The 71,396-nt window shown below is 43.9% G+C and overlaps 4 protein-coding genes and 1 long non-coding RNA gene across 17 annotated transcripts; 1 reads left to right on the top strand and 4 right to left on the bottom strand.

Moving 5' to 3' along the window:
- Positions 1 to 18,906: 18,906 nt before the first annotated feature.
- LOC133904720 (scarecrow-like protein 34) lies at positions 18,907 to 21,693 on the bottom strand. The gene has a single exon (XM_062346222.1). The coding sequence runs from the start codon at positions 21,564 to 21,566 to the stop codon at positions 19,407 to 19,409; it is 2,160 nt and encodes a 719-aa protein (XP_062202206.1). The 5' UTR covers positions 21,567 to 21,693; the 3' UTR covers positions 18,907 to 19,406.
- A 9,121-nt stretch (positions 21,694 to 30,814) lies between these two features.
- On the bottom strand, positions 30,815 to 32,656 carry LOC133905136 (uncharacterized). The gene is made up of 2 exons (XR_009907571.1): positions 32,074 to 32,656; positions 30,815 to 31,975 (listed from the first exon to the last, which is right to left on the bottom strand). It is a non-coding gene; the product is annotated as an uncharacterized LOC133905136 (long non-coding RNA).
- Positions 32,657 to 35,120: 2,464 nt separating this feature from the next.
- Positions 35,121 to 44,052, bottom strand: LOC133904713 (uncharacterized). 11 transcript variants are annotated; one of them, XR_009907494.1, is made up of 9 exons: positions 43,322 to 44,049; positions 41,762 to 42,067; positions 41,584 to 41,677; positions 40,910 to 41,028; positions 40,723 to 40,830; positions 39,643 to 39,702; positions 39,085 to 39,162; positions 36,231 to 36,329; positions 35,882 to 36,132 (listed from the first exon to the last, which is right to left on the bottom strand). XR_009907494.1 is itself a non-coding variant. In XM_062346206.1 (9 exons), exons 2-8 carry the CDS (start codon positions 43,322 to 43,324, stop codon positions 39,103 to 39,105), a joined length of 750 nt encoding a protein of 249 aa, XP_062202190.1. In that variant the 5' UTR covers positions 43,325 to 43,474; positions 43,868 to 44,047; the 3' UTR covers positions 38,312 to 38,585; positions 39,085 to 39,102. The 11 variants fall into 11 exon arrangements, 10 of the variants coding, with proteins under 10 accessions (XP_062202194.1, XP_062202193.1, XP_062202191.1 ...); XM_062346206.1 differs by lacking the exons at positions 35,882 to 36,132; positions 36,231 to 36,329 and adding an exon at positions 38,312 to 38,585 and having other exon boundaries at positions 43,322 to 43,474; positions 43,868 to 44,047; XM_062346205.1 differs by lacking the exons at positions 35,882 to 36,132; positions 36,231 to 36,329 and adding an exon at positions 38,312 to 38,585 and having other exon boundaries at positions 43,322 to 43,529; positions 43,868 to 44,047.
- A 7,694-nt stretch (positions 44,053 to 51,746) lies between these two features.
- On the bottom strand, positions 51,747 to 53,546 carry LOC133904573 (xyloglucan galactosyltransferase KATAMARI1 homolog). Its single transcript, XM_062346056.1, has one exon. It carries the CDS (start codon positions 53,544 to 53,546, stop codon positions 51,747 to 51,749), a length of 1,800 nt encoding a protein of 599 aa, XP_062202040.1.
- Positions 53,547 to 64,924: 11,378 nt separating this feature from the next.
- Positions 64,925 to 70,881, top strand: LOC133904944 (serine/arginine-rich SC35-like splicing factor SCL30). 3 transcript variants are annotated; one of them, XM_062346600.1, is made up of 8 exons: positions 64,925 to 65,071; positions 65,981 to 66,166; positions 66,852 to 66,929; positions 67,899 to 68,063; positions 68,152 to 68,192; positions 68,982 to 69,036; positions 69,146 to 69,316; positions 70,414 to 70,881. In XM_062346600.1, the coding sequence occupies exons 2-8, from the start codon at positions 66,015 to 66,017 to the stop codon at positions 70,535 to 70,537; spliced, it is 786 nt and encodes a 261-aa protein (XP_062202584.1). In that variant the 5' UTR covers positions 64,925 to 65,071; positions 65,981 to 66,014; the 3' UTR covers positions 70,538 to 70,881. The 3 variants fall into 3 exon arrangements, with proteins under 3 accessions (XP_062202584.1, XP_062202583.1, XP_062202585.1); XM_062346599.1 differs by having other exon boundaries at positions 66,007 to 66,166; XM_062346601.1 differs by having other exon boundaries at positions 66,007 to 66,166; positions 70,417 to 70,881.
- The last annotated feature ends 515 nt before the right edge of the window (positions 70,882 to 71,396 follow it).

A 71,396-nucleotide genomic window follows, 5' to 3' on the forward strand; every position in this document is an offset into this window, starting at 1 on the left:
GTGTCGATGCAATTGGGGGTGTGTGGACTCCGGGCGAAAGCCTTGTGACACCGATGCTCTTGGGCGTTCTTCCCCATCTTGGAGATGTCACTATGGTGACCTTTTTTCCCCACCTTCAGTGGATTCTTCGGGTGAAAACCCAGATCTCATATCGGATCAGACAATGACGGCGTCCTGACACCGTGTCACGGTTTAGAGTTCGATCTCATATCGGATCAGACAATGATTCCACTTTAGAGTTCCTGCCTGTGCTTTTGGAGCTCACTTACAGAGAAGATGCTCTACTGAAGTTCAAGGGTTCATCGGTCGAGTCGTTGGTTGTGCTGGGGGGTCGCTTGTCCCTGTTCGATAGTGGCGGTTGGTTGTGTGCATTTTTTATAGCATGTGTCCGACAGGTCACTGAGGGTTTTGCTAGGTTGTGGATGCTTGTGAACTACTTTAGGTGACATATTGTTCACCTCCTATTTACGGAAGGACGTCAGTTGTTAGGGAGTCTTCGAGATCATATCAATCTGTGGTGTAAGGCAATAGGTGTTGATGACTCAAGTAAGTATTTCGGTTCTGAAGTATAGTGTGATTTTAAGCTTTAGGTCTAGGTTTGAGATTTGATAGAGCTTTGTATATCCCTAGTTTCAATATTTTATTCTTTCTTTTTTTTAATGGCTTAATTAAAAAAGAGAGAGAGAGACCACTCCCGTGCGCTCCCGTGAGAAACGACAGGGGACGGGCGGCGTGCACGCGCGCACCTACGGCAAGGTCCGGCCCCGCCGTGGCCTCCACCTGCGATGATCTTCTGCGGTCCAAACCCTTTCCGTTGCACGAATGTTGCATGGCACCGTGCCATCTTGAATATCTATCGGACTGCCCATCAAGTCGGCTGCAAGGTCAAAATCTCACACACACCATGACATTGCATCTTGCACGACAGACAGACAAACAGCCTTATCGCTCAACATGCTCACCCACATACCAACTTTCGTATACACGAAACCGTCGCTGACACTACCCCCGCTTATGTTCAGTTCAACTCAAGCTAGCCTCAGTGTTAGCTGTTCTTGTGTTCAGCTCATCTACAGTTGCCCACTAATCAGATTGTTATTCGTTGGAGCAACAACTAGTTAAGGCTCCCCAGCATCATGTGTGCACCTGCATGCACACACTAAACAGCACTTTGCCACTCATGCGCGCATGCAGCACGTACAATAGACATCAAGACAAGACATGTACAAGCAATGGTCAAGTAGGGAGCAATTAGACCATCTCTAACCATATTCTCTTTATTTCGTTCTCTTTCTTGTTCTTATTCTCTTTATTTTCTCTCATCTTCAACAGCTTCCCTTCGAGAGGAATCGCGAAGGGAAAGGAGAGAGAATCTCGTCATGAAGTGAATAACCTTGGGAATCCTTTCGTGACGGGAATCGTGAAGGGAAACCGTTAGAGCGCCGAAGGAAAAAAAATCCTTTCACAACAGAATTTCTGTCCCCGAACAGAAACTGTTGGAAATAGTCTTAGACTATTCCCAGCACTAATGTCGTTTCATACCTCGACACTGTGTCCAATATAATGCACATCTTGGATAATATCGCTTTTTTTTTTAATCGAGACTATATGTCAAGAACGAAAGCTACTGCTTTCTAATAATCAACTATAGGCCGTTGGCAACAGTCAGGCCCAGGGGTCATGCATTTGACAGCGAATAAACGAGTGCACTAATAGAAAAGCCGAATGAGAGCTACTTTGCTAAGGCTCCGCTCCTCAAGGGTGACAAGTAGTGACACCATAGAATAATGCATATCATAAAATGCATGTCAAGAAAGATAGTCATTGGCTCATGGCCATGAATTGAGGCCCATGCATGCTGCAGCTAGATTAATTCCCGGAATACAATTTTGTTTACTCTATAGCATGCATGTTAAGGATTCAAGTGTCTTCGACGTGTGTTGGTGAGAGAATCCACTACTCCTTTGTTTGTAGTTGGACGTTCTTTGCGCCGAAAAGTAGTTGTGAAGCAAATGTAGTGGTTTCTTTGGCAAATCATAATAGAGCAAAACAAGGGCGGATCCATGTGGGAGGGAGCAGCGCACCCAGGAGACCTCCCTTCAAATTTTAGGCATGAAAGAAGAAGAGAAGAAGAGGAAAAAGAAGGTGGAGAGGGCCTTACTTGGTGACTCTAATCCGTCACTGAACATAAACACACGTTGCCATCTGATATATAGTTGTCTTTCTCGTGTTTCCACTCATTTGCTCCGCTATTTTATACGTATCAGTTTAGAAAAAAAGCTGGAAAATATTAAAATATATTAAAGTGATTACATCGAACGGGATGGTCATAGTCTAAATTAGTGTCAAGCTTATCACTTGAGTGGGGAAAAAAATGATCGGTGTGTCACTCACACTGTATGTTTCCTAGGGCACACTTGTCAACCTCACATGGGGTGGTATATTCCGATTTAGCTATATTTGCAATGGTATCAAGCTAATTTACCTTGCAGACGTGTTTAATAGAGGATATGTTATTGAACAAAAATTATTACACGTGCCAGGCCCAACAAATGCTAGGGCCAGCCTTGGCAATAGTTGTAAACAATGCAACAATATGGTGGTATTTCTGATGATAATTCAGTTGTAGTATCAACCAGGGTTCAATACCTCAAAAAAAAAAACCAGGGTTCAAAAGTTTAGCCGAAATTTGGCCTTACGTACCCACCCCCTTCAAAAAAATGGTAGGTTTGGACGAATTTTGGTCAAATCATTCGAATTTTCAAATAATTTTGAACGATATTTTTCGAAATTCACCAAGTTTTGTCCATACTGGTGGGGTCTGTTTTTCTAAAACCGAAATCTTTAACCCTGGTATCGACCATCTTATGGGAAAATTTCCCTTAAAATTAAGGGTCAAAGTTTTCAAAACGTGACTTTACAAAATCCAGAGCAATATATCTGTTTAGTAATTAACAAGAAATAGTTAATTACTCCCCTGAGAGAGAGAGAGAGAGAGAGAGAGAGAGAGAGAGAGAGAGAGATGCCAATTAAGGAGATGATGAGATGCGTCTGCCATGTGATTGTCGGATAACCCTAGATTTAGCTCGGTAACCACTTGCCACTGACTTTCAGACACATGATCGAACGAACGAACAAGCAGCGTAGGTAGGGATTCCGGCGATCACATGCATGCAATGATCTGACCGGTCAAGTTCTTGGACGTCTGACGCGTATACAGATCGCAACATGGACGCATCATGACGCCATGCTGCGACGCTTAAGCACAATATATGTGCCCACATGCAGCAGAAAGACCACAAATAATACGTTTGGAAATTTGATGATTAGCATACAAACTGTGTGCATACTAACCACAATATATGAGAGAGAGAGAGAGAGAGAGAGAGAGAGAGAGAGAGAGAGAGAGAGAGAGAGAGAGAGAGAGAGAGAGAGAGAGAGAGAGAGAGAGACTGTTGTTAATCTGCCTTTTGCACTAGTTAATTTGAACCCATGCATCATGCGTTAGCATGTGAGTTCTGCTTCTGCAGAGAGGCAACAAGCGCAGCTAGCCATGTGCAGTGATCGGTTAGCAACACGACACGAGTTATCACTAGATTTGCTGGATAATACAAATTAGAATTCAAACACTTGAATCAGGTCAAGATTGTTACCAAACAGATATCTCCATGTTGATTAGTATTAGATTGCTATGATATATAATAAATTCGGATACAAAGATCAAAGAAATGTTTTTTAAAGTACATTTTAGCAATATTCTGATTAAATTGATTCTGAATTTAAGCATAATAAACATAGCTTGACTGCCATAATATAACATTGCATACATGAATATGAGCATTTTAGCATAATGTTAAGCATATAAGGTGCTACTCATATTCAATAATATATCATATATGACAATCAACAACATAAGGTGGGATAACACAAGAAACTTAAGAAACATATGTTGATTTATTAAGTGAGCTCTCAGTATGGGTTATTAAATTAACGGCCATTTAACGTCAATGGCTAAAATAGATCATCAACGTAACTAGTGTGATAGTATCAAATTAGTGTTCTAGACCGCAATTAATAAGTTCAATGTATTGATTAATAATTAAACTATAAGCATATAGCAATTAATCAATACATGTATGGATGCAAGTGAGTACCCAATAGATAGTTTTGGATCACCATTTATTTTATTTTTTTAGTTTAATTGGGTGGGAGTGAATATTTAGTTTATTTTTTTAGTTCTGAATCGATCTAACGATCTAGAAAATACAAAACTTACATGACTAATACATGAGAGAGAGACCGAGAGACTGTTGTTAATCTGCCTTTTGACTTGTGAATTTGAACCCATCGTGCGTTAGCATATGAGTTCTGCACAGAGGCAACAAGTGCAGGTGGCCAAAGGAAACGAAAGAAAAGCGACCAAAGAAAGCCTGGCTCCAACAAATATGGGGCCGATGGGGCCGGCTGAGAAGCACCAGCACCGCCAAACTGGGCTGTAGTACGATTTACAAGGTGCATGGGCCTGCATCGAACTAGCATTGTGATTGCATAATTACAGCATCCCTCGGCCTTAGGCTTAAAGCACTATAGAAAGGTACCCAAACGTCGATGCCATCGTTTGAGTTGAAAATTTACCCAGAGCTAAATGAGCTAGATGATAGTATCTTCTACACTATATTTGATAGCAATTTGAATTTTAAAGCATTGGATACAATGTTTTTATTTTTAAATATGTTGTCTATTAGAAGAGTGATGGTCATGAGTCTAGATTTATAATTGTTTAAAATAGACGTATATATTTACATTTTTTTATAAAAAATTAAAAAAAGTTCCCACGACGACCGTAACCGCGTTCGTGGTGTCTGCCCTTAGTGTCACACTGAACGCCCAAGCAACATCAAAACCCGCATCAGCAGAGCAGCCCGTGTTAACCTAGAAATCGCAGCTGATGCGCGCACCTGAACTAGGCCAAAATGAAGGCCCGCACCAAGACCAGTGAGATGAACTACTTCGATTGGCACAATTTCTTGAGCGGAGGCGACCGAGGTGACTTTGAGGTGATCGGCTAGCCCTCTCGCCCCGATGGTCTACCGGCCTCGGCGGAGGAGGGCGGCCTAGCCTCTCTGGTAGTTAGTACTAAGTATAGTTAGTAGTTAGTTTATTTTCTTATCTAGTTGTTAGGTTAGTTTGTAGTTTATCTTAGTGGATTTTGTTATAGATTCACTGGTGTTTTTGTCCCTCCGTGATTTCTCCTTTGAGGAGGATCCAGAGAGGGTTTTTTTCCTTTGACTTGCCGATTTGTTATATTAGTTTATGTGGTGTCATTGTCTCTATTTTCTCTAAAAAGAGAAGATATATCCTACTCCGTCTGATGGGTGACCCAATTAGTTTAACAGTCTAATAGTGCTTCGCGCCGCTGATGGTGGCTCAAAAAACTTGATTAGCCTTTTCTAACCCTACCTCATAGGTGGATGTATCGACGTCAGCTCCTCCGATCCAGCTTGGCAGCAGCAATCGGGGAAGCTACAAGGTGTTGCAGACTGGGACATGTGTACGTATTGCTATGTAATCTTTAGGTTTATATTTATACCGATCATGATCGAATAAAGCCACCTCGTTTCTTAAAAAAAAGAACAAGTTCTTCGGCCCCGTTTTGTTTCTCCATTAAGCTGAACAACTGTAATTATCTTCATCTAGCTCGTTTCAGGGTCTCACCAGCTCAGTGCCATGTGACTGCAGGGAGGTACTCCCACAAAACTGTCGCCTGCATTTTCAAGGGCTGTGTTCAGGGTTTCAGGTACTCTTGCGTCTGTCTCCATCTAATACCGGTATAACAAACCTGACACCTTTGCATTTTTATAAAAAAGTAAAAAATAAAAAGCAGCTTACACCTGACTACTTCGGCGAATTCTAACTTCTGAGCTGTGCCTAGCCGTCGAAGATGCATCTGCACCCACGAACTAAAATGTAAGATGGTGTTGGGATTTGCGGTGTAACTATGTCATGGATACATGGCATCATAAAAAAATCGGCTGATTAAAGCTGGAAACTGCATATCTTCCTCAGCATTCAGTGTCATTCAGTGCAGGATTAGTATCATCCAGTGCCAGTTTTCAGTGTGGGGAAGACAAAACCTCTTTGTCACTGCCTCCCAGGATTGTAGCAGACAAAAATGGTGACCTGGTTTTGCTGAACTCAAAACAGGTGGAGTGAGTGGAGCAGATGATCAGTCCTAAACAGCCTGAACATACAAACACACTTGTTTGTACAACAGCAGGCAATTACATCCTGATAATAGCTGCAGCCTGATCACTGAACAGTTCCAAGAGCACAAGAAATTTGAAAGCCCGTGTTGGCGGAGCAGACGATGGTGTTGGACCTGTGGCCCATGTAAGCCGAAATGGAGGCGAGCCCACGTCGCCGTTGGTTCCTTCACCTGGAAAGCTACACCCAAATTGCATACTGCTGCACCTGCACCTCATCCATGAGAAATTTCAGAAGTGCTGTACGGTCGCATGGACTCTTGAGAAATTATTCGAAATGGATTGGTATCACCTGTCTACGTAGGTGTAGATAGATATACATCTGGTGATGGAAGCATTGGCTGACCTCTTTCTTGTTTTCTGCCTGATGAACCAAGGCCAATGAGACGAGATGCTTCCATTAGACAAGTTCAAAGCCTGTTTTTTTCCAGAAAAAAAAAGTTAACAACTGTGATTAACCAACCATACAGAGACAGATCTGTCTACTTGTAGGTTGAAGATTTCTCGAATTCTTGTACAAGAAGTCTGTCTGGAGTCCGGACAAGCGCGCACCACACAAAGCACCGGGTCCTGCCGGGCAGTTTTTCTGAAGGTCGCCGTCGTCGTCAGGCAGTTTAATATCTGCATCTGGGCAGGGTCAGCTCATCTCATTGGTTTCCCAGTTTCTCTAGTCTCCAACCGTCATCATATTCGTTTTGATCTCCCAAATGACAACTGACAACTTGGCATATCGCACACAAGATCTCCATCCCAATCTGGATACATTTGGATCACACGGAGATTCGATCCATGCAGATTTTTTTAACTCCTGTCTCAGCCTTTTTTTTCTGATCGTTTTACCAGGCTTGTCATGTGGCCAAACCATTTTTTTTGGAGGGCTTATCTTCCAGGATGTCTCCTGCTGCTCATGTTTTCTAGTACTTTTCCTTCATCTTCTCTGGGTAATTGTAGGTCTCATCAGCTCAGTGGACAGTGCCATGTGCGAGGAGATACTCCCACAATCTTGTCCTGCATTTTCAAGTGTTGGTTGTGTTCAGGTACTCTTGCTCTGTCCGTATCTAATCTAATCCTATTATTTTTTGTTCTGAAGGCATATCTAATACTGCCATTGTATAAAAAACCTGACATCTGACAGCTTTGGTGAATTCCTATTTGTGATGCATCAACTGCACCCACAACTACTAATGTGCTAAGATGGCGTTGGGATGATCGGAGAAATTATGTCATGGATGCATGGAATCATCACAAGTCTCCTGATTAAGGCTGGAAAACTGCATGTCTTGATGTTAGTGCAGTAGTATCATTCAATGACAATTTTCAGTGTGGGGAAAACAAAACGTTCTTGTCACTGCCTCCCAGGTTTTGCTGAACTCACAACCGGCAAAAACACTCGATTCATCGAACATTGTCGGATCCTTTCTTGGTCACCTTGTATATTTTTAACATAAATAGACATCACAGACATATATTGATTAAGTACGATATTAAAGTACATCGTAGAGTTTATTAACATAGAAGCAAAGTTTTGCAGAAAGCTAGTTTTTGATGCAAAGTTCAGTTTGCAAAGACTATCTTAAAAGCATTTCTGAGGGTAACACACAAGTCGAGCTTATGGGGAGGGGGGTTTGTCGGTCCTGGAGGAGATATTTCCATCCTACCAGTTCCCACACTTCTTTTATAGGTGGACACACAGTCCAGCATACTCAAGGCACATAGCCAATCCCTTCTTTTAAAAAGCACGGGTACACTGTCCACTTACACACCAAGGAGGTACTCACGCTGAAAAGCTAATTATTGTGACCGAACTATAGCATGTCGTTGACCGAGGAAATGGCTATCCGGATAGGTTTAACACTCTGCAGAGGTTGTACACTTTACCCACAAGATATGCACAGACTGTCACCTTAGCAACTGGTGGAGTTGTTATAACGACACGCAACGACCTCACAATGTAGTCACAATATCCACCCATGAGGCACTAAGATATCAGGGGCCTTAGAAAATCCACGGGAAGGATCACATAGCAATCCCAATGCTTTAACATAGCCTTAACAATATCACCAGCCGGACCTTGGGCTACGCACCACTCAAGTCTTCTCCTGGTCCCCATTGCCACTACTGGCCTCCGGGTGGGTACCGAACTAAGTTTGAGGGGTTAGGTCAAGTCCTGCCCATTCAAGCTATGTGGTTGTACGAATGGATACTAGGTAGGATGTCACAGCGTACCGGTCCTTATACGACCGAGGCAAGTGTCTCCCAGCAAGAACATCACAAAGACGAACCTTGCTCCAAGGTAGTTTCTACCTTTGTGAGGTACCTTACTCACTCTCGTCAATAATACTCTAGAGTTTTCCATGAACTCAAGTCTTACACACACACGCACTAAGCACACAACACTTCACATTTTTTAAAAGGAATGATTAACATATGTAAACAATCTGGTTCTTTCTTTTGAGCAAAGCAATCCTAAGCATGCGAGTAAACAAGTATTCATCCAAACAATAATTATAGTTGATGTTGAGGACCTTCTAGGGTTTTAACGGAATAAAGGTAACAATATCAAGGCATGGCATAAACAAGGTAGGTCATAACTATTCTAGCATATTCTTTAAAATCACATCTATTAACTTAATCATGCATATACCTATTGTTTGAAACAATAGTTCTACGGGTTGTATTTGAAAACATATGATTAATATGATCAACGGTGTAGGACTTGCCTTCGTTGAAGTCCTTGTCCGCTCCTTCTTCAAACTCTGGATCCTCAGGGTCTTCCTCGAACGTGCCTTCCTCTAACAATCACAACAAACGATAAAAGCGCACACAAGCAATCAAACGATTAAAATAAAAACTAAATAAATTACAAAAATTATGAAATTGATATGATTGGATAGATCTCGAATTTAGATGAATATCGGTGGAAGAATCGTTGAAAACAGAGTTAGGACAGAGAAGAAATAGTCTTCGAAAGTTTTGCTGGGAGAGAAAATCAGAAGAAAAAAAAGGAATATTTTTGGAATATACCCTTTTTTTAAAATCGGCTCGGCTCAGCTCGGGGATCGGCTCGACAGCTTGGCTCGGTTTCAGCGACTCAGCTCGGTGGGGCCCACCTATGAGCCGCGAGAGAGATAAAAGGGAGGGGAGCCGGCCTGCTAATCTGGCGGGGAGAATGAGAGGGGGCAAGAGGGAGAGAGAGAGAAGGGCGATGGGGAGGTGGTAGGCACGGTGGTGGCGCGTCGGTGGAGGTCGACTGCAGGCCTCGCCGGCTGGCGGACCGAGGCAGCAGCGGCCGGATTCGGCCGGCGGGGCGGATTTGGTCGGCGGTGAGGAAGCAAGGGCTTCAGCCGGTGATAAAAAGCGGCGGCCGGTGACGACGGAGGAGGCCCAGGTCCACTCCATTGGGGGGAAGAAGAGAGGGAGAGAGAGAGAGAGAAGAACGGCGGGGAGCTCACCGGCGGTGGCGGCGGCGCTCGGAGAGGCAGAGAGGGAGGCAGAGAGGGAGGCGGCGGAGGTGAGGGAGAGGGTGGTGTGGTGCGGATAGGGGTGAAATGAGTGCACTGTTCACCCCTTAAATAGGTGACGACAGCTGCATGAGCGCGAGGGGTGGGCGGCGCAGGGCGAAAGGAGGTGCGGGGCGTGAGGACTACTTGTGCGGCGACGTGACGGCATGGCACAATGCGACACAGGGCGATGTTGAGTCAGGGGGGAGGGGGGGGAGAGAGAGAGAGGGAGAGGGAGAAAGGAAGGGATTTCTTTTTCTCTAAGAAATCGAGGGTGCGACAACCTACCCCACTTAGGAAAATCTCATCCTTGAGATTTGAGGTTCTTTTTCGAAGAGGTAGGGGAACTCCTTCCTAAGATCATCTTCACGCTCCTGGGTAGCTTCAGCCTCAGTGTGGTTGCTCCACTGCACCTAACAGAAACTGACCACTGACCTTCTGGTTTGTCGCTCTGTTGTATCTCATATTTTTATTGGCCGCTCTTGGCACCGTAGGTCTGGTTGAAGGTCCATCACTTCTAACGGTACTTATTCTTCAAGAATCCTTAGGCACTTTTTCAACTGTGATATATGGAAGACATTGTGAATGTCCGCCATTTCTTCTGGGAGCTCGAGACGATAGGCCACGACACCTATCCTATTTAGTATCTTGTAAGGTCCAATGTACCAGGGTGCTAGTTTACCTCAAATCCGAAATCTTCGTATGCCTCTTATCAGTGATACCTTCAGATATACATGATCTCCCACCTCGAACTCAAGATTCCTTCTCCTAGTGTCGGCATAGCTCTTTTGTCTGCTTTGAGCTGCCTTTAGATTTTCCCTTACTCTAGCTACATGCTCTTCAGCTTCCTTTATCAGAGCTGGTCCGTAGAGACAGTGTTCTCCGACCTCATACCACATAAGAGGGGTTCTGCACTTTCTCCCGTATAACACCTCGAAGGGTGACATCTTCAAACTCATCTGATAGTTGTTTTTATAAGAGAACTCCGTATAAGATAAATTTTTCTCCCAATCTTTCCCATACGTGAGCACACAAGCTCTTAGCATATCTTCTAGGATTTGGTTCACTCTTTCTGTCTGACCATCGGTCTACGGGTGATAGGCTGAGCTGTAATCCAGCTTGGTTCCTAGGGTGGCATGGAGGCTTTTCTAGAATCTTGCGGTGAATTGAGGACTACGGTCTGATACAATTCTACTTGGGACACTATGAAGTTTGAGGATATTGTCAACATACAACTATGCTAGCTTGTCTCCACCATAAATTATTCTTACTGGTATAAAATGAGCTACCTTGGTCAGATGATCTACTATGACCCATATGGAATCATGTCCCCTCTCAGTACAGGGTAATCTAACAACAAAGTCCATCCCGATTTCATCCCACTTCCAAACTGAGATAGGGAGTGGTTGCAGCAATCCTGCTGGCTTCTGATGTTCTGCCTTAACTCTTTGGCATATGTCACAGCATGCGACGAATTTAGCAATATCCTTCTTCATTCCTGACCACCAGTAATTCTCTTTTAAGTCTAGGAACATCTTTGTCGATCCAGGGTGAATTGAATAGGCGGAGTTATGGGCTTCATCCATAATGAGTTTCCTAAACTCTCCTTTCTTAGGAACACAGATCCTATCCTTGATCATCTACTCAGAATCTAGGTGCCTTGCTTTCTCCGGTTTGGATCTTGATTTTCTGTAGCTCTTCATCTTCTCCCTGAGCTTTTCGGAGTTGGCCTTCTAAGGTAGGTTGGACCGGCAAGGTATTGACACAACCTTCATTAACTATTTGAAGGTTTAGTCGTTGAATTTCTTTAAGTAGCTCTGGCCTTCGTTTTTGGATTTTGAGGTTGTAGCAATAAGCCTTCCTGCTAAGGGCATCTGCTACGATATTGGCCTTGCCCGGATGATACTGGATATCTAGGTTATAGTATTTTATTAATTCCAACCATCTTCTTTGTCTCAGATTTAAGTCTGGTTGGGTGAAATATACTTTAGACTCTTATGATCCGTGAATATCTCACACTTATTTCCAATTAAATAGTGTCTCCAGAGCTTAACATGCACCACAGCTGCTAGGTCCAAATCATCGGTTAGGTAGTTTTCTCATGCTCTTTCAACTGTCTGGATGCATAGGCAACTACTTTACCATCTAGTATTAGGACACATCCTATTCCTTGTCTAAAGGCATCACAGAATACTGTGAAATCCTTGTGAATATCTGGCGAGGTTAGTACTGGGACTGTGATTAGTCTATCTTTTAGTTCTTGGAAGCTCTTCTCACAAGCCCTTGTCCATTGAAAGGGTTTTTTCTTTTGCGTTAGTTCAGTCATAGGTTTTGCTATTTTTGAGAATCCTTCTATGAATCTCCAGTAGTATCTCGCCAATCCAAGAAAACTTCTGATTTCAATCACATTAATCGGCGATTTCCAATCCGTGATAGCTTTGACTTTAGTAGGATCCACTGCTACTCCTTCTTCTGTTATGACGTGTCCAAGGAAAGCAACTCTCTTTAGCCAAAACTTACACTTGTTTAATTTGGCATAAAGCTCATGGCCTCTTAACCTTTCCAAGACTATTCTTAGGTGTTGTTCGTGCTCTTCAGCACTCTGAGAGTAGATGAGTATGTCGTCAATAAAGACTACGGCAAACTTATTTAACACTTCCATAAATACCTTGTTCATCAAACTCATAAAGTAAGCAGGAGCATTGGTTAATCCAAAGGACATTATTGTGAACTCGTATTGTCCATACCGAGTTACAAAGGCTGTTTTGGTATGTCACTTTCTCGAACCTTTAGCTGGTAATACCCTGATCTCAAGTCAATCTTAGAGAAGAATTTGGCTCCTTGCAGCTGATCGAAAAGGTCATCGATCCTAGGCAGTAGGTATTTATTTCTTATCATTACTCCATTCAAGACTTGATAGTCTACACACATTCTAAGACCGCCATCTTTCTTCTTTACAAACAAGGCAGACGATCCCCATGGAGATGAACTAGGTCTGATATACCCTTTCTCTTGTAAATCTCCTAGTTGCTTCTTTAACTCTACTAGTTCATTTGCTGCCATTCGGTAAGATATATTGGCAATTGGGGATGTTCTACGGATAAGATCTATGATGAATTCTATTTCTCGGTCAGGTGGCATTGCAGGTAGTTCTTCTGGGAACACATCTGGGTATTCCTTTACTATGGGCACTTCATCCGAAGTTGTGGCTTCCAGGTTACATAACATGGGCTTGGGTTTAGGTCCTTTAGGCTGGCATTCCACTTTAATGCCATTGTTGTTAACTAGGGTGACCTTTCAGGTGCCACACGCTATGTTGCCTTGACATTTGGCTAACCAATCCATCCCAAGGATGATATCTATTCCATCATATTCGAGAACTACTAAGTTCACTAGGAACTCTACCCCACTTATTATAATTTTAACCCGGGGATATTCTAATAGGCACTTGATTTCTGCTCTGGGAGAATTTATCATAAGAGGTTTTTTAAGTAAAACAGTTGGAATTCTATGCTTATCAACAAACTTTGATGATATGAATGAATGCGAAGCTCCGGAATCAAATAGTATTGTTGCTAGAGTTGAATACGACATCCGATGCCTCCTGGGCATCATGAGCATCAATGTAGTTGACGCGGCCTCTTCCAAAGGATTGTGTGGTCTTCTTCTAATGTCCTGAGGCTTGCGATCCATCACGTCCATCTCCCGATGCTGCTGTCCTGGCACTTGTTGTGGAGTTTGTTGGGACTCGTGCTGTAGTGGGGTTCTTGTGTGGGCAATTGGCTATCATATGCCCAGGCTCCCTACAGTTGTAGCAGACTCAATCTTTGTTCCTTTCGGTCACCTGAGCAACACTGCCATTACTGTTCTGCTGACTTGCCAAATTCTGGCTGCGGTAAGCTGAAGTTGTTGGCTGGTTGTATCCTTGAGACCGATACTGCATAATTGGTTGGTATTTTGGCTTTTGGTAGTTGTTAGGTCTGGACCTCGCGAACCTTTCCTACTGCCTATGCCTATGTGCCATGAACTTACGCTTTCGGTCATTGTCCCCTTCTGTTTTGGCTTCCTCTACGATGATGGCTCGATTCATCATTGTGTTGAAGTACAGGTAGGTGCTGGCAGACAAGTGTGTCTTTATAATACTATGCAGTCCTCTTCTGAAGCGGTCTTGCTTCTTCTTGTCTGTATTCATATCTTCTAGGGAATAACGAGAGAGCTTGGTGAATTTGTGGATGTACTGATTTACAGTCATGGACCCTCGATTCAAGTTACGAAACTCTGCTGCCTTCATCTCTATGATTCCTTCTAGAATGTGATACCTCCTAAACTCTTCTTGGAATTCCTTCCATGTGATGGCATTGGCATCCTCTATGGCTTCTCGATAGTTTTTCCACCATTCCAAGGCTACTCCGGTCAATTGGTGTGATGTCAAAAGAACTTTTTCATGGTCACTGGGGTTTATGACATCCAACTTCCTGTTGATGCCCTTAGCCAATCATCTGCTGCTAGTGGGTCATCTTCCGTGTGGTCGAAGGTGGTTGGTCTGAGTCTCATGAACTCGGTCATCTTGGACTGTGGCCCTTGTCTAGGTTCACGGTTGTCTTGTATTCCTTGTGCTATGGCTTCTGTCAAACAATTAGCCATTAACGCCACAAGTTCTTCAACAGACGGTGGGGGTGGCAGCTATCCTCTCAGCTGGTTATTCTGGCCATAACCCTCTTGTCCTTGATTCACTTCATCCTCATGGTCTTGCTCTTCCATAGCTGCTCTCTGGGCTCGAGGAAACAGGGGGGCTTGCCAAACCCATCTACCTCGGTTCTGGTGTCCACCTTTAGTCCGTGGCCTTCCTCTAGGGTGTTGTCCTACTTGAGCCTCTAGGGTATTGTCCTGCTTGATACCGTTGGCATGGTTGGATCCTGGTTAGCCTCTTGGGCGACATATGCTTTCGAGGGTAGGAGAAGGGTAGGACTTTAGAGAGGATAACTAAGCATTAAGTTGCTTGATTTCTTCTAAAAGCACTTAGGTTGATTATGGAACACAACATCAGCACGAACATCAAGCACATAACATTACATTACACAAGGTTTAATACATACACATGCACTGGAGCTAAAGGCTCTAAGCGACACAGAACTGCTACAGACTAGGGTTACATTACTATGACACGATACATAATGCTACAACACCAGACATACTACTGGAATAACTAGCACACGGTAGAATGACAATGCACTGGACTTGACGGTGCCTCTGAGTTATGCCGTTACTGCTGATGGTGGCGAGACTGCCTTCAGAGGTGGTTTGCACGCCATTCTGCAGTGAGGTCAATGTTGTCATGATTGGCTAGTTCCAGGTCATACATTTGATCAAAAGCTCTAGCCATGTTCTCCTCATCACCATCCAGTTCGATGATGTTCTCTCCAACGGACTCCTTTCTGCCTTTAGAATCATCGTCGTGCACAAACTCGTGCTCGATGGGGTCTTCTTCTCCGTCGGAGTTATCTTCATATGTCTGGTCATCCTGCCCCGCTCCAGCAACTGGTGGAGGTGGCGGTGGCACTACAACTGGTTCTGGTACAACTCCGCCTGATGCAACTGCATTGGCTTACTCCTGAAGGGAGGAGAGGAACTCCTGGTAACTCCAAACGTCTGACGCTGTCAATATAGGGTAGGTGAAAGGTCATCTTTCTTGCAACGAGCTTGCGTTGGGGTCCTCTGTGAGTCCTGTGGCAAGTCAAGTAGGCTTTATTAAGCTCCTTGACATAATACTCAGAGGTCTCTATTAGTGCCTTGATAGTCTCTTTAGCACGCTTTTCTGCAGCTGCTGCTTGCTCTCAAACCTGTTGCAGTTGCCTCCTCAGAGCTCTCTCTCGAGTCTTAAAATTTTCAGCCCTCTGGACACATGCATTCCACTCGAAGTGATGAGTCTCATGTAGCTGGCAAAGGCAAGAAGGTACTTCACTGTGGCGACCAAGGTAGGGTCGTCCTCCCTTTGACCCAGACCTTCCAACCTTCTCATCCTGTTACGCCACACTGGGTGTATGCGGTCATTGACTGGGAAAAACTTCATCGGGGTACGTCCAGTATCTTTCTCATGCCTTTGACAGAAGTAAAGGAAGGCCTTACGGGCTGCTGCCCGATAGGTGTCATTATATTCAGCTCTATAGGCGACAATACTCCACGACTGTCAGTCCGTATACTCAGGTGTCTCGAACACAAGGACATGGACTTCACATTTATTGGTGCCATTTTCTCGGTATTCTCGTCCACGATACTTTGGACGCTGAGTATACCCAAACCTCATCAGTATCTCCAAAGGATGAGGGGAAAGCCTTGTGCGTCCAAGCAGTAGGTGATGGTCCATCTGTCTCCTTCCATCTGCCAATTTTTGAAAAAGAAAATGAGTCGGGATCGAGTAAAAACCTTTTATTAAAAATGGAGCATCAAGGTAGATAGACAATAGGGATGATAAATTTTTTTTACCAAAATAGTTTATTATAAAACTATCACTCCTTTACTCGGTCAATCCTAAGGTTTCGCCCTATAGTCAAGCATGGCTCTGATACCACTCTGTTAGACCTCTCTTTCAGGTCACCTTGTGCAACTCATACCAGTCCTTAGATCAGTAGCTGGTACGTATATTTCCAACAAAAGTAGATATCACAGGCATACATCGATTAAGTATGATACTAGGGTACATCACAAAGTTTATTATACTAAAGGTCCATAATTAAATAAACCCTCACAACACAACAGAAATAACGCAAAAGCATGTCCTACAAGCATCTTGAGTGCAGACGAAACCAACTTCTCTATTCTTCATCTTCTCCTTCAACAAATCGGCCTCTAGATCATCTGGGTTCATAAATAGCAAGTGTGAGTACATAAGGTACTCAGCAAGTCCTACCTCAAGGAGGGACACTAGATGCATAGAGGTAGATCAAGGATAAGACTATAGAGTCTTTACGTTTTACAGAAAGCTAGTTTTTTATGCAAGGTTCAATTTACAAAGACCATCTTAAAAGCATTTTTGAGGGTAACACATAAGTTGAGCTTATAAGGGGGGTGTCGGCCCTGAGGGAGATACTTCCATCCACCATTTCCCACACTTCTTTTGTCGGTGGACACATAGTCCAAGATACTCAAGGTACATAGCCAACTCCTTCGTTTTTTGAAAATACGAGCACATTGCCCACTTACACACCAAGGAGGTACTCATACCGAAAAGCTAATCATTGTGACTGAACCATAGCATGTCCTTGACCGAGGACACGGTTATCTGGATAGGTTTAACACTCTGCAGAGATTATACACTTTACCCACAAGATATGTACAGACTCCCACCTTAGCAACTGGTGGAGTTATCATTACGAGACACAACGACCTCACAACGTAGTCACAATATCTACTCATAGGGCACTAAGATACCATGGGCCTTAGAAGATCTACGGGAAGGACCACTTAGCAACCCCAAAGCTCTGATATAGCCTTAACAATATCACCACCGGGACCTTGAGCTACGCACCACCCAAGTCTTCTCCTGGTCCCCATTGCCACTACCAGCCTCCAGGTGGGTACCGAACTAAGTTGGAGAGGTTAGGTCAAGTCCTGCACATTCAGGCCATGTGGTTGTACAAATGGATACTAGGTAGGATGTCACAGCGAACCGGTCCTTATACGACCGAGGTAAGTGTCTTCCAGCAAGAACACCACAAAGGCGAACCTTACTCCAAGGTAGTTCCTACCTTTATGGGTACCTTACTCACCCTCGTCAACAATACTCTAGAGTTTTCCAGAACACAAGTTTTACATGCACACGCACTAAGCACACAACACTTCACATTTTTTAAAATGAATGATTAACATATGTAAACAATCTGGTTCTTTTTTTTTTTAGCAAAGCAATCCTAAGTATGCTAGTAAACAAGCATTCATCCAAATAATCATTATAGTTGATGTTAGGGATCTTCTAGGGTTTTAACAAAATAAAGGTAACAATCTTAAGGCATGGCATAAATAAGCTAGGTCATAACTATTCTAGCATATTGTTTAAATCACAGCTATTAACTTAATCATGCATATCCCTATTATTTAAAACAATGGCTCTACGGGTTGTATTTGAAAACTTAGGATCAATTTGATCAACGGTGTAAGACTTGCCTTCGTTGAAGTCCTCGTCTGCTCCTTCAAACTCCAAATCCTCAAGGTCTTCCTCGAACGCGCCTTCCTCTAACAATCGCAACAAACGACAAAAGCGCACACAATCAATCAAACGATTAAAATAAAAACTAAATAAATTACAAAAGTTATGAAATTGATATGATTGGATAGATCTCGAATTTAGATGAATATCGGTAGAAGAATCGTTGAAAACAGAGTTAGGACGGAGGTGAAACGAGCTTTGAAAGTTTTGCCAGGAGAGAAAATCAGAAAAAAGAAAAGAATGAAATATTCCTGGAATATTTTGGTTTTTTTAAATCGACTCGGTTTAGCGGCTCAGCTCGGGAATTGGCTCGGCGGCTTGGCTCGGCAGGGCCCACCTGTTAGTCGCGAGAGAGATAAAAGGGAGGGGAGCCGGCCCGACTGATCTGACGGGGAGAATGAGAGAAGGCGAGAGGGAGAGAGAGAAGGGTGACGGGGCGGTGGCAGGCATGGTGGCGACGGTTAGATCCGACCGGCGGGGCAGATCTAGCGGCAGCGAGGAAGCGAGGGCTTCGACCGGCGATGACAAAGGAGACCCAGGTACGCTCCACTGGGGGGAGAAGAGAGGGAGAGAGAGAGAAGAAGAAAAACGGCAGGGAGCTAACTGACGGTAGCGACGGCGCTCGGAGAGGGAGGCGGCGGAGGTGAGGGAGAGGGTGGTGTGGTGCGGATGGGGGAGGGAAACGAGTGCATTGTTCACCCCTTAAATAGACGACGACGGCTGCACGAGCGTGAGAGGTGAGCGGCACGGGGCGCGAGGACTGCCTGCGGGGCAACGCGATGGCACGGCGTGGCACAGGACGACGTCGGGTCAGGGGAGGGGGAGAAGAGAGAGAGAAAGGGAGAGATGAAGGGATTTCTTTTTCTCTGAGAAATCAAGGGTGTGAAACATGAATCATGAAGACTAGCATCTGGAAAGAGCTCTCATGTACAAAACAGCATAGACCAGACAAAACCCAGGCATCATCACGTTATCGTACAATGCTACAGTCTGACACGGTGCAGTAAGCACCGGATACAGAGTAACCAGTGTCAATTACGACCTGATCAACTGACTGGATTGATCACAAGGCACAAGCACAGGCGATGCTGCTGCGAACATTATCCAGACCAGGACATAGATCAAGAATCTACATAGCACTAAGCAACAAGACTGCATAAACATCTAATTCACATTACATCCAAGCATGGATTTCTACACGAATTCCCACATCTTGTGTTACCCATGTTCCTCAGAACCTAAATTGCATGAACTGGTTCATATGAGCAAAACAATCTACCCATGGAAACAAGTTCATGTTGAATTCTGAATAGACGTACCTTGAGTCACAAAGTCCACAGAACCATGGCTACTAACTGGGCCAAACATAACATACAGCCACTAGATATAATGGATGGTATAGCTACATCTATATTTGTAGACAAGTGAGTAAAGAAACGGTTAAAAATAAGAGCCAGAATCATTTGCCACCCATGTCGAGATGGCATAGAGGATGCGCCCCTTCCATCCCTGCAAGAGCCATTGGTGATCTACATCAATCACAAAGTCCTTATGGTAGCAATTCTTGACCTTGTTTCGCACTATCTGCACGATTTCTGGATTCAATGGCAGCTGCTTCAAGCCTGCTCGTTGATTCCGCATCTGCCATTGCTTATACGTCTCAGGACGCTCCACCCGATCTGTACCTTCACAAGCAATGACATTCAGTGCAGACCGCCCAAAGATGTTCTGCTCAATCAGCATCCTCTGGTCGCTGTCCTTTGGGGTGGTTGTGTCCAGAACATCAAACAAGGCCGAGTAAAAGAACATAGCCTCCCGGAACCGTGTCACGAAGAATGGGGCACTGAATGAGCCATTCACAATTGCATGGATGAACGTATGAGGCCGCAACTTCCTGATGTTATTGAGCACGATATCCCTTGGACTTTCAATCACAACACTCTCATCCATCAAGTTCTTGAACTGATACAGGCAGTTCACGATGAGCACCTCATCTGGATCGATGTTCAGCTCCTCCATGCGGATGGATTCCATCTTAGATGCCGCGATCGCCTGATACTTGAATGGCACACCAAACTCATGGGCATATTTACCAAGGCGGCGCCCTGTCTCCTCAATGCGCTCAGCCGGGCGGAACCCAGGTTGGGGGAGGTCAATGCCGGTAATCCTCACCTCCGGCGGCCCACCCTCCCTATCTGCTATATGTCGCAGGAAGCATGGCCACTGGAACCCATACTGTATACCATAATCGACAATATGTATCTTTTTCTTACCCAGGGAGGCATTGTAGATCGTGTGATTTGAGAATATGAAGACCACTTTCTTGAAGCAGATGGCGGCCATGTACAGCAGGTACGCTTGGAGGAACGCCACAGCCGAGGTGCGCTTCGCCATGAGCGACTGGTACACCATGCTGCCAGTGCCAGCGAGCCGGGCCTGCAGGCCCTCAGCGAAGCAGTGCGCCAAGCGCTGCGTCGCGTCCCCCTGCGGGGTGGCGTGCTGCTTGATCTGCTTGAGCAGCTCGGTGGCGCTGCGGCGGTCGTCCGTGGCCACGGCCTGCGCACAGTGGATGAGCAGGGTGCGCAGGTCCACAACCTCCCTCCCGCCGCGCCGCCCTTTCGCCTTCCCGTTCCCGGCCTTCCCACCCTCGTTCTTGTCCGCCTCCTCCTGCATGGCGATCCGCAGCTTCTGCATCTGCTCGACGCACATCTCGTGGGAGGGCATCATGATCTTGTCGAACATGTCCCGCGCGGCGTCGTCCTCCCCCTGCACCGCGCTCTGCTTGCTGTTCCTGCCGCCCTCGAGCTCCAGCAAATCGTCGTCGTACGGGTTCTTGCGGCCCCGACCGCCGCCGCCTCCAGGCATCGCATCGACAGCCTCCTCCTTCATGCTCACCGCCACAGCTGGCGCCGCGGGAGGAGCAGGGGCACCGCCGTTGAATCCGACCGCGATCTTGTCCTCGCTAGGCAGGAACTTGTTGGACCCCTGGACGCCGCCCCTTTGGAAGTCCCCCGACGAGTAGGAGGGCGCGTCGAAGTCGATGACGAGCTTGTCCTCGCTGGGCAGGAACTTGTTGGCCTCCTCCATGCCCTTGAGGAAGGCGGAGCTCATGAAGTCGGAGTTGGCGCTGGCGCTGAAGAAGGCTGCTGGGCCGAGGTCGACCTCGAAGCTGGTGGGGTAGGAGTTGACGGCTGCGGGGGTGAGGGGCGCGGAGGCGTCGAAGGCGACGTCGGAGGAGGAGCAGGAGGGGTGGGTGTTGCCGCTGCTGCCGCTTGGGGTGGTGGCGTCGTCTGAGAGGATGTCGAGGAAGGGCTGCTGGGCCTGGATGAGGGCGGGGTGGTCGGGGTAGTCGTAGAAGAACTTGTCGTCGATGTCCTCCTCCATGAGCATGCGGGAGATGTAGGGGAGCACGAGGTCCTCCGGAGAGCCGGCGGTCCCGCCCCCGCCGTTGCCGGCGGGGGAGGGCTGCTGCTCGTTGTGAGGCGTGGGCGGGAGGTCTAGGTAGGAGGAGGGGGAGGCCGGGGTGAGGTCGGAGAGGTAGAGAAAGAGGTCGTCGGCGCCGGAGCCAGGGGAGGGGGAGGGGTCGTAAGAGGAGCCCATGGCGGCGTGGGGGTTGGTTGGGCGGGGTGAGTGGAGGAGGAGGGATTAGTGGTTTTGTAGGAGCTGGAGTGGAAGGAAGGTTCGACGAAGGCGGCGGCGGCGCAAATAGGATTGGGGGATTTGGAGATGATGAATGGAGGGAAGGAAGGGGAAGGGGATCGCGAGCCGCATGGCTCTGCGCCGCACGGCGGCCGTGGGCTCCAGTTTGGTCGGGCCTGGGCTCGGGCTCGGGCTCGGGCTTGATCTAGCACGATGAGGCCCACAGGGCTTGACCGGTCGGTGCAGGTGACCGGAGCAATGGAGTTAGGGGTGGCAACGGATCAGGTGAGGATTAGGTGGAGCAAAAACGTACTCATCCCAATACTAAAAAATGAAACCTAATTTGAATATGAAAATCAAATTGGATGTAAATCCACTCCCATTCTTGACCTCGGAGGGGATCCAAAACCTGATGGTAAAATCGTAGCAAAATCTAAGAGAGACACATTGCAACGCTCCCTCCCCCTCTACGTGATCGTAATGGCATCCTACATCGTCGCGCCGCCGACAGCACCATTGTGATGATGCTCTCGGGCCTGCTGAGCTGCAGTAACAATGGTTGCATCGACTTCAGCCCTACGGACCTCCTCGCTCATGGGGTCGAAAGTAGCGTCGTCTTCTTTGACCTACGTTTCATGCAGCTCATCTGCGTCCTCCCTTGCCCTTCGCGCCCCTCGCCTCCTTCGTCATCGACATCCGCTAGGTGCCTTCTGTCGCACCCTCCCTCGCCGGCGCCGCAGGCAGCGACATGAAGGACAACAACCGGCATCCGCTCCACCTCACCGCAAGGGATAGGCACAGTCGCACCATCGTCTGAGATGCCCACGCACAGGTTATACTCTGTTGACTGGGGAGGCATGGGACGACGAGGCACAAGAGGTCGCACTAGGCTCTAGCGGTGGCGGGGTGCAGCAGCTGGGGCAGGGGTGTGGTGTGTGAATGGGCAGTAAGGCCTAATGTGCCTCGGGATTTTGGAGCATGAGGTACTCGCGGGTGCAAAATAAGATGTGGACTCAAACCTAACTCACTGTCATACTTAATTGGAGTATGTACTGGTATTCCTCACAGAAAAAGAGAGAGAGCATGCACTGGTATTCGTCACAGAAAAAAAAGAGGGAGAGAGAGCACGCACTAGTATTCCTCACAGAAAAAAAAAGCAAGCCCTGGTATTCCTCTTAGAAAAAAAAGGAGAGTATGCACTGGTATAGGCACGCTGTTGGCCTCTCAAACGTTTTTCGTCCACCGAAATCCATCTATCAGCGACTCATTTTTTTTGCCAGAAGCTCGTATTTATCATAGCCGTTGTGCACGCAAAAAAAACCATGCTCGTCATATAAAAGTGTGGCGAACTATGGAAGCGATCTAACAAAGCCGGAAATGGGCGCTAGCAAAGATTAGCTCAGTGGACCCGGTCACGTCTCACTTGGCGATCGATCTTAAGTTTTGCCTGCTGTTTGGACTGGTTTTTTTATGGATGCATCATGGGTCATATATCACGCATGGGCCAATTTAAAAGCACAAACTCAACGACGACGTCTATCCAATAACAATAGGTTGTTCGGCCCTCGTGTCGCTCTCCTAAGGGCGACTTAGGTGACTTGGCCTCGCTACCCTTAGGCCCACCTTCGTGCTCAGTGTGTCCACCACAGCCACTGCCATTCGACGGTGGTGGTGGCAGTCAGCGACGGGCCAAGCGGCTCCCGTCGTGCCCTTCCTCCCTCTACTCTCTTCTTTTTTTTTCTCTTCTTCGTTCTGGCGGTCTCATGGTGCGACTTTGTCCTCCTTCTGATTTCGGTGGGCCGGATCCACACGTCGTCGACCAGATCCGTGCGTTTGCGGCTAGATCTGTGCACCGCCGGTGGGATCCGTGCATGTGCAGTCGGATCCGGACGCCATTGGCTGGATCGGGGTGTCAGTGGCCGGTTCCACACACTGTTGGCATCAGTGGCCTCCACAGGAGAGTGGTGCAGTGCGGTGCGGCGCGGTGCAACGTAGGGTAGGGTGGTGCGACAAAAGTGGCCTGTTGCAATGGTGCGGTGGCTCCCCTGCAGCAGTGTGGTGGCTCCTCTGATGCAGTGCCCTGCAGTGCGGTGCGGCGCGGTGCAACGTAGGGCAGGGTGGTGCGACAAAAGTGGCCTGTTGCAATGGTGCGGTGGCTCCCCTGCAGCAGTGTGGTGGCTCCTCTGATGCAGTGCCCTGCAGTGTAGTGGCACGATGCAATGTTGTTGTGGAGCGACTGCGATAAGAGACGCGGTGCGGAAGCTCCCCTGGCCGTGCGTGGATCTCACCGCCATGGGTTTGACGTGGCCGATGCGCGGTTGTGGTGCAGTGGTGCGGTGTGGCAACGACGCGCGGTTTTTGGAGGCTATCGAGGGGTATCGCCTCCCTGGCTTAGGTGTCAGTCATTGCCGGTCGCTAGGAGATGTGTATGGAGGCTGGTGGTACGGTGTTGCGTTAGTGCGGAGGCCGACGGTGCGTGTTGGTGCGGAGGGTGTCGGTGACAGTGAGGTGGCGTTGGTGCGGATCGTGTGGTGGTCGGCAGTGGTGCGCGAAGGCTCCATGCCTCGCGGCTTGGCTGTTGCTGTTGGCACTTTGGTGAGCATTGCTATCGTGGTGCCCGATGTGGTGGCCATCGAAGGTCATCGTGGCTAGATCCGATGCCCTCTCATGCAGATCTAGCGACAGTGGGGTGCTTCCCTACCTCATGTCGCTCCCCCCGTCTTGGCCACCCGATGCTTATTGGGCTCATCCCCTTGTCGATCTATCTTCTTTCCACCTGTTTTGACCCATGGGGAGTCCAGTCGTTAGTGGTGGCCTTGTGGGCAGCATGCGCGTGAGGTGTTGGTGGCGGCTTCGATGATTGCGTTGTGCCGGTTCGAATGCATGGTTGGTGGGTGGAAGGCTCTCCGCGAAAGTCTTTCCCAGCTTGTTGTTGGCACTGATAGTCTGTTTCAGTGTTGGTTCTTAACACCTCGATCAATGTTCACACATGGAAGCTTAAGAATCGACACTGATATATTTTTAGTTCTGGTTCTTATATAACAGGCATTGATGTGCAACTACTTTTGACTAGTTCTGTAGTAGTGTACACCTTGCAGCTTATTTCTATATGTCCATCTGTGCATGACACTATCAAAGAAAACAGTTTAGGTGAGACCTCTTATCTCACATTTTTTTGGAACAAAAAAAAATATGCGAGGCGCGTCCAATTAGGGCGAGACAAAAATCTCCTACGGTCCCAATTGAAAGCCATGTGTGACAAGCTACATGGTTGGAATTGTGAGAGATAGCCAGTATCTCCCACGGTTCTAGTATGATCCCGTCACATATAATATTACGACAGATCCACTGTTGAACCGTGCGAAATACTCTAGAATCGTGGGGATACCAAATGGCCCATCTTCTCTCATATGATTTCTCTACCCCACGATGAGAAAAATAAGCTTTGTATCCCATGCTAGCTGGCCTTTAAGTTCCCATTGGCCGGCTACCTCTCTCTCTCTCTCTCTCTCTCTCTCTCTCTCTCTCTCTCTCTCTCCCCCCCCCCCTCATTTGCCTCTCTCCTTCACCTCTTGGCTGTCGCGAGCTCCTCCGCCTCGCCTCCCCATGGCCGCTCCTCCTCCGTCGCCACCGCTAGTGCTCTCTACACCATCTCCTTCTTATCCAAGCATGTCAGATGTAGAGGAGGAGGAGACCATGAAGGTCTTGTCAAAAGGGGACAAACTTTGAGCTCACCATTGAGTCGGAGGAGTGTAGGGAACAGGTAGGCTACGCTAGCCTAAAACAAAAAATTCTACCGTATTCACTCAAGAAATCATGCTAGTCAGAGATCATAGATCGTTACCGCTCGACGCGCGGTGTAGCGAAAGAAGAGTTGGAGTATATCAATCTAACGTCGTGCGCGTCAAATTCCTCGAGCAGCTTCTCGATCAGATCCGCGACCAGCCCTACACAAGTGGTCGTGCTCCTCGACCAACTCCAAGCAGGTGGTCGTGCTCCTCGACTAGATCCGAGAAATCCTGACTAGCTCTTAGCAGCCTACGACCAGTTCCAAGTGGTCACCGCGTGATCCTCGACCACAACGGGGAGGCCTCGATCACGAAGAGGAAGTAGTCGATTACCTTATCGACAATATAGCATGTACAGCGTTGTGATCTTCACGCAGAGAAGATTAACGCCACAATAGCAGCAGTGTCTCTACGGTATCCACATGTACAGGGATGGAATGCCGTACGCCGGTGTGCTAGCACCGCGCGCCCAGCTAGGGATTCACATGGATTACTGAAAGAGGTGGCGGCTAGGGTTTTGTGGCAGGATCCACTCTTGCACCCATGGCTCCTCCTCTTATTTAGAGTACGCTAATGAACCTTTAATCATATTAAAACCCATTATGACTCTAAATCCTAATGGACCTTTAATCATATTAAATCTCACTCGCAGATCCAATCCGTATATGTGATCGCCTCTAGGGCATATCACCTACAAGGAGGCCAATGACAATGAGGACTTCGACATGTGGTGGGAGGGTACTTGGTCACCACCAAGTTCGGGTGAGGAGACTATACCACTTCACTCCAACGAGGAGGAGAAAAAGGATGAGGAGGATGAAGAGGAGGAGGCTGATGATGCATCCGTCAGCAGCAACTTGCACTCAGAGGTGGAGGCCGGTGGTGAGGAGGCTGGCAGTGAGGAGAAGGCCAACATCGTGGATGATACTGAGGGTGACACTAACCCTGACGGTCTCACAGGCGTGGGTAATTCCAACACCATGGGCCACACCAGCACCGAGGGCGATGCTAGCACCGAGGGTGATGACGACAGACGGCAACTCTGACTGCAGTGACAATGCAACCATTGGTGGTGAGCCGAGCAAGAGATGTATGATCTTTTAGGATTAGTTAGGTGTAGATGATGGCGATCCAGATTGCAAGATTTTGTATAAATCCAGATTTTTTTTAGTAACTGATCTTTCTTTTGTTTAAATTTATAAAAGATTAGTTATTAGTTGTGACGATGGCGCCGATGAAGAAGGCTAGGATAGTGTAGCTATGATGCAAAGATAAAATGTACCGATATTCTTTTGTGTATAATAAAAAGATCAATTTTTAAATTAAACTCACTTATGTTTAAATTATCTTATGTTCATGTGTTAATGTATGATTTAAATATCTATATTAATGTATGATTTAAATTTGATCTTGTGTTTAAATTTCGGTGCCACCTGTATATAGTAATAACAGGTTAAAAAGAATATATTTTAAAACCTAGGCATGAACACAAGTTGGAACGTGGTAAGAAGGATGGGTCAGAGGTATGAGATTTTGAGTTCAAATCTCAGGCAACACACTGGCGAAAATAGTTAAAAAAAAAGTGGGGGTGGCTTTTGGGGGCACATTTTACTATTTTTTATCCTTTTGTCTCTAGAACAAAATATCACTGCCATTTTGTCTCCCACAATTAGCGATTATCTCACACGACTACTTGCTCGTGGGAGATAATGGGTGGTAATCTCTGACGATATAAATGTAACGGCTCAAAAACCATGTGGAATGAGGTTTTCTGAGCCGTGTGAGATAAGCCTTTGTGTGATAGTGAACTCCATTACAATGACCTTCAAAGAGTGAGATGTTGCACGTACTCCTCCTCTTTCATCGTGCTACAGCAACACTAAAACCACAAATAATATCTTTCCTAAAAATAGCCTACAGAAAAGAGACTAACATAGTGCTGCAAACCCAATCAAGATTGTTTGCTTTTGTTTTACTCCTCCCCATCTTGTACCTGTAATCTTGGACCATCTCTTGATGACTCCTACCTCTTGGATCGGAGGCGGGTGATCAAGAAGGATGATTGCATGTATTGTAAGATCGGGATGATAATGATGGCACACTCTTATTTCTTTTATATTTGACAACAGTTACCTGCAGGTTGAAACTCTTATTCGGCGGCATATGTACTCTTTTTAGAAAGATATTATGAATGTATAAATCGCTACACAGTGTACCATATTTGTGTACATTTCTAAAAAAAGGAAGGAATTGAACATAGTCATATGCTGAAAATTGTTACAAAATGACCTATCTGGATCTTAAACTAAATCCTAAATTACAATCCTCGGACCAATGCCACTCATCGAAAGTAAGGGAAACGTCGTTGGAACCAAAAAAAAACTTGTGATTATGGATACGGTTGAACATTTTGTTGGTGAACAAAATAGGGAAGAAGCTTATTAGCCTCTTTCCTTGGCCAAGTGGTTATTGACATGTCGATTTCAAGGCCTCGGGACGCATATGTTGCCGAACACCATAGTAGGGTCTAGAGGCATGTATACTTTTTCAGGAAAAGTGTTTCAGATTTCAGATTGATGATGATGGCTGCCATTTTTGTCCGTAGCAACTTTTCCATCAGCTTTCCGCTGCACATTTTGGTAGTCGACGATAGGCGGCTATAGCCACGCGTAAAATATCAGTGTCTTTTTATATTTATGTAAAAATGATTGTTGTGTGATTGCGAGACCACACCATAAGAGTCTCACATATTTGATAAACCTGTGGAAAAACTACAGCTGCTTAGCTACCTTGGTGCGTTTGGCAGGAAAAAAAGTTTCATATTCTACTCAGAATTAGTAAAATCTCTGTCAAACAATGCTTTTAGTAAGTGATTCTATTTTATACTTTGAGGGAGAAACAGACAATTTGATTTCTCTCGTTTTGATTTCTCTCGTTTCTAAATCACTTATTTCTCATTTACAATTGCCATTCTCTGAGAATCAAAATTCGTCCTGCTAGTCAAACGATTGTATAAAGTGATTCTGATTTACCATAGGAACATTTTAAGAAGAAATTGAAACCAAAATATTTATAAAAAATTTAAAACTATACCAAACAAACGCGTAATTAAGAAGCAACTGAGGACGACATCTCAATGATTTACCACTCTCCCAACGTCCGGGTGTAGGGTAGCCGTCCTGTTTGGGACCATGTGTAGCTCAATATTTGTCGGAAAAGTTCAAATTACGGCCCTTTACTACAATATCAGGGCAGTTTAAATTCATATCTTAATAGTATCAAATAATCCATTGCTCGTCCACTTTCAAGGAAACTAACTTCAGAAGGGTCTAAAGCTCTATTAGTTCCTGCTACGTACATAAGTTAATACAGCTCACGACCGCCTAGAAAAGCCCTTCCATGAAACCAAAATTACAAGATTATTCTTGCATGGTTGCATTGCTCGCCGGATGTGATCGACAGGTGGCCCAGCCGCCTGGCAGCTAGCGCAAGGCTGGGGAAGAGCCCACACGACAGCCAATGGCAGCTTGTATGTATTCATTGCTTTCCTGCTATTTGGTAAGGAAATTCTGCTAGGAGATTTTTGATCTATATTGTTTTTCTTTAATCTAACAGTTGATATGTGTAATTAAGAGAAAGAAGAATATACATGATATACACAAGAGATCCTTTTTCTGTGAGATCGAGTCTTATAGAATTTTCTTTATGCTAATTCTACTCAGTTGGAGAAACCATACTATAATAAATATATTAATATTAAAAGACAAAGAAAAAAAAAAGAAGGAACAACATAGAACCTGCTAGTCCCACTTACATGCCAGCACAATCTCAACCCTTTCCCTCCTTCCCTACTTGGATGGCAAGATGCAAATTGTTGTTCCACCATGCATACAAATTTGATGCTTCAGGAATCGATGAAAATTCGGTTCTACGGTACATAAGCTCAAATTCCTCTCCATCCAAATAAAGTTGGAAGGGCCACACAACCATGCCCAGAATCTACAACAAAAATGATCTATCGATTATCTACTCGCTACACCCAAGAAACAAGGAGGGGTTGTGGACAGGGTGATCTACTATCCTCCTTGGAGTCTTTGACATATTACCTCCGCTAAAAAATAATAGAGCATATTTTTTAAAAAAAATATTAAATTTTATATATTTTAACTAACATTTAATTAAATTATAAGAATATCTAATGTATAAAAATTATATAATTAGTTTTATAATTCAAAATAATTCACACTACATAGATTTTATAGCTATAAATAATATATTTTATAACAAAATCTTAGTTAAAATCTAACTTTAAAGACCAAGTCTAAAAGAAATACATCTATTATTTTAAAACAAAGAAAGTAAATATTTAGGAATATTAAGAAGAGAGAAAACTATCCACTTAAGTGAATTCTAATTCTCCATCGTACTTCGAGCGATAAGCCCCACTTACCTTCGCAATCAACAAATTGTTCACTGACTATCATCTGGCCACTCTAGCTAGCAGAGCAGAGTAGGCCAAGAACAAGGATGCATGCAGGCGATGAACGAAGAACGTTTCTATCGCTTCTTCTTCCCGACATTTCTTTCTAATTGCTCACGGGTATACAGGTAAGTAGGCGAGGCTGCCATCCCTGTATTTGACGCTACGCACGAGTGACCGGCAACGGCAAGGCTCGCTGGAGAGAAGACATGTGTGGAAGCTAGAAATATTCTGTTTGAGAGTCAAACACACTATCATTATATAAGATCTAAATAAATTATATAAGATATTATAAAAATAGAAACAGTTAAAAGAGTTGTACATACCGATCCATCGTGCCACATCTCTGACACAGGCATGACCCAAGCTGTTGTGCCGGTCCGGCCTAACCCGTTAGCTGTCGTGCCGTGCTTAGACCGGGCCGAAATAGCCGTGCCTCATGCTGACCCACTTGATCCGACCCACTTGGTCACCTTTAAATGTCACCATTGAGAGCAGCTCACATGATAAATCGTCCAAATTATCAAGGATGAAACTGCTCATTTAAGATTTAGGTTTTTGCAGGCGCGTACCATCTTGGGCATCTTATAGTGCGAGAATAGGTCTTCATCATTGGATTAGGGATTTGCGGGGCTCCCTGACCTTGTTTTTTGCTATTTTCTAGTTTTTTTTAACTCTTTGTTCGTAATCCATGAGGTTTTCTTCTAATTAATATAATGGACAATCCTCATGCCAGATTCATTAAAAAAAGAACAAAATGTCAACATGCATGCTAGTATCTAGGTAATGCCGGAAAAGGAACATCTTTATGTTGGTAGTCAAGACAGAGGTACATAAATATGGCATTATGGAGATCGCTACGGCCTGTAATATGCTGCTTTGATATCTACTATTTATATGAAAATAATAATAATAATAATAATAATAATAACATTACTATATTATGGAAATGTTTTTCATGATAAATATGATGATACTATTACATATGAACAATCCAAGTCGTTCTTCTTAAATCAATTATCAAAGCTAGGGAGTTTTAACTGCATGCTTTACATCGTACAGAGGGAGTATTAGCTACATTATTCCACAGATTCGGTCAAGGAACCAATAATGTCATTGCATCGAATCAAAGGCTGATTAGTCTCACTCAATTGCAAACAGCATGCATTTGCCCACGTGATAGCTTAGAAAAAGGGGAAGACGTTTGGTGACTCTCGTCATGGTCCATGGCTGCCAGGATCAACAACAACAAAGCAACAGATTTGACTTGCGGCTGGCCCCAGTTTATAAATTTGTCAAAATAATCAAAGGTTAATTCGGGTATATAGAAAACTCAAGACCAGTATCAGAAAACACAACTAGGCAGGAAAAGAAAAGGTGTCAATTGCTCAAGCTATCTGATTCACTGAAGTAGATAGTTTTGCAAAAGAATTTTTAAACGCCAAAAGCACTTTGAGAAGCAAACAAAAAGTAAAAAGCCTGCTATATTGGTAATTTAAGCTATACTGCAAAATACAAGGAGCAAAGTGCTCGATTTAACAGGAATTAGGCAACATATCATTTTACCATGCAAACCTCGAAAACAACTTAAAGCCTCCTATAGGAATTATAGCAGCTACCCCAAATTCTGCTTGCCCAACAAAGAAGCATTTAGACCAGGCTAAACAGGCAGAAAGACAGTTCAGTAGAACAAATTCGATCCAATTTGCACTATTTAACCAAGGTGTTTAGGCCAAGACTAAAATTTCTCTCTTGTATATCTCAACAAAAGAGTAGTCAACAAGTTTTTATTTTATTTTATTTATTTATCTGTGAGTAATCAAGAAGCGCTCACTAAGGAAGGGGGGGGGGGAAGAAACGTATCAATCTCTGTTAAATTAAGTGTTTAAAATGAAATAGGCATGCCCACAGTAAACAGTAAAAGACTTGTTATCAGCATCTAATATCGACAGCACCAGTTGCAAGATGGTGACTTGATTCCACTTATTTTATCCGATCATCAAGCAGATTTTTTTTTCTAGTTGCAAGTTTGAATGATTGTTCCCTTTCAACTATAACTTTATGTGCAGAAAGTGAAATTCCCAGCTTGATTACAGAATGATCTGCAAATAATAGCAAGCCATCACCATCTATTATCAGAAATGATTATACAGGACAAAACATAAGACAATAACAAAGTTACATGAATCCTTAGATATACATGAAAATGTATGCACGAGCCCACTGCTATCGACAGCAACCATGACCACGATGCTGATAGCCACCAAAGGGATCGACACCGGTCACATCTTGTTCAATCCTAAAATCTCAAACAATAGAGACAAACTTTATCATCATCTGCTCCAATTAGTCCAAGCTACACGTAGCTAGGGATAGTGATTTTCTGCGCCCCAATAAATGTTTGATCCGGTGTGACGATCATGTGCACTACCATAAAGATACCGCCCATGTAAGATCTACCTAGTTTAAACAAGACCAGATGATGCCTTCCGATGGCACTAGTGAGTGCTCTGAGTGGCTGCGAGAATTTCTTTATTTTGAAAATTCAATTCTAATCATGGTGCAATATGATGGGAGACCAAACCAAGAGGCAACATCATAATTCATGACCACTATGTGCTTAAACTACGCTAGATAGGACATCAAGCAATGCAGCCATAACCACCAAATCAATGAACTTGGTTATGATGGGTTGGGTCCATTTTTCTCCCCATACATCAGGGACAAGGAATCCAAAAGATTATGTGCATGGCACGATTTGACATCATGCAGACAGGAGATTAATATTGAGGAGTGGCCCTTCAAAGCCCTTCCATGAAACCAAAATTACAAGATTATTCTTGCATGGTTGCATTGCTCGCCGGATGTGATCGACAGGTGGCCCAGCCGCCTGGCAGCTAGCGCAAGGCTGGGGAAGAGCCCACACGACAGCCAATGGCAGCTTGTATGTATTCATTGCTTTCCTGCTATTTGGTAAGGAAATTCTGCTAGGAGATTTTTGATCTATATTGTTTTTCTTTAATCTAACAGTTGATATGTGTAATTAAGAGAAAGAAGAATATACATGATATACACAAGAGATCCTTTTTCTGTGAGATCGAGTCTTATAGAATTTTCTTTATGCTAATTCTACTCAGTTGGAGAAACCATACTATAATAAATATATTAATATTAAAAGACAAAGAAAAAAAAAAGAAGGAACAACATAGAACCTGCTAGTCCCACTTACATGCCAGCACAATCTCAACCCTTTCCCTCCTTCCCTACTTGGATGGCAAGATGCAAATTGTTGTTCCACCATGCATACAAATTTGATGCTTCAGGAATCGATGAAAATTCGGTTCTACGGTACATAAGCTCAAATTCCTCTCCATCCAAATAAAGTTGGAAGGGCCACACAACCATGCCCAGAATCTACAACAAAAATGATCTATCGATTATCTACTCGCTACACCCAAGAAACAAGGAGGGGTTGTGGACAGGGTGATCTACTATCCTCCTTGGAGTCTTTGACATATTACCTCCGCTAAAAAATAATAAACATATTTTTTTAAAAAAAATTAAATTTTATATATTTTAACTAACATTTAATTAAATTATAAGAATATCTAATGTATAAAAATTATATAATTAGTTTTATAATTTAAAATAATTCACACTACATAGATTTTATAGCTATAAATAATATATTTTATAACAAAATCTTAGTTAAAATCTAACTTCGAAGATCAAGTCTAAAAGAAATACATCTATTATTTTAAAACAAAGAAAGTAAATATTTAGAATATTAAGAAGAGAGAAAACTATCCACTTAAGTGAATTCAAATTCTCCATCGTACTTCGAGCGATAAGCCCCACTTACCTTCGCAATCAACAAATTGTTCACTGACTATCATCTGGCCACTCTAGCTAGCAGAGCAGAGTAGGCCAAGAACAATGATGCATGCAGGCGATGAACGAAGAACGTTTCTATCGCTTCTTCTTCCCGACATTTCTTTCTAATTGCTCACGTGTATACAGGTAAGTAGGCGAGGCTGCCATCCCTGTATTTGACGCTACGCACGAGTGACTGGCACGTGGGACCACGTGGCTGGAGTCCCGGCAACGGCAAGGCTCGCTGGAGAGAAGACATGTGTGGAAGCTAGAAATATCTCGTGTTGAGATAATGGATAGGAGTGTCATCAGAGGTGGTCAAACGGACGGTCCGACCGATACGTCATGTCCATTGAGGTATGGTCTCGGGTTGTACTGTGTCGGTTCACGGTACGGTATATCCGATGATTTTTTTTATATCAATCTATCAGTCCGCGAAAAATCACAAAAACTAGCTTTCACCGAAATCAAACACATGACCTTTTACTTACAGTCAAGCACACTATTATTGCACCACATATCATATATGATATTAGATCTAAACAAATTATATAAGATATTACAAAAATAGAAACAGTTAAACAGCCTGTACCGTGCCGGCCCGTCGTGCCATAACTCCGACACAGGCACGACTCAAGCCGTCGTGCCGTGCCATCCTAACCCGTTAGCTACCGTGCCGTGCTTAAACCGGACCAAAATAACCGTGCCTCATGCTGACCCACTTGACCGGGCCCACTTGGCCACCTTTAAATGTCACCATTGAGAGCAGCTCACGGAATAAATTGTTCAAATTATCAAGCATGAAACCTCTCATTTAAGTTTTAGGTTTTTGCAGGCGTGTACCATCTTGGGTATCTTAAGTGCGAGAATAGGTCTTCATCGTTGGATTAGGGATTTGCCGGGCTCCCTGACTTTTTTTTTTTTGCTATTTTCTGGTTTTTTAACTCTTTGTTCGTAATTCATGAGGTTTTTTTCTAATTAATATAATAGACAATCCTCATGCCGGTTTCATTAAAAAAAGAACAAAATGTCAACATGCATGCTAGTTTCTAGGTAATGCCGGAAAAGGAACATCTTTATGTTGGTAGTCAAGACAGAGGTACAAAATATGGCCTTATGGAGATCGCTAGGGCCTGTAATATGCTGCTTTGATATCTACTATTTATATGGAAATAATAATAATAATAATAATAATAATAATAATAATAACATTACTATATTATGGAAATATTTTTCATGATAAATATGATGATACTACTACATATGAACAATCCAAGTCGTTCTTCTTAAATCAGTTATCAAAGTTAGGGAGTTTTAACTGCATGCTTTACATCGTACAGAGGGAGTATTAGCTACATTATTCCACAGATTCGGTCAAGGAACCAATAATGTCATTGCATCGAATCAAAGGCTGATTAGTCTCACTCAATTGCAAACAGCATGCATTTGCCCACGTGATAGCTTAGAAAAAGGGGAAGACGTTTGGTGACTCTCGTCATGGTCCATGGCTGCCAGGATCAACAACAAAGCAACAGATTTGACTTGCGGCTGGCCCCAGTTTATAAATTTGTCAAAACAATCAAAGGTTAATTCGGGTATATAGAAAACTCAAGACCAGTATCAGAAAACACAACTAGGCAGGAAAAGAAAAGGTGTCAATTGCTCAAGCTATCTGATTCACTGAAGTAGATAGTTTTGCAAAAGAATTTTTAAACGCCAATAGCACTTTGAGAAGCAAACAAAAAGTAAAAAGCCTGCTATATTGGTAATTTAAGCTATACTGCAAATTACAAGGAGCAAAGTGCTCGATTTAACAGGAATTAGGATTTAACAGGAATTAGGCAACATATCATTTTACCATGCAAACCTCGAAAACAACTGAAAGCCTCTCTATAGGAATTATAGCAGCTACCCCAAATTCTGCTTGCCCAACAAAGCATTTAGACCAGGCTAAACAGGCAGAAAGACAGTTCAGTAGAACAAATTCGATCCAATTTGCACTATTTAACCAAGGTGTTTAGGCCAAGACTAAAATTTCTCTCTTGTATATCTCAACAAAAGAGTAGTCAACAAGTTTTTATTTTATTTATTTATTTATCTGTGAGTAATCAAGAAGCGCTCACTAAGGAAAGGGGGGAAGAAACGTATCAATCTTTGTTAAATTAAGTGTTTAAAATGAAATAGGCATGCCCACAGTAAACAGTAAAAGTCTTGTTATCAGCATCTAATATCGACAGCACCAGTTGCAGGATGGTGACTTGATTCCACTTATTTTATCTGATCATCAAGCAGATTTTTTTTCTAGTTGCAAGTTTGAATGATTGTTCCCTTTCAACTATAACTTTATGTGCAGAAAGTGAAATTCCCAGCTTGATTACAGAATGATCTGCAAATAATAGCAAGCCATCACCATCTATTATCAGAAATGATTATACAGGACAAAACATAAGACAATAACAAAGTTACATGAATCCTTAGATATACATGAAAATGTATGCACGAGCCCACTGCTATCGACAGCAACCATGACCACGATGCTGATAGCCACCAAAGGGATCGACACCGGTCACATCTTGTTCAATCCTAAAATCTCAAACAATAGAGACAAACTTTATCATCATCTACTCCAATTAGTCCAACCTACACGTAGCTAGGGATAGTGATTTTCTGCGCCCCAATAAATGTTTGATCCGGTGTGACGATCATGTGCACTACCATAAAGATACGCCCATGTAAGATCTACCCAGTTTAAACAAGACCAGATGATGCCTTCCGATGGCACTAGTGAGTGCTCTGAGTGGCTGCGAGAATTTCTTTATTTTGAAAATTCAATTCTGATCATGGTGCAATATGATGGGAGACCAAACCAAAAGGCAACATCATAATTCATGACCACTATGTGCTTAAACTACGCTAGATAGGACATCAAGCAATGCAGCCATAACCACCAAATCAATAAACTTGGTTATGATGGGTTGGGTCCATTTTTCTCCCATACATCAGGGACAAGGATTCCAAAAGATTATGTGCATGGCACGATTTGACATCATGCAGACAGGAGATTAATATTGGGGAGTGGTCCTTCAAAGAACAGGAAAATATCGTGAAGTGTGAACAGAGGATGGAGAACAAGGGTGAAAAGTCCAGCAGTCAGCCTTGACTGGAAGCAGATACTGCCTTTTCGCCAGGAAACCGGCAGCTGCAAATCTGTTTTTTTTTCTATAAAGAAATGATTTCCCACCTTCTTGTGGTTACAAGAAACGACGAGATGCTTATAAGGTTCAATGAACCACGTGTTGGAAATATTTATTGTTCATCGGATTAGGATAAACAAATGGATGCACCTGCTACAATTATCCACTAAAACATTCCACAGCATTTTAAGAAAGCAGCAGTGCACTCTACCAGGTCCATGTGTAACTAAAAAAACTTGACCGATATAGAAGGAATTAGGTAGCATTATCAATAAGAAGAAATATGTATTTAAATTCACGTCGAAGAGAACTCGAACCTCGATAGACGTACATCCACACACTCAACCAACTGAGCTAGACTCAGTTTCTAGTCCATGTGTAACTAGAGGCCTATGAATGCTGCATAGCATCATCAAAGAGAACCTATAATATCATGCTGCCTCAAAAATAAAGACTAAGAGGGGCATCTTGCCTTTTCTACATTGCTTTAGATGTTTTTTAAGAAGTACCCTTAGGTCATATTTTAAGGGCCTGTTTTGTTTCAGCCTTGGATCTAAAAAGTAGCTTGTAGATTGTGGATTGTAAAAAAATTGAATTATGAAAAACTTTTAGATTGTGGATTATAAAATACTTTTATAAACAATTCAGTAAAATAGACTTTCACAATCTGTGAAAAGCTAAGGAAAACCAGCTTTTTGGATTCCCACAATCCAACAAGTGGATTGTAAAAAGCTATAGCAAAAAGTTATCTGTTTGCTTCACTTTTGGATTATAAAAACTGAAATCCACCATCCGAAACCGAAACAAACATGCTCTAATTTAATGTAGAGGCATGACTTGAACTCCATGTAATGCAAGAAATTTATTGACTGTCAAGCCATCATCTGGGTAGAGGAAACCATCACCAATTAGCAAAGCGATCACCAAATCAGGAGCGCCATAATTTTTTTCTGGTGATCACAATGATTTGGTAACTAGAGCTGAAGTTCGGCTGAGGTCTTGCTGAATAAGTAGAGGTATTGGGCTGATTACTGCATATTCCCACAGATTTTGTAGAAACAGAGTTGTTTTGTTACTTGCTAGACAGATGAAATTTTAGTATCATAAGTTCAGAACTCATGTTCTGGATAGTTTCTGTGGATGACCCTTTTCTAGTCAAGTTCTTGCTGAGTTCAACTAAAGGTTTGTTTCAAAAACCCTACAGGGAAAGCAGCGACAGTGACCCTCTTGAAACAGAACAGAAATCAGTTCTATCTAGCATGTGCAAGAAAACCCTCTTGGATATCTTAGTTAACAGTCCAATGACGTGACAACGCGAGAAATCTCATGCAACTGGCTCGAGCCACGCAATCAGCTGCAGTATCTACAATGGAACTCGCAACTGAAACAGACTTTAAGGGCCAATAATTACAGAAGACTAATACAAGACGCTGAAATAATCGACTACTGTTTGGCAAGACAACGAAAGTAGGGAAGAAGACAACTGAACTAAGACATTAAGGGACAAGAACTTCAGAGTACTAATACAAGAAACTTAAGTACTTATGTATTGTGGTCGCATTGAGGCCATGCAGTCGGGGGATGGCCTGCCGGCTGTGGATGAGGACTCCATGTCGAAGGCCATGAAGCGAGCATCGTACAGGAACTTGGACATGCCACACAAAAAGTCGGTCAACTCCAATATCCAATCGTATACATCTATGCCCTCCTATAACTACATGCTAGGTTATTTTTACTTTTACACATTGGCTCCAACTATGGTCTGTGGTTTAGTGGTAGGAGCATCGTAAGCTGATTACTTCGGCATGCACACGCTTAGAGAAAGTGGCCAGGGAGCTCTTTACCCAGTTTGGATGACATTCTAGACTCTGCATCCAAGCCTAGCTATAATAACTACTTCTAGGGAGTTCTGTTTCCAATATGTGGAGTCTCTACTTTGTTTGTTCTTAGTGTTTTTGTTGTTTTGTTCTGGCTGTATGCATCTTTGTTATGTAGAAGTCAGGGGTAATACCTTGTATGGTCGTATCATCTGAATGTAATAATAAGAGTTAATAAAGCTTCTCTTTTCCAAAAAAATACTTCTATACTGTTTGACAGGATAGTGAAAGTAGGGAAGAGGACAACTGAACTAAAACTTGGCATACCTGTCAAAATCTACTAAGTCAACTGGGTCTGGTATTCATTTTGGATGTTTCAACCCCCTCTAGCAGTGCTTGCATTTTCTGAGTGAAAGATAATTCATGTTACAGGTTGAAGAGAACTAACACCAGTAAAAGAATGATCGTCTATTAAATCTGTCAGATTTAATATATATGCATCAACTGCCAAAAGAAGATACGAGCAACCAACAAAATATCACCCCCAAGGAAATAGATGTAGACCTGCATCACTACAACATTAAATGGTACTAGCATAGTAGCATTTTGGCTGAATAGCTTCGACTCCGAGCTAAGTGTTTGCAGCTCGAAATACTTAAAGTTCATTAAAGGACCTACTTCTATCAACTGTGAGATAAGTCTTGTATTGGGCTATAACTTGATGGCAGTACATGCTCTTAACTACCAAGTTATAAATCTAAAATTCTTGGACTTTCTAATGTTTTTCATATTTTTCTCTAGTACTGTATTTGCGATGATATTAATACAAAGAGAATGTTGAAAGAATTTCCTAAAGTGCTGCGAAGTGTTTCCTGCATTAGTCACCTTTACAGAGATTTCAACTTCATCAAGCTTCTCTAGTATCAACTCTCCAAGAGGAGGTACCTGAAAACTCAATGTAATACTTCAGATTTTAGACAACATGGTGAAGCACAAAGAGTTTATCAAAGTAATAGCAAAGCAAGAACTTGGTTACACATACATACAAACTTAACATGTTTAATCCAAATATATTGTTAAGAAAAAATAACACTACAAATCGACACAAACATATTTAATCCAAGTAAATTTCAGAGAAAATAGCTCTAATTCCTAAGCTCTAGCCAACAAGGAATTCAAAATACAGCGTTTTCCATCGCAGTAGACATGTGAACCAATTTCTGTTATAATTATTGAAAATAAAGGCCATAACGTCCTTTAATCTTGCCACAGGAAATATACACAGATTAACAGAGCCTGCTGGCAAAGCTAAGAACAAAGTGGCCGGGCTGGCAGCAGACAATAAACCAGTCAGTAGTTCAGTACAACCATTTCCAGTCTCGGTGCAATCACGATTTCACGAATGTATATTGAAGACTACATGCTAGGTTTACAACTGTCACATGTACAAAAAAAAAAAAAAAAAAAAACTGTTCATGCACGGTTCTGTAGCATGAACTGTACCATTGCGGTGCCTGGAAACTCTAGAGATTGCGTAAATTATGGTTGTTAGAAATAAGCTGCCTATTTAGAATTAGCAAAAGCCTCTCAAATTTCTTTCTTCTCTCTGGTGTGCATCCTCTCATCTAAGCACAAATATGGGCGGATCTCACATGCAAGCAAAGCATTGGTGTCACATGACTCCGGTGACTTCTTGCTAAGTAAACTACAAATCCTCTTTGAGAATTTAGAAGAGTGAACCAGCAGGTTTACCTTCAAGCTATCGCTGTCAGTATCACTCCGTGATTTATCCCCATTAAGTATTACGGTATAAGTGTACATCACAACAACACACATCACAGTCGGAAAGACATGTTTCTTAAACACATTTCAGTAGCATTTGGAAACCAGATGCTTTTTAATAGCTGATATGGGTACAGTTTCAAGTGTTAAAGTGTAAATGAAACAAGAGAAGTGAAGGCATACCCATGCACTAGCTATAGGATTCAAACTTGTGCTCTGTTCATCATCAGATACAGAAGATTTCCTACTGAAATGCAGATTCCTTGTATTCAAAATATGGACTAGAACAGCCTGAACAAGTATATGCAAAATTTAATTCAACAAAAACTAAAGATCAACTGAGACAGAAAATTAAAAAAAAATGGAGTACCTTCTTGAAATCATGTGGGTTAGCAACTCCAGTTATCTTTATATCATCACTTGCAGGCCTTCTAACACCAATATTCTCAATTCTGATTGAATATATTCCAAAAAGGGATTGGAGATAACCTACAGAAATCATGTGATAAGTAACTGAATTGTTTTGTAGCAACACTGTATCTCATTTACAAACATTAAGAACAAACTACATGTTGTAGCTTGTCACAGTCAAAACAACAGAGGGACTGTTCTTTCTGTAATTTTGCCAGATGAAAATTGACTTTTCAATAAAGCCCAGAAAGATGGATATGAAAAAGAACTCAATTCTCTTGTCAGCAAGTCCTAGCAAGAGCACTTGGGTAGTATAAGGTAGTCTATTCTTGTGTCATTAACATAAGTCTAGAATCTAGATCATGCTGTCTAAACTCAAGTTCTATATTATCCTCCTTTTTCATATTTGAGAGTTACATTTACACCTGAACTTTTGTAGAGGTGTGTAACTGGAAATACACTAGTGAAATTATTTAAGTTGTGTTGTTTTCTTTCCAAAAGAACAATTGAACCATTAATTTCTTGATGTGGTTTTCTCCATCCAGTTCACACTAATTGTGGGCTGAAGGCTGATGAGTTCTTCATCACTAATCAGTAATCACTGACGAGTTTGTTCAGCAGCATTGATATTACCTTGCTCAACGACAACATCAGAAACTGAAGGGAGGACAACATATTTTTCGTTCTTCAAAGCCCCAAAACAAGAAAAGGCAACAGGCTTGTTTACCTGGATTATGATCAAGGGCATTGGATAGATGAATAGCATGAAAATAAAATCAAATAGTAATTTTCACATTCCACATGCAAATACCTTGTAAACAACAGCATGTGGTGTCAAGTACAGCTTCCTAGAGCGGAAGTCCCTCCGGCACACATATACCCGAATAGGCAAGTAAAGTAACATGAGGACTCCTACTCCCCAGGCTAAGATTAGTAATATAGATAAAAGAATCCACCAAGCAATGTGATACTTGACAAAATTGTCTTCCATTGCTCCAAATGATGCATCATAGAGGACCCCATCCTCACAGTTTCCGTTGTAGTCGTTTGAAGATGAAGCAGCCAATAAGTGTCTTTCTAATGCATCTACTTCTACCCTTTGATCTGGCAATGCCATCTGTCATTCATATGTACTATTAAAGTCGAATATATCTTAAGTTCAGAAAAAGCAATGAAGTGCATAAAAATATAGGAACCAAGGTGCTAACAAAGTAACAATCATCAAGAACAAAGAATTTTTCTGTAGGGGTCATTAAAGATAGAGGAAAGCATTTACATTCCAACTGAGGATACTTCAACTGACAGACGCATTAAAGGGTAAAATAAAATGCTGCAGTATGTTGCTTTCTGGCAGGTTCAGAATAATCACTAGCAAGTAGTACAACTAGAAGTAAACAAAAAGGTCATACCCTTGGAATATAAGCACGTAGAGAAAACAAATGTTCAAAAGTGAAATAAAGGCCCAAAGAAATTAACACATGTTAGTATGAGACCAGCTTCTAATTCAACTGATCACACAAGACTGATCAAACTAAAACAACTACATGGCAGTTTCAATAAATAATGTTTTAATTTGTAAAAGCACCATATTGTACACACGTAAAATTTCTGATAGAACGCAACACCTTGTTAGCACAAAATACACCCCGTATCGAACCAGTTGTTTAACACCTTTGCTGAATTTTACAACAGTTCTACAGTTTTTAAAAAAGAAATATACGAAATTCACGCAAATTTAAGAAAAAGGAACACCAAACTATCCAAGTTTAAACATATCAGAAAGCAGTAGCTGTGAGACTGTGACAGGTGAGCATAAAATGGGCACAGTGCAAAACAAACAATCATCCATCAATACATGTTCTCTTCAACTAAAGCTATGTTCAGGTCCTAGAAAAGGGGTTAAGTTTGCATTTCCAGCATATAAATTTGTGGCTAGAACATTATAATAATTCAAACAGAAATTTGCATCAAAATAAATAGCAAGCATTTGATGACAGCGCACACTGCAGTGCTACAAACAAGTAGCAGCTAAACAAGCTAACCGTACCAGCAATCTAAGCAGCCCTACATAGACCTTCCTCCAGAGCACGAATCAAGCTAGCAACAACTCATACCAATCACTTCTAGCAGAATTCGTACAAAAAAAAACACTTAGCCTGATAGAATATGAACCAGCTTTCAAACCTTATAGAATATGAACCGCACAAAAAATTGAAACAAGTAGGCAGTTCGACGAACCTGAATTTATTATAGACTCAAAACAGTAAACAGAGAAACAGAACCAAACATTTCCCATATCACTGTTCGTTTAAATTTGAAGAGATCCTAAGACAAATAAAAGGGAATTCGAACAAAGGTGTCAGTACAGCACCATGCGGTGAGTTTGGTTTGCCGGATCAGGCCGTCCGGACCGTTCCCGCTCCGGACGACGTCGTCAGACGCTTTTCCATCGGATGGCCTGGTCCAGAGAAAAAAACTTGCTGCATTGGTAGCGAAAAACTGCATGGCGACGGTCGGGATGGTCCTGCGACACCATCCAAACGAGCTGTTAGGCTCGGTTTTTGTATCGGATGGTCCCTCTGATCATGTGGCGATGCAAACCAAACGAGCTGTTAGTGTATCACCAGAAGAAATTAAGCTAGTACTAGCAGCTAGTTAGTTCCTCACAGCTACCAGGCTAGGTCTGGAATCGAAAGACCAGCAGCACAATCACACCGCCATCAGGGATAAAATTCGAACTGCACACTCGCAACGTACCGAGTAGCAGCATTCTACTACCTACCACGCGAAGAATGCGTCAAACCGAAACGGGACTAAGCAAAATTTCGAAGCAATCACAGCACGAACGTATTGGAGCGACGGACGTCGCCGCCGGCAGTGAAAATCGATCAGGGGATTAGAGCATGGTAGGGTTTACCGGAGCTAGGATAGCGACGGCAGCAGTGGATCAAGCGTGCAGCTTGCCGCGCGGGGAGGAATCGCGGCGGAATTTAGCGCCGGTGATGGCGAGGAAGGTTCGGGAGGAGGAGGGAAGCAAATTTGTGGGATACCGGTGGAATTTGTGGATAGCTCTGCTTGGATGGGGGGAGGGGATGGAAAGTTTAGTACGCTTTCGCAGTGTGTAAACGGAAGTACCAGAATACGTCTTTACAGGGTATAGATACGGTTCAGCGCAGCGCCCTTATATTAAAAAAAGAGTAAATTTCAAAAAACTATAACTATTTTGACACATGTCGCAGAAAAATGTAATTTCTCGTGCTTATTTAAAAAAACTACAACTATTTTGACACATATTGCTAAAAATTATAATTTTCTCACCGTGAACCTATCTGTCATCCTCTGACAATAAGTGTGCTTACGATCAGATTACATGTCGTAGAGGATAATATGTGGATCAATTGTGAGAAAGTTGTATGTCGGAGTATTGAGTAAGGAGGTATTCTGGCTAACAGGCCCCGCGAGGGTTGTGGCGACCGACGAGGAATATTTCCTGAACCTTAGCCTATTGAGCGATCAACCCTTATCTCGCACGACCAGCATGAGACTTGCGTGATCAGCCTCCTTACGATATAATATTATCCCACGATCAGCCCTTGCTGGTCGTGAGACGCTCATACCTAACATGTCTAATCGTATTTATTGATGTCTACTTAAGTGTTTTCCTTCCCGAAGCACTTTTTCCAGCGAACAAAGTTGTGGCCGGCATAGATGGACAGTGCCTCGTCCTATAGCATTAATTTATATGAAGTGAGGTGTTGCGAACTGACTTATGCTATGCGATGGATGTGACGGGCATGTAGAGCTCTCAGAGCAAGTTGGGTTTACCCGATTCTTCATGATGATGATCTAAGAGTAGAATATCTAACCAGGTATGGATCCGCTAAACAGTGTCCACTTATAAGTTTCCTTTCTCTCTAGTATATAAAGAGAAGAGGACCTGTTTCATAAAGAGACGTAGAAGCAAGAGCCGAGAAAACTCATATGAACCAGTTCACAGACTCTAATAACAAAATACATAAGACGTAGGTCTATTATCATTCGAGAGGTCTGAACCTAGATAATCCCCGTGTTCTTTAGTTCATCACAAGCACACGAACACCGCAAAACGTTGTTCATGCGTCCACCAATCGGTATATCCTGGAACCATTATTATGGATTAACCCTCGACAATTGGCGCGCTAGGTAGGGGCACACGTTTTTGCGTTTGTAGTTGTTGCAAGTTAGATTGGACTACCCATGGACAGATCCATAGTAATCATTGAGTCCTGTTCCGAGGACCCCGGTTACCACGAGGTGTTCGCCATGTGATACGACCCAGATGAGTCCGATGTGCTCTAGGAATCGGACACCGAATCGAAGTTCGAGGGCTCCGAGGCTCAACAGGAAGTTTGCATGACAGTTCATGCAACAGGGGGCAGCGAAGGCTCCCGTATTCTGGTTTCCGACGATGATCCTCAAGCCACGCGCCCCAGAGGGGAACCAGGTCAGCGCCGGATATGGGGACGCTCTGGTACAGCACCAACCACCATAACGTTGCCCGGAGGAGCTACCGCATAGGACCCAGTCTTTGGCAGTGACATCATGAAGGACGTCATGCAGCACGAATATCGGGGCTCCCCCCTCGTGATATGTTGCCACTTTGCGCTCGGCAGCTCGTCTATGAGGCCATGACGCCTACACAGAATCTGCAGACTGTGCGAATGCTTCTTAGCCACCCACCGGTAGCAGTACCGGAGGGTTCGCTAGTTGTGCTATGGTTGTGTGGCCTCGTCCTCTTGGTTGAGACCGTCCGGCGCCAAACTATGGCGACAAACTCCACTTTAGTCGCTAGAACTGGTGAAGGTCACGATTGTCAAGAATCGTGGCAGCCCCCACGGTAGGAAAGATCTCGTCCTCCCTCGGTAACAGGGAGCGCTCGGAGACCCCCGCCGTGTCGAGACAACCAACCCTTTGACATGCGCGACTTTCTACACCAACATGACCTCCGCGGCGTGATCCAGAGCTAGGTGGCCACGCGAGAGCACGAAGACCGCGCCTGACGAGAGCAGGAAAAGGGCAAGCAGCCCTACCACTCGCCTCCCTCACGCAGGGAGGCATCAGATTCCTCTATCCCATCTCTAGGATCACGTGATTGTCGTCTCTCCCCATGAGCATACGCTGTCGCCCATTAGCGGGTGACTCCCCATTACAGAATAGGGTGCAACGCCCTATGAGCCTGACTGCGAGAGGTGCGTTGGTCGAACAAGTTTTGGTCTGTCCCAGACAAGAAGTATGATGGCTCAACCAACCCCGAAGAGTTCCTATAGATCTACACTACCATGGTGCAAGCTGCAGGAGGCCACAAAAAAGTCATCGCCAACTACTTTCCAACCGCCTTGACTGGTTTAGTCTGGTCCTTCCTTATGAACCTCCCCAACGAGTCAGTTTGCTCCTAGGAGGATCTGTGTGATCAGTTTGTCACCAACTTCCAGGGGACCTATGCCCGACCCGGGGTCAAAGACGACCTGTACCAAGTCAGCCAACGACAGGGTGCGTTGTTGTGAGACTTCATCCGATGCTTCACCGAGCGCCAAAACATCATTCCAAGAATCACAGGTGAATTTGTGGTCATAGCATTTAAGAGAGGGGTCAGAGACCAAAAGATGATCGAGAAGTTGGCCACCAAGGAAATCCAGGCACTATCGAGCTCTTCGAGCTCGTAGACAAGTGCGCATAGGCCACCGAGGCCTGAGAACTTCAGATTGACATTAGGTCGTGGCCGTCCTCCGACCAGCATGCCTCCTCCAAAAGGATCGGCCAAAAGGAGAAAAGAAGAACAAACGCAAGGAGGGACCGTCTGCCGTCATGGCGGTCGAGTAGACCGGTCGACCGTGCCAGCACTTTGAGAAAAGTGAAGGGAAGAAGGTGTTGGCGCGGAACACCTCACCAACACGGTGTCCGTCAAGGATACTTGTCGCTTTTCGCAGCGACACGCGACTTGTTTACAAGAAAACAAGCAAAGATTTCAACCAACAACCTTGGGGATCGCTACCCAGACGATTTACGAGCAAATTGACAAAGAACTACCACCTGAATCATAGAGATTCGAAGTAGCAGCGAAGAACTAACCCTAAATTGCAAGAAAGTAAAGGCAAAACAAAAAGTAGATGCAACAGATGCGATTGACTGATGGATATGCAATCGGCCTCCACCCCTTGACTATTTATAGGGGGGTATGGTCTTGACCCTAGAGAATCGAAGTTTCTTGACCCTAAGGAATCGAAGTAGGACTCTATTCCTATCCTAAACACGCCCTATTCGGCCAAAATTGTGGAAGAGATTCGAACAAATCCACAAATCCACTTCGATTTGGTTTCGAACTGAACATCGGATGGTCCTGTGAGAACAAACTCCAGAGCACCAAACCATCCGGTGAGTTCACTCGGCCGAAACTCTAAGACTCGATCTTACACACACCGGATATTCCGACGTCATATTTATACTCACCGGAGTATGTCACCGGACCAATATTTGCAGGGAGCAATTTTTTTGCAAAGTTTTCCTTTTGAACGCACCGGATGATCTGACAATCATCAAAGACCTCACTGGACAATTTTCACCAGAGAACATTTTTTTGGCTAAAAACCTTCTTCTTCTCACCGGATAGTCCGGTGATACCCAGGAATCTTCACCGGACCATTTCTCCAGAGAGCAAGTTTTTGACGCAAATTGACCTTCTACACACCGGATAGTCCGGTGATACTCCGGAATCTTCACCGGACCATTTCTTTCAGAGAGCAAGTTTTTGGTGCAAATTGGCCTTCTACACACTGGATAGTTCGGCGTTTTCACCGGATCATTCACCAGACTATTTTATACAAAAAGCATGTTTTACTGCACCAAATTCGAACTATAAACACCGAATAGTCCAGCGTTCAATGAGCCCTCACTAGACTTTTTTTTTCCAGAAAGCATGTCTTCTGGCCGAAATCGAACTACAAGTACCGGATAGTCCGGCGATGACACGGCATTGATCACCGGACTATCCGGTGTATAAAAAAAAATCTGGTCGTGCCATTTTTTGCTATCAACACATGCCCCCCCTATATTTTTTGGTAAATCTTGCGCACCAAAAAATAGTTTTACATAGGATAATCACGAATATATCACCTTCTATTCCAAGTTAAGACTTAGGGCGATACAAACAACATATCGGCCATATGTGCATGTTCTAAGGGCGATGATATTCACACCGGCCACGTACAGTGATATATCTAAGGACGATAGTAAATTACATCGGCCATATATAGTTACCTTCTCAAGCATCTTGCCAAATGCTCGGATAATATTTCTTAAAGTATTTCCCATTGATAGCGCGATGCATCTTGTCTCTTTGTACATATTGCAGCATGTATGAATTCCCAGTCACAATTCCTACAACTTTAAAAGGACCTTCATGTACTTCACCTATAGTAATTTTACTTCGCTCCGAACCTATACATTTTAGAAGTAATCCATCTATAGTTCGGCGATATAATTCACCATCCAACATCACATATTTTAAAGCTTATCGCCTAGCCTTTCTATCTACCGATGAATTAGGATTTTCTAAATATTCGATCATCGGCTTTCTCAAATCACTAGCGCAAGCTAACAACGGTTTTTCTAACACAAAGAACATCCCTCTATTCATTCGAATATCAGATGCTTGTTGCGCTAAATCATTTGCCCTTATATTCTCTTCTCTAGACATATGAACGATGGTAAAATCATCAAAACTTGCTATGATATCTAAGCATCTATCTAAATAGCTATTTAGTGACCCATCAAAGCATTGATAAACTCTAGAAACTTGTTGCACCACTAATAATGAATCACCAAACACTTCTACATGTGTCACAGCCATGGATTTTAAAATTTGCAAACCTAACAAAAGAGCTTCATACTCGGCTTGATTGTTGGTGCAAAAGTATTCTAAACGAACCGATGTTTAAAAAATAAAACCTTTAGGGGAAATTAAAAAAAAATACCAACACCTTGACCTTCTCTACAACCCGAGCCATCAAAGTATAATTTCCGTGGACACACACTAATCAAACTAACCAATGCATCACTATCAATACGATGATCAATAATAAAATCAGCGACGATTTCGCTTTTCATAGATATTAATGGTTCATAAGCCAAATCATATTCAATCAAAGCATAGGCCACCGCCTCCCCGTCGCGCGCTGTTGGCCAGCACCCCGGTTTAATCTGAGCCATCCGATTCCCCTCCTACGGCCTAGATCAGATGGCGCATAGCCCTTTGAGTTTGGTCCACCGTGGACCCGTGAACCGGCCTTCAGGCCGTGGTCCACAGGCTCATGAGCCTTTTCCACGGTCTTTTCCAATAGAAGATTAAATCAACAAATATTTTATTGCGTCATAAATCCATTTTCCAGTATAAAATCAATTCGGTATTTCTTGGAAATTCAAGTAAAATTTGCAGAATAGCCCCTATAACATCAAAAGCTTATAACTTTTTGCTTGTAGCTATGATTTAGTTGATATTCGTGCCCAGATGTTCGTAGCGGTGTGTAGAATCTTTTTTATAGGGTTTTTATCTAGATTTAGCACTGTTTAGTGTACTATTCTTAGGATTTCCTTCATGTGTGCTTTTTCTGGTTTGTCAATTAGGAGCAGAGCAGTTCGGCAATCTCCAAGACCAAACTTTCGAGGATTTTGAGCAACACTCCGTCGAAGGTAAGTGTTCTTGAGTTGTCCCTGTTTTAGGATTTGTAGGTGTAGTTTTTATTCTTCAACATGCATGCTTGTCTAAATATGAAATCCTATGTTAGGGTTTATTAGTTCTGATTGAATATTCCTTGTCGCCGTTGTTTAGCCATGAGATAAAATGGGTAGTGTATGCTAGTGCAGTCATGGTTGCGGAAAATGTTAATCTTGACTAATGAATTATGGAACAAGAATCGGGAAAGGGTAATTTTGTAGCAACATGGTATAGGAATCCCAACAGAATGGTTGTCGAGGTTGGTGCAGGAATGCACGTGTGCCGATAGTGCACAGTTGGTTATAGTTGTTCCTGTGTGGGGTTCTAAGGACCGGTTATTGAACATGTAACCAAGTTAGTTTCGCACAACCACGAGGTCTAAATGGGTACAGCATAGCCAATTAATTATCCACCCCTCTAGTTCTGTGGGCACCGTTGGACGGTTATGTGGCACAAGAGGGAGCCTCTGCAGCGATGGAATCGTCTGTTAGCGGTGAAACCTCAGTGGGTACCTACAGGTTAGTGGGAGCTTTGTAAAGGCCTTGTAGTGAGATCCCGACTCCACAGACCCCAGAAGTGTGAAATAACACAAAAATCACGACTTGTGGATAAAGCTGTGCAAACTCTATAGAGTATAAACTGATTGATCAGCCTTGCTCACGGTCAAGAGCGAACTTGGACTTCTTTAGGATTAGTTGGAATCAGGGTTTGGTCTGGTTGGTTGGGTAGCCGGGTAATGGAATTACCTGATGAGTCTTGGTAGTCGGATGAAATCCGATAAGTTAATCTTTTTGTCATAGTTGTGTCTTCACTTAGTAAATAGGATGTCTATTATTGGAATCATAGGTTCAGGTTGCTTAGTGCGGTTAACCCGTGTCTAAATCTTTTCTTGACTTAAACCCCATATCATGTTTCCCTCCACTTGCAGAGTACAGTCTTTGTACTCACACTTGTTGTCCCCTCCCTTGCTTTCTACCGCTGTTCAAAAGCTGGCAATGAAGCTGCTACCTTCGACGAGAACGACTTCGATCCGGAGCTGCTATTCTAGGCTGTTGTGCCCCAGGTCGACGCCTGTGAAAGATGGAGGCCCCACTGGCGCTGAAGACCTCTTTTAGTTCCGTTATGTTTTTCTTTTAGACCATCGGATCCTTTTGTAATAGTTAATTATCGTTGTAATCTTGACACTGTGATGATACACTAATGAAGTAAGCACAAGTATAAACTTAATCCTGGCATACATGTGTTGTGCCCAGTTTTGTTCTTTTAAAACTGGATGTTACACAGCGAGCGACATGTGGGCGATGGGCAGGGTTGGTGACAGGGACGCCGACGGAGACGTGTGTAGGTCGGTGGCGCAGGGACGAACAGCAGGAGAGAGAAACACATGATAGAAGAAACAAGCAGAGGTTGAAGATAAAGTTTCGCATGTTGGATGGAGATCGAACGGTCCTGAGGCATCGTCTGAATGGAGCTATGTTTTTAGACATCTGAAAAATAGCATCGGCGTTTATTTGTACTTTATGCTGGAAGTTGAAAAGAGACCCTAAACGCTCTATTTGCAAACTTCAAAAAATAAAATAAAAAATTAACTGTGAAAGCTAAGAAGCTCCATTTGCGGAGATTTGTGTGGATAAAAGGAAGAGCAAAGCTGGGGTTTTAACTTCTTGGTTCTGTTTCTATGAGCACGCGCAGGCTATGGCTGAAATGAAAATGGATGACAGTCAACAGTAATTTCATGACCGTGAATAGTATGGCTTCTCGTGGCCCTTGACTCTTAGGACCCTTTATAATGGAACTCGTCCAAACGTTCCAAGCAGCACCGACTTCTAGCCTACAGCGGTGCAGCCCGTGCTTTCTGAACGCTTGCTATCGGCAGCAATTCAACCACAAAGTAGGCCAAGAAGAAATGCAGCTGCAAATTATGAACAATTCATGTGATTTTGGGTTCTTTTAACCTCGCTTGAGGTTATGTTTTTCAATTGTATCTCCTCTTTGCTTGCTAGAAAAATTAAAGCAAGAACAATGTGCATGAGAGAGCAGTACATGATCACCACCGCCGGTCGAAGTAGCCATTCCACCGGTGCTCACCGTCGTCTTCTTCCCAGGGAGTCGACCCCCGCTTGATCCTCCCGACCCTCTGGATTACGTCGTCGACTGCGATGTCGAAGGCGTCCCTGAACCTGCCTGCACGGGCCCTCGGGTCCATATACACGATGCCGGGGATCATCCGGACCAACTGCTCCCTCATCGCCGCCACCTGCACAGCGCCGAACGCCCGGAGGACGTCCTCCACCTGCACCGTCCTGTTGCGCACACCGTCCTTCGGCACGAACACCGAGTACTTGGCGTGGTCGGCTGGCAGGTGCCACCGGTACTGCACGTACGCCGAGCCCGGGTGGAAGAATACCGGCACGCAGCCGGCGAGCATGGCGTCGAACACCGACCGCCGCGTGTACGAGTCCCCCGGCGGCTGCAGGCAGAAGGCCGCGCTCTTGAAGAGACGCATGACGTTGCCCGGCGCGTAGCAGTCGTTGCGCCGGCCGCGGTCGCACTGCAGCAGCCCGCAGCGCCGCGACCGCGCGCACTGGTCGATCAAACGGTCGCGGAGGCCGCCGTCGTCATTCCGCCGCGCGCCGGCAAAGGCGAACAACCACGGCCGCCGCGAGCGCCGGACGGCTCGCTGCCAGGAGGCCACCTCGGCGGAGCGCGACAGGTGGAAGTAGGTCGGGTACGGCACGACGACGTCGCTGCTGTGCCACGGGCTCGACTCGAGAACGAGCGCCGTCATGTTCCTGGCCTCCGGAAGGAGGAGAAGGCGGCTGCCCCACTCGCCCTCCTCGCGTCGGAAGTCCCACGCGATGCGGCCGCCTACGAGGAAGTGGTCCTGCCCGCCGTGCGCCGCCCACGCTGGCGATGACCGGAGCCAGTCGGCGAGGTCCTCGGCGAGAGCGTCGCGCATGTTGTTGCTAAACCGCCACAGGTACCGGCCGACGTCGAGCCCCGGGTAGTAGGGTACGTAGACGGCAGCGGCGAGGGAGGCGTCGGCGGTCAGGCAGCCGTACTGCCTCATCCGGTTGTGGAAGATGACTTCCAGGGTGAACTGGTTGGTGTCGTACCAGCCGGTAGACGGGAGCACGCCGCCGGTGCGCGTCAGCCGAGGTCCCATTCCGGCGTTGGCGATGTGCTTGCACATGTTCGTCCAATCGGACAGGGACCGGCAATCGCGGAGCAGGTCAGCGTTGAACCGGCTCGGCAGGTCCTGAATGTAGATGTAGCGGCCAGAGCACCGGTCGGCCACGGCCACTGGCTTCTCTGACCTTGCCTCACGTTCTTGACGTGCCGGCTGCGGCAGCGGTGGTGGTGAAGGCGGAGTCTCTGTTCTTGCTTGACGCTCCGGCGGCGGCGGTGACGCGTCAATGACTTTTTCATGCTTTGACGACGGCGGCGGCGGGGGAGTTTCTATTTTTGCGTGACGCTCCGGCGGCGGTGGTGACACGTCAATGATCTGTTCAGGCTCTGGAGGCGGCGGCGGCGAAGTTTCTGCTCTTGCTCGACATTCCGGCAGTGGTGGTGACGTGTCAATGATCTCTTCACGCTCCAGCGGCGGCAGTGACATGTCAGCGATCTCTTCACTCTCCGACGCCGGCGGCGTGTAGGCGGCCCCTCGCTCCACCGCGCCAACGATTTCTCCAACGCTCTCGTGAAAACTCTCGCGGCGGCCGACAGCGAGCTCGGGCGGCGGAGACGCGAAGACGAGGAGCATCCACAGGATGCAGCACGCCGGGATGGCGAGCGGCAGGAGCCACCTGCAGGCCCGCAGCACCGCCGATCCACGCAAGCTCCCCATGGCGCCTCACCTAACAACCACTCGCCGGCCGGCCGCCGGAGAAGGAACTTTCACTAGTGCACCGCGTTGCCGATCTGCTGCGGCGGCGGCGCTTCTACTCCAAATCGTGCTGCCGATGCCTTCTCATCACCACCACCATCTCATACCGCGATCGCCGTCGGTACTGAATAGGCATCGGGGATCCGCCTTGATTCGTTTCCATTCCTGCGCCATCGCCGAGAAGGTTTCCATCCACACACGCTTTGGCGCCTTAATTTGCTGCAGTGGTTAATTAGGCGCGTGCATGGAAACATGACAAGCACGGCTAATTATGGATTGATATGGAAACTTGCATGCACTGCTAATATTATCATATTTTGGCATAGCTTCAGCTTCCAATTTAATATTAGATTTTGAGATTACAAGTTAAAATAAAATAGTTTAAGTTTTTCTTTTTGTCTAAAATAGAAAAAAGATGACTCACTCAAATACTAAGTGTACTTATAACTTCAGCTCATAAATTTATAAAGCTAAGTATTCGCTCAAAAAAATTAGCTAGAGGAGGTCTGTCAAATAAGCAATTGTAGTGGTGTTGCTATTTGCATGGAGATTTTGCTTGATCTTGTTTAGATTATGAATTTGCCTCTGAATGTGGATACCTTTTGGCCAACCTTAACTGGCTCCACAGATGATACGCCACTGATTGTACTGTATAATATATGTAGCTCCTTCTGCCATGCAGTCATTCCAAATGAAATGATCCATAAAGTAACATTTTTTCTCCTGTATACTGTGAAGGAATGGATGGCTCAATGCTCAGGAAATGAGCTCCAGTTGGGGTATCCAAATGAACATCTCATGATCAAGGTACATTTGCAAAACTGCGTTTCTGTTGCCGCATTTCTGAACCAACTCCAATTTTGTCGCGTCTCACCGAGACTGACTAGCGGTGCCCACATGCCAGTGGAGTGGCAATGCAGTGTTGGACACCATTCTGCCTGGGTGACCAGGTATTCGGAATTTCACGTGCACGTACCTCAGCATGAAGGTCAAACAATTGGTAATCTCTACCTCTTGTAGAAAAGTCACTCATGTCTAATTAGTCCAATAATATCCTTTAGAATCTGCTTGTGTAGTTGAAATCAAGAGATAATGTATCACCACTTCAATCCCTATACAGCATTGCTGCACCAAACATATTAAGATAGATATTCACTTTGTTCGGGAGAAGGTCGCGGTTCGTTCTTTAGTTCTTGGCAGCAGCATTCGCAGACATCCTCATCAAGGGGCAAGGGTCTCTTGGCGCAGATGTTTCAAGAATTTTAGTCCAATCTCTGCATGTGTGATCCTGCGGCTCTGCCATGCAACCGAAATCATTTGCAAGGCCTTTCCTTTTCTTCTTGCTCTAAACATGTAACAACCCAATTTTTGCAAACTAAATATTTGTCAAGAAAAATGCTAAATAAACGCTGCTAATATATTTTTTGATAAAATCCAATTAAGGAATAAATGTATTAAAGAGTTTTTGCAAAGGAATAGAAAGGAAATGAGGAAAAAAAATAACAAAACTTCTCCCAGGCACTCACCCTCTCTGGGCCAGCCCCAAACTGCACGGCCCACCACCCCTCTCTCTAGAAGTTTTTTTTTTTACATTTTCTAACCTAAATAATTAAATAAATAGGCCCACCACCTCTCACTCCCAGATGACGGTAAGAATGCTACAGTGGTAAAGCCAGATCTGCCGCCTTTTCATTAGGAGGTTAGGCCTTATTGCCTCTTGAGAGGTCGGTAGTCCCCCGATGAATAGTACTTAATGTTCAATTCTCTTAATATCTTCTCTGTTTAAAATATTAGTCTTTTGTTGCTCTAAAAATTTTAGAACTTTTTTATACGTGTTTCATAATCCATGTGCAACCCATTTTAATTGGATTAAACTAAAAAGGCTGTGTAGAATTTAAACTAAAATTCTCCAAAAGTCTAATTTTATAACTTCTAGCGATTGTTAGGGCATCAAATAAATTCCCACAAAAAAATCTGAAAAATTCACTAATATTCTTCTTATGTGATGAAATAATTTCTCAAATTATTTTCAGCCCTAGTTTAGGAGGAAAATTGAGCCCGAAAATCTTACAACTGCACGGTTAATATAGAGGCTCGCACACCATACAAACACAACTCAAGAAAAACCCACAGCAGGTCAACGTTGCCAAGCTCGCCCTCAGCGCAGCCGCTCCGACTTCCCACAATGGACCTCGACCACTGCCCCGTTGTCGCCATGCTGGCACTCACAACTACCATTGACATGACTAGAAAAGGCCATGCCTCATGTCATTGTTGCCGAGCTCCGTCAGACCCCATCGATGCAACAACTCTAACCCCACTCAGCAAGCCCTTTCCAAGCGTGTAAGCTGACCATCCGAGAACAAAGCGAGACTCCAAGGAGCAGTGATCTCAACACTTCTGGTGTGGCCAAAAGATCGCTGATGAACTAGCCAAAAAGTTCTATTGTGGTCAGATCCATCGACGAATTAACCGAACGCCAAAGCCACACCGTCAGCTGTCCAAACATGCGGAAGGATCTCCAAGATAATGCGTCCAAGGAGGATGCAATATCAAAGACGCCGTCATCGCCCGTCCAGAATTTTGAACCTGGGTTTTCACTCGGAAAATCCTCTGGGTAGGAGGGCGGCACCATGACTACACCTCCAGGAAGGAAAGCGGCGCCAATGACATCATCGTCATCAGCACAGGTAGGAAACTGGGCTAGGCTTCCCCTGGATGCCCAAAATCCCACCCACTGTGCAATCGAGCCATGCCGTGGTCACCTCACACGTGTTGCTCGCCGGACCACCACCAGCCGCTGAGTTCCCCGCGAATTGGATCTGGAGGAAAGAGGATAGATCAACAAAGGGAAGGAGTCTAGTGGCACCAGATGGCCGCAAAGGGTGAACCCCATGAGATAGGGCACAGTGGCAGCAGAACGCGGCCATGCGAGACATACCCGCACTCTAGCGCCACGGCGTTGCGCACTGCCCCCACGGCCATCGCCTATGGCATGACGAAGCCACGCTTGCGCCCCGGGCGACTCGGGCCACTCCGTGCTGCCACGCTGTGCAGCCATGCTAAGCGACACACCGCCGCCACTACTCCGTAGCTAGGTAGCCTTGGATGGCCAAACGTGCCTGGATCCCGTCGGAGGCATGCAAATCCGATAGTCTAGGCATAGATCCAACCCCTAGGCGCACAAATCAAGCCACCCAAGGCCGCGCCACGACTAACGACGACCTTTCGATGACAACCAAACAAGAAAATGAGAGAGAAGGGGGAGGGAGAGGAAGAGGGAGGAGGCCACGGCGGAGACGTCGGAAGAACTGGGGATAGATTTCGCTGGCATTGGAAGGAAAACTGTTGCATATGAAGAAGATTCCAAGATAATCTGAGTTGTGGTTTTCTGAGATGATATTTTGCAAGCAACCAAAGAAGAGGAAGAAATCAATATGAAGAAAGAATAGACAGAGAGGGTGATGATATGAACAAAAAATGTCCAGCTTATGATGAAGCACTCAAGAACAATGGACCAAGAAAATCACATAGCTATTTAGAGTTTCAGACTGGGGTTTTTCTTCGTTGAACAAATAGAAAGAGAAGGCAAGAACGTAGCTTCCTACACACACCTCGCTATCTCGAATTTTTTTATATATATTTCTTTTCAAAATTTTCAAGATTATATGTTCATTTAAAAATAATAAAGTCTACCCTATCATCGTCCATTCAAAGGTCAACAACATGGTCTCGCTTGTTGAATGGATGACACTTTGTGGGCCGTGGCTAGTAACGCATTTAAAAATCAGGGAGAGGAAGGTCTCGCCCGTTCAGCGGGTGGGACCTTGTTCTCGCACGCTGAACGGGTGAGACCTTCGTGGCTGCGACGCTGTGCGGGTCCACCCAAAAGGTATCGTCCGCTAAGCGGACGAGACCTTCTGAGTATTTAGGCTGGCCATGCCGGCCCTGCCGACATCAGCACCTCATTTGACACATTTAGCCGAGAGAGGAGAGGGAGGGGAGGAAAGGAGATTTGTGCGGCGAAGCCTTGCTTAAAAAAAGAGGTAATTTTTCCCCTTTTTTTGACAAACCCGATAAGATAGCAACTAGTACTAGGTTTTGACATAGATTAGATGTTAGATCTAGATTTGTTTTACATACCTGGTAGTATAGTCACTAGAAGTAGGATAAAATATAGATCTAGGTTTAGAATTAGGGTTAGATGTAGTTCAACAATTAGATCGTGTTTATACATATATTTTAGCAATTAGAAGTAGTATTTACACATATTTTAGGTATTAGAAGTAAGATTTAGACATACTGTAGTCATAATTGATATGATAGGTGTAGGATTTAGGTGTGTTTGATGTAGTGAATCGGGAATATGTTGTTGCAGTATAGATTACATGTTGTGCTACTCTTGTAATGAATTTTGCATTATAGATATAGTTTAACATGATTCTTTTTGTTATGTCGTAATAATGTTATAGTTTTTGTCGATAGTTGCCAGGTATGGCGGATATATGGCAGTTTAAGATTTTTTACAGGGACAGTGAAATCTTATATAGTTCGGAAGAGGTAGTACTATTCGTATTTAAGTCAATGGACAAGAGTGTATCCAGACCAATGCAGAAAAGTGTCGAACACTTATATGCCTAGTTGATGCGGGTTTCAAAATAGACCCCGAGGTTCAAGAGATGACCATTAGCATTATCAACAACCGTTACAGATAAGGTGTGTATTGGAAGGTGTTCCCGCTTTGGGAAGATGAATTGTGGAAGAGGTACCTGTATGATGTTATGCACAGAGGTTGATCTCCTATGTTGCTTGTGCAATGGAAGAATAAGGAGGCAGTTGGGGAGATGCAGGGTGGAGCGTACGCGGAGGAGGAGGGTGATGAGGAAGAATATGATGAAGATGTAGATCTGGATGGTTCACATTCATCGAATTATCCGACTGAACCGACTGGTGAGGCAGAGGAGGGGGAACGAATCCCTTCTCTAATTGAACAGATGGAGCGGGATGATATTCAGGCTAATGAAACTCCTGAGTATAACAGCTCGGATGATGTTCTGGTTCCTGCGGATTGGAACAATCCAAACTTCAACAACCTTACGGTGAATGAGGGGAATCAAGTAGCCTGAGAGTACACGTAGAATGAGGTGACCCAAGGTGCTAGGTATCCTACCAGTCATACCATGAAGGATGCTGTGACTCAATGGGTGACCTCGCTTCGACGACAGTTTATAATTATCAAGTCAAGTAAGAAGGAATATGATGTGAAGTACGTGAATGAGGTTTGCGCGTGGCGGGTGCACGGCTTTAAGGATAAGTGGGTTGACTATTGGGAGGTGTCAATTTTGGTCGAACACACTTGCATGATAAACGAACTTGAGTGCAGCCACAGGAACATCATCTCAGGCTTTGTTGCCAATGTGATGTACGTCCAGATTGTGGACAACCTGAACTACAAACCAGGGTCTATAATCAGGCAAATTGAAAAGGAGTACAAGTACACTATCAGTTACAACAAGGCATGGAGGGCAAAGAGGAAGGCAATTGAGATGAGGTTCACGAGCTCCACATCTGGGCAGGACAAAACACCTCCTAGCACCGCCCACACCTCGTCTCATACTCACCACTCCTACAACCATCTCAACCTCAACAAGTGTATGTAATCATAAGAAGGTCCTATGCTCGCGAAAAACAGGATGCGCCGTCGTTCGACTTCTACCGAATGACCTAAGCATAGCTAAGCATATAAATCAAACTCATACCTAGACATTGAAAACATCTCAAGGCTGCAAGGAATGTAAATACCCAAGTATTCAAAGTAGAAGAATGCAATCGGCATAGGTTCTACCCATTGATACCCGACACTGACTCACTAAACATGCATACATACATAAGCATATTTCATCAATTTTAAACTTATCCAATTACACAAGAGGGATCCATATACTTAGTTTCTTGCCTGGATACACTCGCTCAAATAGGTGGGGCACCTCGAGATCGCCCTCAGCCTCTAGGATCGACGGATAGGTGATCTCTAAAAAGGATCAACGCGTGCAATGCAATGAGTATGAATGAGCTGTAAAAGGTATGCCACAAAGCTTAACAACATGCTAGAATCATAAGACATGCGAATCAATCCAATACTAAACGATCTAAATGAAATCCAGAAAATAACAGTCATCCAGAGTATCCGGATTGGTTCGGAGTATCCGGGTTCGGACCTTCCGGGTGAACCTCTAGAAGAGGCACTCGGTTGCTATCTTTTTATTTGACTGGCTCGGAGTATCCGGGTGAATCCAGAATATTCGGGTTCCGGAGTATCCGAGCCATCCTCCGGTGAAGGCTCTCGGTTAGCCACTATTCTAACTTAACCCGGAACCTCCGGGTTGATCCGGACTATCAGGGATGTGCCAGACACTCCGAGTGAGGTTCTGAACGAAGCTCTCGGCTACACGATCACATAACTACCCGGAGTCTCTAGATTTGACCGGATTATCCGAGTGATACAGACTTAGGTTCTTCACGATTTTTTTCTCGAGTGATTTGACTCACTTTACAAATCTGTGCTACAAAAATGTGCATATGCCCTATCCAAAAGGTTCTAAATCAAACTCGCACCATAAACCCTAACAAGTTTTGAACACAATTCAACGGACTATTTCTGCTGAACCTAGAGTCTGCAGGTGAGTTTGAAATATCTGAGCCTGCTTAGAAAAGCTGTTATCGAGTGGATTTTTGGTTGATTTGAGTTGTGATCTTTTCCAAGCCTAAATGGAACATGTTAGGGGTAGTCTAAGGGTCCTGAAACTTACTCATCAACTAGCAACATGACTCCAGAGCTCATTTTTAACCAAAACTCTATTTTTGCTCCAAAATATCAAGAGCGCCAAGAACTTCAAGAACTACTTGATTCTACCACGAAAACGAAAATTGATTGGATAGATGAGTAGCTCATGAGCTAGAGAATGCAATGGTACCATATGCATACCTTGAATACTCCACTTGAGCTCTGATTTTTGAGAGAAAAGAGAGAGTGAGCCTGAGTGGGAGAGTGAGAGGGGGAGCTACTGCTGCTGCTGCAGCTTGGTGGGGACGTGGAGAATGAGGAGAGGAGAAAGAGAGAGTAGGTGGGGTGCTGCCCACTTGAGAGAGGGAGTGAGTGAGGTGTGAGACCCACGTGTTAGAGAAAATGGGTAATTCCAAAGCAATTTTCATTCTTTTCTCCCCCAATTTTCTTTCTATTATCCAAATGAATTTTAACGAAGTACATTAGCGCTCCGAATTACCATTACGCAAAATTAAGCTCTATGCGACATCATTATCCTTTCAGACCTGTGCTAGTGGGGACTGACATTGAGATTGGCGGCGATGAAGATACAACCTGGAGTGATGATGAAGCTTCTTCCACCTTCTTGGAGCTGCGCTTCATACTTCATGATGGGCAACTGACATGCTTAGTTGATTGTGTTGTGTGGTGTCAGAGCTGCTACATCGTTGCGTTGCGACAAAACTTGGCAACGATGACACATAATTCGCTCTTTCTAGAGGTTGTTTCAGTGGTAGTTGTGTACATGGGTGCATTGATAATGAAGCATAGGATGAGATCCGTCGTGACAAGTCAAAGTTGTTGTGTCGTTATTGTGATGAGCTTGGCAACCATAATTTGTATCATACTCTGTCATTTGTAGGTTATGTGGTGTTAAGTCTTGGGTCTTAACTGCGTGATTGTACGGTTATTGGATGCGATTTTTCTTATAAAATAGATCAATTCTATTTTTTAAAGTGAATTATAGGAACACCATACTCTTTTTAATGTTCTTCGGAAAAAAAAAGTAGGCTTCTGCTTGCTTGCTCGGGGGACTACACACTCCCCTAATGACAATTTGCAATAGATATGGGCTGGTTTCGGATGGAGGAATTTTAGAAGAAAATGCAAAAATCTCGGTATGGAAACTACTTTTTGCATGTTTGGAATAGAGGAAACACCGACTACTTTTGCATGGAAATATCATGATACCGAGTCAATTATATGAGTTGGATTTGATTTGACCGTTGAAGGCCTCGATGTTTTCTTTTTCCGCCTATTAATGTGTCGATTTCTAATATTTTTTATTTGTTTCAATTAAAATAAGCCTTTCTAACGTTTTACCTCTTAGGATATCTTTAAGTGTTTTTCTTCGGGGATGAAAATCATGTCGTGAAGGAATTTTCGTTTCTTTCAGCATTCCAACGGTTTCCCTTCATGTTTACTGTCACAAAAGGGATTCCTAAGGTCATTCCCTTCAGGACAGGATTCTCTCTCCTTTACTTTCGCGATTCCCCTCGAAAGGAAGCTGTTAGAGATGAAAGAAAATAAAAGAAATGGGAACGGTGAAGGGAATCAGAAAGAGAACGGAATGAGAGGAATATAGTTGGAGATGATCTTAGGATTAATGTGGGGCTCATAATTAGGATATGTGCTCCTATACACAGATGGCTAAATAGGCCATGTTTATTGGGTCGATCCGAGGCCCGGTATTATAGGTATGGTCCAAGTATGGCACAAGGACATGGGTTGTACTTGGGCCGAGCAAGCGGCATGACGAGTCGACATAGTACGGCCCGACTAAGTCGGGCTGGCACGGGCACGGCCCAGCGTGGGTCGGCACGGACAGGCACGACATGGTCCGGCTATTTTTTATTATATATATATATATATATAATTTTGCATTTATTTTTTTTTTATCTATTTTTAAAATTTGGTAGTTTTTTTTCGAACCGTCGGGCTGCACGTGGCACCGTGCCTGTCGTGCCCACCGGGCCGACCATGCCGTCGGATCGCAATCGTGCTCAAACCGACCCGACACGACACGATGCATGACGGGTCGTGCCGTGGGCCGAAGGCGCGACACGCGGGCCGGTACGATACGGCCCATTACACTCGCCAGGCCTATCGGGCCGTGTCTAACCAGGTCGTGTGCCTAACCGAGCCCGTAACCAGGCCGACCCGACTGACCTATTTAGCCATCTCTACTCCTAGATGCAGGCCAACACATTTATAACATATGCATTGTGTTGACTACTTTTGTGTGGAAATACTTGGAAAAAAAAGAGTTCGGAATTAGATGAATTCGGATTTATTCAATCATTGGGTCTATGATCGACATCTGTTGAAAAGGCCTAGATGTTTTTTCTCTAATTAAATGGAAATTTGTACAGATTTTTTATTTTTCGATTAACATAGGAATTTCTAGTATTTTTCCTTTTAGGATTAACATGGGGCTCCTACATGACCTCACAATTAGTATATGTAATGTTAAGATAACTATAAAGAATCAAGTCAGACAACATGCAAGAACATATGCATTGCACCGACTACTTTTGTCCGGATACAAAGTCAAATTTCTAATGATTTTTCTTGGGTTTCCCCCCTCATGTTCTCGATATTTCTTATATGTGTGGGGCCATGCATGCATGGTATAATATTTGCTTTATTTTTAGTTTGGTCTCCCGAACGCAGAATCTACCGGTGGAAACGGATCGAATATGTATGGAATCGAATTTGAATAGTACGATTTATTATATTTTAATTTAAATGCGAATACGGATCCGGATATTCTCGGATGTGAATACAAAATGGATAGTCCGAATTTGAATTCGCATTCAAATATCTACTCAATCTTCGAAATTCATGTTCGGAATTTAAAATTTTGATAAAATTTGAATGAAATTTGGTAAAACTTGACTAAAATTTGTTCTAGTTTGATTGGGATAGAATTTTAGAAATTTGGTTCGAAATTCATGTCAAAAATTTAAACTTTTGGCCAAATTTGACTGAAATTTGATCAAATCTGACTGAAATTTGTTCCAATTTGATTGGGCTGGAATTTCGCTTACCTCTAAAATTTCTAAAACTTTAGCAAAATTTGGTTCACTGGTTGGCGGATACGGATACGAATCGGATATATCTCGAATTCGGATATCCATATTTGAATCTAAATCTCAAAAACGAATTCAGATGTATCCATTTTAGTATCTATTTCAGAAACGAATACAGATACGGATATCTATATTCGTGTTTTAACAGATACGGATATCGGATAATTCGGATACACAACCATCCATTTCCACCCCTAACTAGCAGTATCTGATATGGATAGAGGAATCTTCCTTGAGATCTTTTACTTCTTTCTTTTTTAAGATATTTGCATGGCAAATCGTATATGTATGTGTTCCTTCTGCGTGAGTCACGCCGTATTACAGGTGTCTAACTTGGAAGCAGGAGAGTCTACTACATTGACTATGTTTAAATACAAAAGATAGCATATGGATTAGGAATAAAAAGCCGTAGATCTTGGATTCAATGGTCGGATGTTTTGCTTATTTCTTTTTTCTTAGCGTGCCTCAACTAAGGATTACTGAGAAGCTTCGAGAAGAGCCTCCAATGAGTAAAGAAGCTTCGAGAAGAGCCTCTAATGAGTAAATTTCACTTTGACTAGTAATGTACTTGATGCACTTTGAGCCATATTTAATAACAGCTTGTAGTGTGTTTAAGGAAGGATCTTTAATCATGCTCACATGACAAACAATTTCATCCACATTAGCTCTACTATTCATCTAAGAGGGCGGACTGTTATTTTTAAATCAAGCTTTCTTTCTCTCGATTCATTCTTTATTATTTGTTTTCCTTTTAACCTCAAGTTGCTAAAGTCGTCTCTCCCTATTACATAGGATAGTATCGAGTTTATGGCGCCACCAGCTATCTAAAAAGTCAACATCCTATATGTAATCAGACCCTCTGATTACTTGTTCGCTAGCATTACGAAGATAGTCATTGGGCTAGATAGATGTGGTGCATATGGTAAATTGAGGAGAGGAGCGGCCGTGCAGGTGGCAGCGTTAATGAGGAATATAAGCAGATGACGAAATCTAATAGCGGTGGTACTTGGACTTTGAAGGATTAATATAGAAAGGCGGCTCTAGTAACTTGAGGCCAAATAAGAATAAGGAAACAAAGAATGAACCGAGAGAAAGAAAGCCTGGACTGAACACAACAATTCACCCTCCTAGTTGAATCCGTGGAACTGGGGTGGATGGAACTGCTTGTCACGTGAGCACGGTCAAAGGTCTGGTCCTTAGACACAGTACAAAGTGAAATATTAGTGTAAATATATGATTTAAAATGATATCTATTGTTAAATATGATTCAAAATACACCAAATACACCAATATATAGTCAAAGTGAAATTTGCTCAGGAGTAAATATAAAGATTGTTCAGTATAAAGGAATGAAATGAAAAATTAAATCCTATGGGCTCATCGATTAGGGGGCCTGTATTTACTTTTCTCATCCCTATCAAGGCCCATACCCTCGTCAAGCTCATAGCCCACCGATCTATCTCTCTCGCGTCGCGCTCCCTTCTCGAGTCGTCGTGCACCCACCTCTCTCTCCCCGGACTCTCTGCGGCGGCGGCGGCGGCGGCTCCCCGGCCATCACCAAGACACACCGGGTAACTCCCCATCCTCACTCCCTTCATCGCCTTCCTCTCTCTCGCCGCGCGCTTACTGGCGTGTCGGCAAGTACGCGCGCTCGTGTGACGGTTTGCCACCGCAAGCCCTAGGTGGACAGCGCAGAGGTAGGCCTGCTCGTACCTCTTGGATCCGCGCGGGACTCGGCAGCTTCTTCGCCGTCCCCGCCGCGGGGAGCTTTTTACTAGATGCGTGGGCTCCATTCCCGGCCTTGATGGCCCGTTGGTGTAAATACTAGATCTCGTGTGTAGGACGGGTCCGAACCCTCTCGCGTCGACGTTCTTGGGTTATTCGGCCGAGCTGAGCTTTGTAGATGCATTAATACCTTGCTTAGCGTTTCGGTTGTGAGAGTGGTTGCGCGGACCGCTCGTGTTCTCTTGGGCAGGGCGTGGGAATTTATCGTTGGATTATGCTTTGGGTCTGTAGCGCTCTGTCCTTTTTCTTGTTTCGAGCCGTGTTAACGATTCTGAATTGGAACCACAACTTACTAGTTGAAAAGACCATACCTTTAATTGTCTATTTTGGTTCAGTTTGTGCCAAAAGGAAACAATAAGCATACATGTTGACTCAGTTTCCACGGAATTAATAGTCTACAGCTTCTTCATCCTGTGATTTATGATTAGTATGATCTATTGTATTCGTGGCCTGTGAATTATTAGATTTGATCTTTCAGACTCATCTGATGAACTGTGCATCAAATTATGATGTACACACCTCGTGCGCTTCTATTACGCAAAGTTTGATTGGTTGTGAACTATTTCATATGTTCGTAGTCTGAACGCTACAAGGTGACATGCTTTGTAACATGCAGTACTTCAAATAAACCTCTTATGCTGATAAGTCCACTGGTTCTTCTTGATTGATCGTGCTTGTCTTCTTGTTGTTAACAGTTTGTGGTATTTCTGGGTAACAACAGACAAAACTATGAGGAGGTACAGCCCTCCGCGTCGTAGTCCCCCGAGGAGGGGATATGGTGGCAGAGGAAGAAGCCCCCCACCTAGGAGGGGGGGATATGGAGGACGGAAGGAACAGGGTTCTGGAAGTCTTTTGGTCCGCAACATCCCATTAAGTGTCAGGTACAGAAACTTTGCCCTGTGTGCTTGTTGACTCGGATCCTGCGAGAGGTGGATTTATAGAACACACACGCGAGCACACACTGGACACATCAATTTTTCTCGCTGTCAACAACTTTTGATGCTTATTCAAACACCTAAAAGCTTATAGCTGCTAATAATTTCTAACGGATTACATCCGACGAAGCACATTCATTGCTTTTCTTGCTGCCAACAGTTTCTGATGTTTATTCTATCATCCAAAAGCCTATAGCTGATGATAGCCTCTAATCGGATAAAGCTCATCCGGGAGCACACGGCACACCTTGCTGCCAGCAGCTTCTGATGTTTATTTAAACACCTAAAATCCTATAGCTGCTGATAGCCTCTAACGGGTGGAAGCTCCACCAGGAGTTCACTGCCTGAGCACACACTAAGCCAAGGGGGTGCTGGCCAATATATAGGCAAGCAACCGGCACTATTGCTACAGTACGTCAGATTACTACAGTATCCGTCATACTGTTGCAACCAGTGCCGACCTACTGTTTGCACAAGGATTATTCTAACATGTGTGTGTACTGGTTTTCACTTTTTTCTTTTTTTGGAGAATAACAGATTTCCATGGTTATGACCATATTGTTTTCAAGAAAGAAGCAAGTATTTCTTTCCACAAGTAAATGACTTCAGTTTGCTTCTCAAACTTTTGCAGAGTGGAGGATCTTCGAGTTCCTTTTGAAAGGTTTGGTCCTGTCCGGGATGTTTACATTCCAAAGGACTATTACAGTGGGTAAGTGTTGCAAATCATTTAATTGTGTCTTAATTGCTGAAAAAAATTGTCTTGTTGTTTTTATAATGACGTGAACTGTAGATAGCTGGACACCTGTCTACTTTTTGGCCACATAAGCTTATAACCTTTTTTCTAAAGGCATGAATTAGACTAGAAAAAACAACCTATGTTTAACAAAGTGGACACCCAAGCATCTGGACACATGAGCATCCTCCAGCGGTCGATTTTTGCAATGTGTGTTGTACATTTAAGCTTTGTATAATGCTCATATTATTTTTTTTTTGTCTGCTGATGTGCACCATCGATCATTCCTATCAATTTAATGTATAAGTCTGTACTTTTCTTTCTCCTCCTATCCATTCATCCTTGCCCTGTGTGAATTGCCTTTTTTTCTAAATGATTCCCAGGATTGTGTTGGTTTTGAAGTAAATACAAGCTTGTCGAAGAATGCCTTTTAAAATTACTAACAATTCATTTGCTTGGCAAGATAGAGTCTTGTCCGATGAAGAAGTTCTTCTATGAAGACAAGATTTGATACATTGAGAAAATTAATTTCATGAAGAGAAGATAAGAGATATGCACTGGCGGGTACATGAGAAGATAAAACAGAGTGAAGTTGAATTCAAGTACTTTCGTGAGTTTTCAAACATTGGGAACGTGAAGCGAATGATTTTATGAAGATGCTCTTTACGAGGATCACCGTATGTAGTCGTTATACAAGAAATTTGGACACTAGAGCCTGGATGTCTAACTGCTTTTTGCGACACTTGCTTCTCTTTTGATGGAAATGCTAGTAAGTTGTTAACAGTGCTTCACCGAGAATCATAGAAGGCACACTGAATTTTTTAACTGTGATGGTAACATGATAGGAACACACTATTTGTGAACACTTTGCACCCTCTTATTTATTTGCCATTTTCATCAATTTCCTTTATCCTACTTTGTCTAATAAAATCTCTTCATATGCAGGGAGCCTCGAGGGTTTGCATTTGTGGAGTTTGTTGACCCTTATGATGCCTCTGAGGCCCAGTATCACATGAATCGCCAGGTATGTTTCGGTCGGGAGATAACCGTTGTTCTTGCTGCTGAGTCACGAAAAAGGCCAGAGGAAATGCGCGGCAGAGATAGAGTCAGGTATGGTATTCCCATTGCTGTAGTAAATTTTCTGCCTCATTTCCTAGCATGTGCTCATTTGAAATGACTTTGTGTGATTGCTGCGCAGGGGGTACTCTGGTCATGAAGGGCGCCGCTCTTCTTATTATGGTAATTTCTTGCATTGCTATTTTTGTACTGTTCGTGGTCCTATGTTTTTCAAGCTGTACTTCTGTAATCCTGGATGCTTTGATTCTATTTAATTATACTAGGAAGAACGCACCCTACCCGTTTTATCACTGCTTCTTACTGGTTGATGTAGATGGGGAGATGTGGATGCCTGGGCAGTCACCCCCAAAATTAGAAATTGCTGAGTCACCTGGTATCCTTGGGAGTTAGGTTGATTGGACATTGTATGTTTGTATTAGATAGAATGTTGGAGAGTTAGTTTGTAGCCTGTTTATGCTTTTTATTGTTTTATTCTGCTATGTCCATTGCCCCTCTTTTATGAATGGAAAGCATTAGATCCCCTTGTGGAGCAGGGTGTGATGGGTCTTCAACAATATTAATTTTCTCTGAGCCTTCAAACACCTATTTCTTATGTGTGTATCTTATGAATATAGCTTCAAATCCTTTATCCATTTTTGCCTATTACCCTTTTTGGTACAATTATGACTAATATCGAGCTATATCAAACATCACTGTAATACAGAGGACCAATGTATTTCCACCCTACCATAAATTTCTGGATCCACTGCTACTTCTGATGTCTGAAGTATATAGTACTAGATAAGGCCCTTTTTTTCATCATGCATAAGTGCCTATTCAAATTTCAGAATAGCAGCTCATGATGATGTTTGCAGTCTATGAATTTTTGCTTGTGAAAATTCAAGTTGTTTGCAAATTCCTTTTGTTGAAGTACAGTACCAAATTACTGATAGCTTCTCATCTTTCATACAGGGCGGTCTCGTTCCCGTTCCCGCTCTCCTCGCTATCGGGGCCGTCCTCGGTCAGGGTATGCTCGGCTGACTAAGACTTCTCCAAAAGTTCTTGAGATTTGATTCATGAAACTTTTCACTCTTTATTCTTTATTTAACTACCTTTCTTTTTTTATTAAAAAAAAGATCATACTCTCCTTGTCCAAGGCGGCGAGATGACTACTCTGCTTCCCCGAGGAGAAAGGAGGCACATCGCGCATCTCCTCCCAGGCGTCAGCCAAAAGAGCATGATGAAGATAAGAAACAGAGATCCTATTCTCCTGCCAGTAGAGATGATGCTGGCAATGGTTATGAGAAGTAAGTTTTCATTGCTACTACATAAATCTGCCTTCAGTTCTCTATAGAAATCTTGAGTCTATTTTGATCTTACTGTGTATCTGTTATAGTGCAAGCAGTAGCAGCCCTTCAATTCGGTTGTTTAGATAGAGTCCTAGTTGGTTTAGGTTTGTTTATATGGAAAGATTAGAGTCCTATTCGGTTTAATTTGTTTAGATGGAAGGGTCAGATTTGAGTTAGGAAAGATAGAGATTGAGGAAAGAGATATATTAGATTAAGGAAGGAGATTGAGTTAGTTTAGGAAAGATTAGATTAGGCTGTCCTATATGTATGTAGGACACGTGATGAATAAAGCAAGCAGAGAATTATCAATCTATCTACCCTCTCTCTCAGCTCTCTATCCCACAATTCTCTCTCTCTGTTCCCTATCTCCCTCGCGTCAATTCTGTCTTCCCCCATCTGCTGTTCTGTTCTTCTGCCGACCCCCCTGCTCTTCTTGTTACCCTTCTGTCCAAATCCAGCCATGATCACTAGGAGGGTGATCACGGCGCCAACTCGCTGGTACTTCAAGCTGAGGCCTAGAACGCATCACAGCTACAACCTACGAAGGCGAGGCCTTACCAGTATCCCTTTAACTTTGCCTGCTTTATTGTCAGTTACATTAAGTCCAGTTTGGCAATCACTAAAACTAGCAACCTGTTATTCAAAATCTCATTTGATATGATGGGCTTAGAAATGCTAGTTTTGCTTTCATTTTCCTAACAGAGTTGTCTCCACAATCACTAAAACTAGCAACCTGTTAGTCATCATTTGATACGATGGGGTTAGAAAATACTAGTTTTGCTTTCATTCTCCTAACAACATTGTCTCCACAGACTGCAAAATTTATTTTTACATGTTTAAACCACAACCAAGTCTTGATCATTTGATATTCTAGCAAGGAAATGAATTGTTTTGTTCTATCACTATCAGACAAAAGGGTTTGCAGGACTTGATGTTTGATGCATAACTCAGTAGTCAGTAGATAGTACTGGGGTACTGGTTCTGAAATGCATATACCTGTCTCACCAAATGCCTTGTAGAGTACTATTCTAATAAAATGGTTTTCATGTTCACAGGAGGTCGCCCCCACGTGGCAGTGATGGGTCCCCTCGACACCGGAGGTCTCCTAGGGAGCACTCAGGATCACCCCCAGGATCCCGCTCCAGGTCCGCTGACGGGTCTCCTGCCTGCAGCGACTGACCGATGGATGCTATGCACATGGCTGCATCTCTAGAGCATCCAGGTAGGCCATGTCCGCCTTGTACCATCTTTGCTGGACCGAACTTACTAAACTTAACCCTTTGGACTGTTGTATTGCTAGTTTCTATCGTGCTTTGTAATGTGTACTTCTACTGTCGCCGTGGTCGGTATACCTGTCTGCAGCAGTCATGCTATGGATGCTATTGCTTCGGTGTTGGACGCTTGTAGTCCTGTTGTGAAACCTTGAACTTGTAGCATATGTTTGTGTATCGGGCCTCGGCCCATTTCATGCGTGAGCGCCTGAAAGCTTGGGGACCCGTCCCCATATGTTCCGGTTTGGAAAAGTTTATGAAGTGTGATTGGATCTAGCACTGAGGCAAAGGCAATGGTGCCTGCTCCTCTTTGCTCCGCAGCATCGGGTGGAAGCGTTTGAATTTGGGTGATTGGACGTGTGAATGCGGCAGCAGCCTTTTATCATGGACCCATTGCTGACAGGTGCTCCTGGATGGTTGTTGGATTGCCTCAGTTGCTGCCTGCCTGCCTGCCATGAATCATGCGTCGTGATTTGTGGTAACCGGTGAAAAGGCTTTTACGCCACAGAAAGCTGCTGCTTTTCTCTGCCTGTCTGTGATGGTTTGGTTGTGACTGAAGAGTGGGCAAACGTATCCACTTTTGTTTAACGAAATTCGAAAGAAACCAAAGGGAAAAGGAGCAAATCTTACCAATGCTGCCAAGCCAATCTGAACTCGATCACAAGCCAACTCGACACGGAGACACTTGCTAAAAGTTAAAAAAATATGGTTCTTGAAACTTTCAGAGTTTTTTTCCCTGGAGATGGAAACTTTCTAATTCTGCAGCA

Source organism: Phragmites australis, chromosome 22 (genome assembly GCF_958298935.1).
Source record: "Phragmites australis chromosome 22, lpPhrAust1.1, whole genome shotgun sequence".
NCBI classification, from domain to species: Eukaryota; Viridiplantae; Streptophyta; class Magnoliopsida; order Poales; family Poaceae; genus Phragmites; species Phragmites australis.

Bases quoted from the DNA above. Each gene is read 5' to 3' on its own strand.
- LOC133904573 (XM_062346056.1), bottom strand. From the start codon at position 53,546: ATGGGGAGCTTGCGTGGATCGGCGGTGCTGCGGGCCTGCAGGTGGCTC.
- LOC133904713 (XM_062346210.1), bottom strand. The intron at 41,029-41,583 runs GTAATATCAATG...TGATTTCTGTAG, and splicing joins TGATGTTGTCGTTGAGCAAG to GTTATCTCCAATCCCTTTTT. The intron at 39,703-40,722 runs GTATGCCTTCAC...TTGAGTTTTCAG, and splicing joins ATCCTATAGCTAGTGCATGG to GTACCTCCTCTTGGAGAGTT.
- LOC133904720 (XM_062346222.1), bottom strand. From the start codon at position 21,566: ATGGGCTCCTCTTACGACCCCTCCCCCTCCCCTGGCTCCGGCGCCGAC.
- LOC133904944 (XM_062346600.1), top strand. From the start codon at position 66,015: ATGAGGAGGTACAGCCCTCCGCGTCGTAGTCCCCCGAGGAGGGGATAT. The intron at 68,064-68,151 runs GTATGGTATTCC...ATTGCTGCGCAG, and splicing joins CGCGGCAGAGATAGAGTCAG to GGGGTACTCTGGTCATGAAG. The intron at 68,193-68,981 runs GTAATTTCTTGC...TCTTTCATACAG, and splicing joins GCGCCGCTCTTCTTATTATG to GGCGGTCTCGTTCCCGTTCC.